The sequence below is a fragment of the Pinus tabuliformis genome, chromosome 5_2 (assembly GCF_031772625.1).
Source record: "Pinus tabuliformis cultivar Carrire ecotype Pingquan chromosome 5_2, CPIR1, whole genome shotgun sequence".
Lineage (NCBI taxonomy): Eukaryota > Viridiplantae > Streptophyta > Pinopsida > Pinales > Pinaceae > Pinus > Pinus tabuliformis.
The window spans coordinates 22025328-22097416 of NC_142306.1; the positions used below are offsets into that span (position 1 = coordinate 22025328).

A 72089-nucleotide genomic window follows, 5' to 3' on the forward strand; every position below is an offset into this window, starting at 1 on the left:
TATGTGCTCCTAGTCCAATGGGGAGGAGGCTTGCTATGTCGATGGTGGGGGCTATTTGGAAGAAGGATTTCGAAGTGGAACACTTTGACCTCTCTCCTCTGCATGGGGGTGGCCGTAGGTTAAAATTATTCATTGTCCAATTGGTAAAGCTGTGGGAAATCTCCTAGGTTTCCTCTATGTAGGGTGTGTGGGGTGTGGAGCTGCCTGAACCCTCCTCTTGTTTGGATATGTTCTTGTATTATGTAGCAAGCCTCTTGATTTGAATTTATTTCCTTCCTTTGCCTTTACATTGTGGTTGCCGCAGGCAGTCAAGTGATTGAGGTCCACCATTGTTGCTATCCAGGTGGACTCCTAGGTGGCCTCGGTGTGGGGCGAGGAGTGTTGGGGGAATTTCTAAGAGAGGTTGTGGGCTTGGTTAGTCTTGTTTTATTTCCTTCTATTTCCTTTACATTGAGGCTACCGCAGGTGATCATGCGATCGAGGTCCATCATTGTTGCTGTCCAGGTGGACTCCTAGGTGGCCTCTATGCAGGGAGGGGAGGGTTGGGTGGCATTTATAGCGGAGGTTGCAGGCTTATTTTGTATTGTATTATTCCCTTCCCTTTCCTTTGTGTTGAGGCTGCCGTAGGAAATCATCCGATCGAGGTCCACTGTTGCTACTATCCGGGTGGACTCCTAGGTGGCATCGGTGTAGGGCGGGCAGGTTTGTATGGCCTCTCTATGATAGGATTTGTGGCCGGTCATCCTATTTTTATTTCCTTCCTTTTCCTTCACATCAAGGCTGCCGCAGGCGATCGGGAGATTGAGGTCCATCATTGCTGCTATCCAGGTGGATTCCTAGGTGGCCTCATTGCGGGGTGGGGAGGGTTGGGGCTCATTTATAATATAGAGGTTACATGGTTGGTCATTCTCCATTTATTTCCTTTGCATCAAGGATGCTGCAGGCAATCAAGAGATCGAGGTCCACCATTTCTGCTATCCAGGTGGACTCCTAGGTGGTCTCAGTGTGGGGCATGGAGGCTTTTGGAGGAATTTCTAAGGGAGTGGGTGAGTGATCACTTGTTTTCTTGTTGGTTTGGGTGTGGTTGCAAACTCTAAAGTGGCCTTGGTGCGTTGTGGCTTGGTAGGTATACATTTTTGTTCGCCATGTCCTTGGCATGTTGTGTGTTCTTCCTTCTTGAGATGCAAGAGGTGCAAGGCATAAAAGTTTTACATGATATTTTGATATCTCTTTGACTTGATGGGTGTTCAAGTTGGCTCTTGGTAAGAGAGTGCCCAAAATTCCCTTTGAAGTGGGAGGGTGCTACTTGGTTGATCCTACTAATAGTCATAAGCTTGTCTCAATGATTAAGCCATGCATGTATAAGTATGAACTAATTCAGATTGTGAAACTGCGGATGGCTCATTAAATCAGTTATAGTATTTTTTTGATGGTACCATACTACTCGGATAACCGTAGTAATTCTAGAGCTAATATGTGCACTAAGTCATGACTCTTTGGAAGGGATGGATTTTTTAGATAAAAGGTCAGTGCGTGCTTGCCCGCTTCTCCAGTGAATCATGATAACTTGACAGATCGAACATCCCTTGTGCTGGCAATGCTTCATTCAAATTTCTTCCCTATCAAATTTCGATGGTAGGATAGAGGCCTACCATGGTGGTGATGGGTGACAGAGAATTAGGGTTCGATTTTGAAGAGGGAGCCTGAGAAACAGCTACCACATCCAAGGAAGGCAGCAGGCGAGCAAATTACCCAATCCTGACATGGGGAGGTAGTGACAATAAATAAAAATATTGGGCTCATCGAGTATGGTAATTGGAATGAGTACAATCTAAATCCCTTAACGAGGATCCATTGGAGCGAAATTCTAGTGCCAGTAGCTGTAGTAATTCTTGCTCCAATAGCATATATTTAAGTTTTTGCAGTTAAGAAGCTTGTAGTTGGATCTTGGGTCGTAAAGGTCAGTCCGCCTACTCGATGTGCACCTGCTCTTCCATCCCTTTTGTCAGTGATTTGATCCTAGCCTTAATTGGCTAGGTCGCAGCTCTAATGCTGTTACTTTGAAAAAATTAGAGTGCTCAAAGCAAGCTTATGCTCTGAATACATTAGCATGGAATAACATGATAGGATTCTGGTCCTATTGTGTTGGCCTTCTAGACTGGAGTAATAATTAATAGGGACTGTCGGGGGCATTCGTATTTCATTGTTAGAGGTGAAATTATTGTATTTATGAAAGAGGAACCACTGCGAAAGCATTTTCCAAGGATATTTTCATTAATCAAGAATGAAAGTTGGGGGCTTGAAGATGATCAAAAACCATCCTAGTCTCAACCATAAATGATTCCGACCAGGGATCGGCGGAAGTTGCCCTAAGGACTCCGCCAACACCTTCTGAGAAATAAAAGTGTCTGGGTTCTGGGGGAGTATGGTCACAAGGCTAAAACTTAAAGGAATTGATGGAAGGGCACCAACTCACAAAAAGATAGAAAAGATAGATCAATGCCTTAGAATTCATCCTCTTTGAGGGGGAAACCTCCTTTACATTACACAAATGAATGATTCTTTGATGATCACAATGAAAAAACCTCCTTTCTATATATAGGAGTCTAAGGAATCACAATATAACCCAGTCGACCTAACAATAATAATATAAAGGCACAAAAATAATAAAAGAGGGATTATATGGGGCATAGTAATAATAATATGGGGACAATAGGGGCACAACAATATTAATAAGGGATACAACTAGAATAGTAATGGGGTAATCACTAGTATTATAGGGACCTAACATGCCCCTCTACTTCTAAAAAGTATTTTCCTCAATGCTTGAGTAGTTATGGATGCTTCTGTATCAAATTCTCATCCTCCCATGTGGATTCTTTAGCTAATAAGTTCTTCCACTTGATGAGATACTCCGAAACTGATCGATTTCGTAGCTGTTGAGTTTTTGTTTCTGTGTCTGCTTCGGGTTCTAATATAATTTTTCCTTCCTCATCAAGTTCTGGCAATATTGTTTGAACTGGGAGCTTTTCCCCTATAACCTTCTTTAAACATGAAACATGGAAAACTGGGTGCACTCGAGAAGCTGCAGGAAGCTCTAATTTGTATGCCATAGTACCAATATTTTGCAACACCTTGTATAGAGCATAATAGTTTCGTGATAATTAATTATCCTTATTATCTTGCCTGAGCAAAATTTGTTTATATGGTTGTAGCCATAGGAATACCCAATCACCTACATCAAAACTTCTTTCGCTGTGATGTTGATCTGCCTGTTGTTTCATTCTATTCTACGCCAACACGAGTTTATCCTTTAAGAGTTGGAGGACTTTTTGTTGATGCTCAATGTGATGTTCCACTGCTTAAACCTTAGAATTATCTCTTAAATATGATGTGATGGATGGTGGTTGATATCCATAAAGTGCCATAAATGGGGTCATTTTTGTTGTTGTATGGAAGGAAGTGTTATACCACAATTCAGCCAGAGGAAACCATTTGACCCATTGTGTCTGTTTATCAAATACAAAGCAATGAATATATCCTTCCAAACATTTGTTTACTCTCTCAGTTTTCCCTTTAGATTGAGTATGATAAGATGAGCTATGAGCTAACTAAGTACCAAGACAAGAAAACAATTCTGTCCAAAAATTGCTAGTGAAAATAGGACCTTTGTTACTTTCAAAAATCTTTGGGTTTCCATGTAGCTTTTGAATTGTTTCCATAAATGCAGTAGAAACTCTATTAGCTTTCAATGGATGTGATAATGCACAAAAGTGTGCATATTTGCTAAGTCTATCAACTACCACCATGACGACACTATTTCCCTCAGACTTGGGTAAACCTGTGATAAAATCCATTGAAACCTCCTCCCAACATTGGCTTGGAATGGATAAAGGTTGTAATAGACTTGGGGTCTTAATTGTTTCAACTTTATTTTGTTGGCAAACCAAACATTCTGCGACAAAATTTTGAATATCCAAATTAAGGCCATCCCAAAAAAAATCATTCTTAACCCTGTGGTAAGTTTTTAAAAATCCCGAGTGCCCTCCTAAGGGACAAGTGTGGAATTCCATAAGAATATTTTGTTTGAGTTGGGAATTCTTACAAAGGTATAAGTGATCTTTGTACCATAAGGAATCATTTTTCCAGCTAAATGTATCATATGTATTGGAATCTTGTTGTAACTTTCGAACAAGTGCCCACACTTCTTCATCATTCTTCCATTCCCCCCTTGCTTAGTTTATCCAATCTGGTTGGATAATAGAAATGGCACACAACAATGCTTCCACATCCTCATCCTTTCTTGAGAGTGCATCTGCCACCACATTTCACCTCCCTTTTTTGTGGATGATTTCAAAGACATAACCCAACATCTTTGTGACCCACTTTTTTTGCTCTTCAGAGGATAATATTTGTTCTAAAAAGTATTTAAGGCTATCATGATCCATTTTTACCTTGAAGTGTTTTCCCATTAGGTAGGGTCACCATTTCTTAAGTGCATGTAGTATTGCCAAAATTTCCTTATGATAAATAGCTTTTTGTAAAAACTTTCCCTTGATTGGACGCCTTTCCAAAGCAATGGGTCTTTCATCTTGCATTAAAAAACACCAATTCCATTTCCTGAAGCATCACATTCCACAATAAAGGTTTTTGTGAAGTCCGGTGTAGCTAAGACCGGTGCTTAGCACATTGCCTCTTTAAGATGTTCAAAGGCCTTTGTTGCTTCTGGAGTTAATGAAAAGACATCTTTCTTCAATAATGTTGTTATAGGTGTTGTTATTCTCCTATAATTCTTAACAAACTTGCAATAATACCCTGTCAACCCGAGAAATCCTCACAGATGCTTTATGGATGTGGGGATTTTCCATTCTTTAATGGATTTAATTTTTCTAGGGTCTACCTTAACTCCTTCATGAGATACAATATGACCCAGATATTCCACCTCTTGTACTCTAAAGAAACATTTAGATATTTTTGCATATAATTGTTTCTCCTCCAATAGTTGTAGCACCCTGTCAACATGTTCAACATGATCCTTCCAAGACTTGCTGTAGATTAGTATATCATCAAAAAATACTAACACAAATTTTCTAAGGAAGGGTCTGAAAATTGAATTCATCAAACCTTGAAATGTAGAAGGTGCATTGGTAAGGCCAAAAGGCATGACCAAAAATTCATAATGAGCCTCATGAGTTCTAAATGATATTTTCAGAATGTACTTAGTCTTCATTCTGATTTGATTTTATCCTGAACGAAGATCCAACTTGGTGAAGTAAATTGATCCATGCAATTCATCTAGTAATTCATCAATGACAGGAATGGGAAACTTATCTTTAATAGTGAGCTTGTTGAGCTCCCTATAATCTGGACACATGCACCATGATCCATCCTTCTTGTGCACTAATACTATTGGAGCAGAGAAAGAACTTTGACTAGGTTGAATTATACCAGCCTCTAGCATTTCTGCAACCATACGTTCAATTTCACTCTTTTGGGCATAGGGATATCTGTACGGCTTGATGTTTGGAGGAACAATTCCTAGAATCATATGAATAGCATGATCATGATCATGAATAAGTGGGAGACCTTTGGGAGTCTCAAATACCTTGGAATAATTGTCTAATACTTTTTGGAGATCTGGAGAAATAGATGATTTCGATGTGGAAACATCTAGCAAAAATAATTGTGCAATTACACCTCTTTGTTACTTTTTTATAAGCTTTGTCATACTGTTAAAACTGGTTATCTTTCCCGGTTTCCCTACAATACCCCTTAATTCAACTTCCTTTCCTTCCGCAGAGAATTTCATAAAAAGTTCTTGAAAATTAAAAGCTATTGTACCCAAGGATTGTAGCCATTGGACTCCTAGTACAACATCAACACCTCCCATTGGAATGGAAAGCATTGGGCTAGTCAATACATATTCTCCCATGGATATCTTGATATTATGGCACTTTGCAGAGCAATTTATCATTCCATTTGCAACCATCACTTGACACTCTGGTGCTAGATATAGGAAGCAATTCAATTCTTTTGCTATCTTACAATGAATAAAATTGTGGGTACTTCCTGAATCAATCAACACTATTACCTTTTTCTTCTTGATTTGTCCTTCTATCTTGATGGTTTGAGGAGTGGTAATTCTAGCCAATGCATTACAAGATATGGTTAGATTCATTTCTTCTTTATCTAGGCTTTGTTCCTGGAGTATATCCCCTTCTTTTGACCTTTCTTACTCCTTTTTTTCTTTCTCTTCACAATCTATGTAGAATAATTTCTTCTCAGCACACTTATGACCTTTAGTGTATTTCCTATCACAACTGTAACAAAGCCCTTTTGCTCTTTTTTCTTCCAATTGTTGTGGTGTCAACCTTATAGGTTGTGGAAGACTAGGGGCAACAACACTTCCATCTTTATAGTTGTGAGTGGTATGCTTCCTGGTTGCCATAATTTTTCTTTGCATTTTTATTGCTAACCTGAATGCTTTCTCTAATGAATCAGGTTCCCAAGGGAGAACATCATGTTGGATATTATCCTTTAAAGTCCCTATGAACACATCAATCCTCTGCTCCTATAGAATATTTTTTACCCTTATGTTAAATTTTTGGAACTCCTAAATGTGCTCCATTATTGAACCCTTTTGTTTGATACTTATCAATTGGCTAAAAAAATGTTGATTTTTGTGTCCTCATAACGTGATATTAATTCTTCTATAAAAATTGGCCAAGTGATAATTTTTTTACGAGATCAAAGCCATTGATACCATACAAACTTATTTGGTTCCAAATACAAAGTTGCAATATGTACCTTTTGTGTGTTTTTCACATTATTGAGATTGAAAAATTGCTCCATCTGTAATATCCATGTTGCAGGATCCTTGCCATCAAACTTCCTCATATTGATTTTTGGAATATGGTGGGTCTTCGATCCAAAATTAGAGCATATGAAATCATTATTAACATTTATTTTGTTCTCATCATGAGTTTCCTTTACTACTCTTTCACCATTAGTAAGTATTTCTTGTAGAAAATTTGTCAAATCTGTCTTCAAATTTATCTTCAAATTGTCCATCTTAGCTTCCACGTCATTAATTTTAGCTTCTAAAGCTTTATTTAAATCATCCATCTCAGATTCTGTTACTTTTTGTGTGAGTGACATTTGTTGCACTTGGTCTAGTAATTTTGATATATCATGTTGCATTTCTTCCTCTTCTTCATAAGTCATGCTAGATCTTTTAGGTTGCTTACTAAGTGTTTGCATTTTCTTTCCTCAGGGCATCAGTTACCGATAATAATTATCTACTATTCCCTTTGAATTCCTTCAAAATAATTTTTCAAACCAAGCTTAAGCAAAAATTTTAAAAAATCTACACACCTTTTTTCACATTGTAGGAGGTCGATATTGCCTCTAATGTATCTTTGTAATTTTGGACCATCCAGTTATGAAATTACGATCTATAGTATCCCTCTATGTCCTCTTTCCAATGCCACTAGCCTGATTGAATTTAAATTCTCCAAGGCAAAGTTATGCACAATCTCCCAAGATGACTTGATTATAGACCTTTTCAAAAGAGCAAAATTGTAGGAAGTGCCATGTGTCACTGTTTCGACCTTAGGATCTGAAAATTATACATAGGAAACTTCAGTCCATATTATTTCTGTAACTTCTTACGAAATTTCTATCTGATGCTCAAAAAAAAAGTTATGACTATTTTCCCCAGGTCACCTATTTGGAATGTAATTCAAGAGTCTGCAAAAATGCCAACTTCCTTAGATCATATCTCCGCAAATATAGTACGAAAAGCTCTGAAATTCAGACCTATGGTTCAGAATGATTTTGGCCCAAATATTTTTTTTTTAAATGTCTAAAATGTCATAGAAAAAAAGTTATAGTGAAAATGCCACAATGACTTGTTTGGAGCAACAAAACCCTAGAATTCAAAGCTCTGATACCAAATGTTATGAAACTAGCTCACATAATGATAGAAAAGATAGATCAATGCCTTAGAATTCAACCTCTTCGAGGGGGAAACCTTTTTTACAATACACAAATGAATGATTCTTTGATGATTCAAATGAAAAAAGCTCCTTTCCATATATAGGAGTCTAAGGAGTCACAATATAACCCAGCCGACCTAACAATAATAATATAAAGGCACAAAACTAACAATAGAGAGATTCTATAAGGCACAGTAATAACAATATGGGGATAATAGGGGCACAAAAATACTAATAAGGGATACAACTACAATAGTAATGGAGTAATCACTAGTATTATAGGGACCTATCCATCGAGGTCCACCGATCTGCTATCCGGGTTTACTCCTAGGTGGCCTTGGTGCAGGGTGTGGAGGCTTTTGGAGGAATTTATAAGGGAGTGGGTGAGTGATCGCTCGTTTTCTTTTTGGTTGGGGTGTGGTAGCAAACTTTGAAGTGGCATTGGTGCATTGTGGCTTGACAGGTCTACCCATGTTTTCACCATGTCCTTGGCATTGTTATCACTGAAAATTATAATACCAAAATTTCTCAGACTAGCTTGAGGACAAAGTGCATAGGTCCCTTTATCAGTTTCGCAGCGCAACATCTTTTAGGTGATTTCGTAGCGAAAAACACCGACTTTGCACTAAGTGCGCTACGAAATGGGGAATTCGTGCTGATTCACAGCACATCTCATCCCAGCTGTCATATTTTCTGCAAGAATTTTACGGGGATAACATGTGCAAGGTCTTACATGTCGGTCTTGACATGTGTTCTGTAGCCTTATTAAGACCGAAACTTCTGATTCTGGTTTCGATTTGTGATCAATCTGGCGGTGCTTGAAAAGAATGCTTCATTTCATAATTGGGGTGATAGATGTCACTGAAATTATGACCAATGGGGTTAAGGGAACTCTGGTTCTTAATCACACGCAAGGATTCCAGGATTGTGCAGCTTATGCTAAAATAGAGCAGTGGTTAGGAAGTAAGGCCGATGAGTATTGGGATGAAAATTTCGACACTCTTGAACTGAGAGACAACAACAAAGGGTACAAACCTGACCATGAATGGGTTCAGTGCAATAAATGTTGGAAATGGCGACTTTTGGTTCCAAGTTACAACAGTGAAAATCTATCAGATGAATGGTTTTGTTATATGGCGCTTTTAAAAGGTTCCTGTAGTATCCTTGAACAAGCAATTGAACCTGGGGTAATTACAGTTGGTGCAAAACGATCGAATGGTGGATTTATAACTTCGAGAGCATTGAACCTGTGAAGACACCGGAGAGCATAGATTATTCCGCAAAGAAAGGCAGGGGAAATGGTGTAGATCTCTCCAATAGATTATCAAATGGGATCCCTGTTTCTAGTTTACCTATTCCTACTATGTCGCCAACTTGTGATAGATCCATAGGAAAGAGCCTTTATTACACGTCTGCAAGATCTCTAGCAAGCAGTCATACCCCAACTCCAGGCTCATACCTCGTTGCATCATCCCGTGGGTCTGGTCGTAGTGGTCCGAGTTTTATATTAAACCAGTCCTCGGTAGACGATGAAGGATTGCTAGCAAATATTAAATCTACAAGTCCTACGGAATCAAAAACCATGAGCGCTTCTGTTGAGCAAGTTTTGTTAGCAGCTAATGATGCAAAGCTACATGGAGGATCGTGTATGAAGTTTGGTAGACTTGCCTATAAGATTGTTAAAATAGTTCCACCTTTAAAGGCAGTGCAGCTAAGATGCATGCCAGGCATACAGTCCTTGTGTGCTCTGCACCTTGCACTTGATAAGGCAACAGTCCTTCTTCAGTACTGTGTCGAATGTAGCAAACTATACTTGGCTGTTTCTGGGGACTCAATCCTGGCAAAATTTACAAGGATAAAAGGTTCACTTGCTCAAAATCTAAGCCATCTTCAATCCATGGTGCCGCGAAACCTAGCCAAGCAGATAGCTGAAATTATTGAAGAGCTTGAAGAGATGACATTTGCATTAGAACCATCGGAGATGGAAATTGGTATTGATATTATTGCACTGCTGTAGCATAGTTCTGGCAGTTGGGATGATACATCACAACTAGAGGTTTTCCATCAGGTAGCTAATAGGTTAGGCATAATATCTCCAAAAGATGTGTTAACAGAGAGAAGAGCTCCAAAGAAGATGTTTAATAAAGCCCAGGCTGAGGGAGATCAGAAGAAGGTTTCTATTGTTGCTTACCTCCTAAATATTCTAAGAAAGTATGCCAAGGTCAGCTATATTTCTCTAGATAATGGTTCTCGGAATTCGGATCCATGTTTGGAATCAGGTAGAGAAATTGCAAATGAATTAAGTGCGGAAAGGAAAGATGACCAGTATGGATCCAGACATTGGTCATTTAACTTAGCCGCTAAAGGAACCAATAGCAGTTCAGGGGGTGCACCAGTACCTCCTGAGGAATATAGATGTCTAATTTCCTTGCAGCTAATGACTGATCCTGTAGTCATTGCATCTGGCCAAACATATGAACGAGCGTGTATAGAGAAGTAGTTTAGTGAGAACCACGATACATGCCCAAAATCTCAGCAAAAAGTTGTCATATCTTTCCATTACTCCTAACTACTGTATCAAAGGTCTGATTGTCAGTTGGTGTGAAAAACATGGAGTCAAGGTTCCAGATCCAATTACTCGACCTCTTCCTACATCTACTTTGAGATTAGACTCATCAGACTCTGTTGACATCACATATCAACATGATGACTCTGTCAAACTAAAAATACCAAAAGCAGGGGCTGGCTTTGTGACATACGAGACACAGGTTCATTCAGGAGGTAACGACCTATTTCACAGGTTTGGCAATACCACAAGCTCAGCATGCAATCCAAGTTGTTGATAAAGTTAGAGGGATGGAGTGGCCTCCTGATGTGTTACAAGTCTCATTGGATGCCACTGTTGGGAAAAGTGCAGCCATAAGCAACAGAGGCTTTGATATCCAAAAGGTGAACCTTATACAGCAGGAGAATGATTTGACTGTAAGGATGACATTGCATACCCTGAGGATTGAAGATAAATTTCAAGGTCATGTGTCTACAACATGCAAGTATATTGCTTGTTCTGTGCTGGAAAATGATAGTCAAGATCCAGTTGAGGAGATCATTAATAAATGTAGCACAGTGTTAGCAGAAAACCAGAGAGGAAGACTGTGTTTTTAAATTACACAGCAGTTTCGTAGCGCGCTACGAAACTGCTGTAGGTGTTGTTTTTTAACGCAGACAAGCAGTTTGATAGGATGACCAGAAATTTTCAAAGGAAACATTTAGGGGACATTTAGGAGACAAAATGAATTTAGCATAGCAATTCAAATGATGACAAGTGTACCTTTTGTAAAAGTGAAATGTTTTGGCTTAAGTTAAAGTTTTGATGATAAAGGCACTTTATTACCGGTCATTAGGGTTTGGAAGGAGTTGCATACGAGGATTCTTGGCTTGCATACCTGTCCATCAATGAAGCCTCCAACACATCTGGAAACATGGTGGTGCTCTACATTTTTGGGATATTAAAGAGCTGGAGACATGCTGCTGCATTTTCGAATAAATGGTGGAAGACAGGGACCGGAAAAACAGGGGTTTTCTCCTAACATCACTGAACCATCAAAGCATTCAGCATCCAAAGCTAGCATGGAACATTGAATCATCCTCTCAGTCATCTCAGCCAAGCTAAAAGGAGACAGGTGTCAAAGAACAAGAAGGAATCTTGCTACGAGGAAGATAGAGTTAGAGTTATAGGTTAATTAGGACTCTTTGTAATTCCAGTTCAGCACTTATTGTATTTAATGAGTCAGTTAATTAGTAGATAGGGGTAATTAGTAGCAGTCATCGAGCTCCCCTCATGCTGGAGGAGGAAGCTCAAAGTAGTTAAGGATATGTTTCTATATATAGATCAAACTTGGATGTAATGGGGGTTGGATGTTTTTGAGAAAACAGAGTTTATTTTGGCTTGTGTAAGAACTTATTTTCAGTAATACAAATGACTGCTTTTTCTTCTCATGATTCATACAGTGTTTCAAATGCTCAAGATATATGTGGTTTTGTTTTATCCTTTATGTTTTACAGCTTTATAGATACAAAATTACTCAGAATTCACTCTGCTGCTCTGATTTCCTGTGTGTATTTGTAAGTTGAGGTTTCTATGAGAGGTGTTTTGAGTGTTTAAACATTACATGCCCTGACTTCGATGAATGAGTAGTTTTATAGTTTGCTGAAATGATGATTAACTCCATGAGCCCAATGGAAGTCTTTGTAAGGTTTGTCCAGCCAACTTATATGTTAAATTTACTTTGCAAGAGTTAGCCATCTCATCAATATTTAAAATCAATAACCCTTTGAGAGAGCCCTCTCAGGCTAAGGAGGCTAAGCCTTAGTCAAAAGTCTGGTTTGAAATAGTTACACAGAGTCTTACTGATTAGCAGCCTTCAGTGCTTGATTTTGTGATAACATTTTGGTGCGTCTGCCGGGAGTCTGAATATTATTCGTTCCTGAAATCAATGGCTGAACTTCTGAAGGTAGCAGGAGCTCAGAAGGTTTTTGAGGCTGCAAAACTACCTTGGCGACTCCATTGTTGAAGAATTCGAAATTCATAGGTTCATAGTGATTCCACTGGAGTTATGAAAGACCCAGAGGCTACTATTCTTATTTCAAGGTATGCATGCATAGATTTTTCAGGAATTCATGGTTTCCCAAATCATTTTCCCAAGGATGCATATTTTCTAAGGAATGGTCCAAAATTCAACGGAGAAGATTTGAGTTTAACTTTGAAGCATATATCAGATTTTTGTGAATTTTCACAGCTTCTTAGAGTTAAACATGAGGATGTTTGCATTATGTTATTCTATGATTCACTTCAAGGGAAATGTAAACAATGGATTGAAAGTTTTCCTATCAAATCCATTAAGTCATTTCAAGACTTATGGCTTATGTTTTTGGAGGAATGGATAGATAGGTCAGAGGTGGTGGCAAACTCTCCTTCAGTTCAAGGTTTCAAACAATGGAATAATGATCATAGTAATGAAGAAACAAATGAAAATTTTCCTTTGTCCTTGTCCTCGTATCTAAAATCCTTTGACTACAAGGCAGAGGATAAGATGAAATTTTTGGATGAAGTTGCTCAGGACATTGAGAAAGACATTGAAGGTTTGGAAGATCAAATTCAGGCATACAGTCTTCATAATCATGACCATTATTTTCAGAAGCTTTCTATGGCAGAACACAAGGAGAGAGTGCTGCTTCCTTTCTCTTTCACGATTGAGGAACTGAACACTGCTGTTGAAGATCAGTTTGCACAACCAGAAAGTTACAAGAATCATCAAGCTGATCATGTATTCTGGGATCCTATAGCTGACTACATGGAAGAGTTTTATTCTCCAGTGTTCCAGTTTTCCTATAAAGATCAGAGACAATTTCAGTGGCAGCGGTCATCATACTATCATATTGGCTCTGAACTCCGATGCAGTCAAAGAAATCAAGTATCAGATAAGACAAATGATTGGCTACATTGGAAATTTCACATTGATTGAGCTGAAAGAAGTTTGAAATTGATAGGGTAGGTAGGTAGGAAATTGCAAATAAGCTCAAGGTTGACTGAGCATTTTTTTTTTAGTAGATGTAGTTTTCTTTCTCCTACAGTGATCATCCAGCTAAAGCCCGAGATGGAGGCCCAAGGAACTTAAAGAAGATGTTTGTCAAATTAATTTTATAAGGCACTGGAACTGCAGGTTCTTAGTGTACCACAACGGCACACTATCCCAAGTGGAGCCACTGTTATCACTGAAAATTATAATACCAAAATTTCTCAGACTAGCTTGAGGAAAAAGTGCATAGGTCCCTTTATCAGTTTCGCAGCGCAACATCTTTTAGGTGATTTTGTAGCGAAAAACACCGACTTTGCACTAAGTGCGCTACGAAATGGGGAATTCGTGCTGATTCACAGCACATCTCATCCCAGCTGTCATATTTTCTGCAAGAATTTTACGGGGATAACATGTGCAAGGTCTTACATGTCGGTCTTGACACGTGTTCTGTAGCCTTATTAACACCGAAACTTCTGATTCTGGTTTCGATTTGTGATCAATCTGGCGGTGCTTGAAAAGAATGCTTCATTTCATAATTGGGGTGATAGATGTCACTGAAATTATGACCAATGGGGTTAAGGGAACTCTGGTTCTTAATCACACGCAAGGATTCCAGGATTGTGCAGCTTATGCTAAAATAGAGTAGTGGTTAGGAAGCAAGGCCGATGAGTATTGGGATGAAAATTTCGACACTCTTGAACTGAGAGACAACAGCAAAGGGTACAAACCTGACCATGAATGGGTTCAGTGCAATAAATGTTGGAAATGGCGACTTCTGGTTCCAAGTTACAACAGTGAAAATTTATCAGATGAATGGTTTTGTTATATGGCGCTTTTAAAAGGTTCCTGTAGTATCCTTGAACAAGAAATTGAACCTGGGGTAATTACAGTTGGTGCAAAACGATCGAATGGTGGATTTATAACTTCGAGAGCATTGAACCTGTGAAGACACCGGAGAGCATAGACTATTCCGCAAAGAAAGGCAGGGGAAATGGTGTAGATCTCTCCAATAGATTATCAAATGGGATCCCTATTTCTAGTTTACCTATTCCTACTATGTCGCCAACTTGTGATAGATCCATAGGAAAGAGCCTTTATTACACGTCTGCAAGATCTCTAGCAAGCAGTCATACCCCAACTCCAGGCTCATACCTCGTTGCATCATCCCGTGGGTCTGGTCGCAGTGGTCCGAGTTTTATATTAAACCAGTCCTCAGTAGACGATGAAGGATTGCTAGCAAATATTAAATCTACAAGTCCTACGGAATCAAAAACCATGAGCACTTCTGTTGAGCAAGTTTTGTTAGCAGCTAATGATGCATAGCTACATGGAGGATCGTGTATGAAGTTTGGTAGACTTGCCTATAAGATTGTTAAAATAGTTCCACATTTAAAGGCAGTGCAGCTAAGATGCATGCCAGGCATACAGTCCTTGTGTGCTCTGCACCTTGCACTTGATAAGGCAACAATCCTTCTTCAGTACTGTGCCGAATGTAGCAAACTATACTTGGCTGTTTCTGGGGACTCAATCCTGGCAAAATTTACAAGGATAAAAGGTTCACTTGCTCAAAATCTAAGCCATCTTCAATCCATGGTGCCGCGAAACCTAGCCAAGCAGATAGCTGAAATTGTTGAAGAGCTTGAAGAGATGACATTTGCATTAGAACCATCGGAGATGGAAATTGGTATTGATATTATTGCACTGCTGTAGCATAGTTCTGGCAGTTGGGATGATACATCACAACTAGAGGTTTTCCATCAGGTAGCTAATAGGTTAGGCATAATATCTCCAAAAGTTGTGTTAACAGAGAGAAGAGCTCCAAAGAAGATGTTTAATAAAGCCCAGGCTGAGGGAGATCAGAAGAAGGTTTCTATTGTTGCTTACCTCCTAAATATTCTAAGAAAGTATGCCAAGGTCAGCTATATTTCTCTAGATAATGGTTCTCGGAATTCAGATCCATGTTTGGAATCAGGTAGAGAAATTGCAAATGAATTAAGTGCGGAAAGGAAAGATGACCAGTATGGATCCAAACATTGGTCATTTAACTTAGCCGCTAAAGGAACCAATAGCAGTTCAGGGGGTACACCAGTACCTCCTGAGGAATATAGATGTCTAATTTCCTTGCAGCTAATGACTGATCCTGTAGTCATTGCATCTGGCCAAACATATGAACGAGCGTGTATAGAGAAGTAGTTTAGTGAGAACCACGATACATGCCCAAAATCTCAGCAAAAAGTTGTCATATCTTTCCATTACTCCTAACTACTGTATCAAAGGTCTGATTGTCAATTGGTATGAAAAACATGGAGTCAAGGTTCCAGATCCAATTACTCGACCTCTTCCTACATCCACTTTGAGATTAGACTCATCAGACTCTGTTGACATCACATATCAACATGATGACTCTGTCAAACTAAAAATACCAAAAGCAGGGGATGGCTTTGTGACATACGAGACACAGGTTCATTCAGGAGGTAACGGCCTATTTCACAGGTTTGGCAATACCACAAGCTCAGCATTCAATCCAAGTTGTTGATAAAGTTAGAGGGATGGAGTGGCCTCCTGATGGGATACAAGTCTCATTGGATGCCACTGTTGGGAAAAGTGCAGCCATAAGCAATAGAGGCTTTGATATCCAAAAGGTGAACCTTATACAGCAGGAGAATGATTTGACTGTAAGGATGACATTGCATACCCTGAGGATTGAAGATAAACTTCAAGGTCATGTGTCTACAACATGCAAGTATATTGCTTGTTCTGTGCTGGAAAATGATAGTCAAGATCCAGTTGAGGAGATCATTAATAAATGTAGCACAGTGTTAGCAGAAAAACCAAAGAGGAAGACTGTGTTTTTAAATTACACAGCAGTTTCGTAGCTCGCTACGAAACTGCTGTAGGTGTTGTTTTTTAACGCAGACAAGCAGTTTGATAGGATGACCAGAAATTTTCAAAGGAAACATTTAGGGGACATTTAGGAGACCAAATGAAGTTAGCATAGCCATTCAAATGATGACAGGTGTACCTTTTGTAAAAGTGAAATGTTTTGGCTTAAGTTAAAGTTTTGATGATAAAGGCACTTTATTACCGGTCATTAGGGTTTGGAAGGAGTTGCATACGAGGATTCTTTGCTTGCATACCTGTCCATCAACGAAGCCTCCAACACATCTGGAAACATGGTGGTGCTCTACATTTTTGGGATATTAAAGAGCTGGAGAGATGCTGCTGCATTTTCAAATAAATGGTGGAAGACAGGGACCGGAAAAACAGGGGTTTTCTCCTAACATCACTGAACCATCAAAGCATTCAGCATCCAAAGCTAGCATGGAACATTGAATCATCCTCTCAGTCATCTCGGACAAGCTAAAAGGAGACAGGTGTCAAAGAACAAGAAGGAATCTTGCTACGAGGAAGATAGAGTTAGAGTTATAGGTTAATTAGGACTCTTTGTAATTCCAGTTCAGCACTTATTGTATTTAATGAGTCAGTTAATTAGTAGATAGGGGTAATTAGTAGCAGTCATCGAGCTCCCCTCATGCTGGAGGAGGAAGCTCAAAGTAGTTAAGGATATGTTTCTATATATAGATCAAACTTGGATGTAATGGGGGTTGGATGTTTTTGAGAAAACAGAGTTTATTTTGGCTTGTGTAAGAACTTATTTTCAGTAATACAAATGACTGCTTTTTCTTCTCAGGATTCATATATTGTTTCAAATGCTCAAGATATATGTGGTTTTGTTTTATCCTTTATGTTTTACAGCTTTATAGATACACAATCACTCAGAATTCACTCAGCTGCTCTGATTTCCTATGTGTATTTGTAAGTTGAGGTTTCTATGAGAGGTGTTTTGAGTGTTTAAACATTACATGCCCTGACTTCTATGAATGAGTAGTTTTATAGTTTGCTGAAATGATGATTAACTCCATGAGCCCAATGGAAGTCTTTGTAAGGTTTGTCCAGCCAACTTATATGTTAAATTTACTTTGCAAGAGTTAGCCATCTCATCAATATTTAAAATCAATAACCCTTTGAGAGAGCCCTCTCAGGCTAAGGAGGCTAAGCCTTAGTCAAAAGTCTGGTTTGAAATAGTTACACAGAGTCTTACTGATTAGCAGCCTTCAGTGCTTGATTTTGTGATAACAGGCATGTTGCATGTGCTTCCTTCTTGAGATGCAAGAGGTGCAAGGCATAAAAGTTTTACATGATATTTTAATATCTCTTTGACTTGATGGGTGTTCAAGTTGGCTCTTGGTAAGAGAGTTCCTGAAGTTCCCTTTGAAGTGGGAGGGTGCTACTTGGTTGATACCGCCAGTAGTCATAAGCTTGTCTCAAAGATTAAGCCATGCATGTATAAGTATGAACTAATTTAGACTGTGAAACTACAGATGGCTCATTAAATTAGCTATAGCTTTTTTTATGGTACCATACTACTCGGATAACCATACTAATTCCAGAGCTAATACATGCACCAAGTCCTGAACCTTTGGAAGGGATGCATTTCTTAGATAAAATGTCGGCGCGGGCTTGCCCGCTTCTCTGGTGAATCATGATAACTTGACGGATCACACAACTCTTGTGCTGGTGATGCTTCATTCAAATTTTTTCCCTATAAACCTTTGATGGTAAGATAGAGGCCTACCATGGTGGTGATTGGTGACGAAGAATTAGGGCTTGATTCCAGAGAGGGAGCCTGAGAAACGGCTACCACATCTAAGGAAGGCAGCAGGCACGCAAATTACCCAATCCTGACATGGGGAGTTAGTGACAATAAATAACAGTATTGAGCTCATCGATTATGGTAATTGGAATAAGTATAATCTAAATCCCTTAATGAGGATCCATTGGAGGGCAAGTCTGGTGCCAACAACTATGGTAATTAAAGCTCCAATAGTGTATATTTAAGTTTTCGCAGTTAAAAAACTCGTAGTTGGATCTTGGGTTGTAAATGTCGGTCTGCCTACTCAGTGTGCACCTACCCTTCCATCCCTTTTGTCGGTGGCATGCTCCTGGACTTAATTGGCTGGGTTGCGGCTCCAGCACTATTACTTTGAAAAAATTAGAGTGCTCAAGGCAAGCTTATGCTCTGAATACATTAGCATGGAATAATGTGATAGGAGTCTAGTCCTATTATGTTGGCCTTTGGGACCAGAGTAATGATTAATATGGACTATCGGGGGCATTTGTATTTCATTGTCAAAGGTGAAATTCTTGGATTTATGAAAGACAAACCACTGTGAAAGCATTTTCCAAGGATGTTTTCATTAATCAAGAATGAAAGTTGGGGGCTCGAAGATGATTAGGTACCATCCTAGTCTCAACCATAAACGATGCCGACCAGGGATTGACAGATGTTTCTCTAAGGACTCCGCCAGTACCTTCTAAGAAATCGGAGTGTTTGGGTTCCAGGGGGAGTATGGTCACAAGGCTAAAACTTAAAAGGAATTGATGGAATGGCACCACCAGGAGTGGAGCCTATGACTTAATTTGACTCAACATGGGGAAACTTATCAGGTCTAGACATAGTAAGGATTGACAAATTTAGAGCTCTTTCTTGATTCTATGTGTGGTAGTGCATGGCCATTCTTAGCTGGTGGAGCGATTTGTCTAGTTAATTCTGATAACAAATGAGACATCAGGCTACTAACTAGCTATGCAGAGGTTCCCCTTCACGGCCAGCTTCTTAGAGGGACTATGGCCATTTATGCCATGGAAGTTTGAGGCAATAACAGGTTTGTGATGCCATTAGATGTTATGGTCCACACACGTGCTACACTGATGTAGGCAACAAGTTTTTCTTCCTGTTTTGAGAGGATCAGGAAATCTTCTCAAATTGCATCGTGGTGGGGATAGACCATTGAAATTATTGGTCTTCAACGAGGAATTCCTAGTAAGTGCATGTCATCAACTCATGTTAACTACATCCCTGCCCTTTGTACACACCTACTGTCCCTCCTACAGATTGAATGATCTGGTGAAGTGTTTGGATTGCGTCGACGATGGTGGTTCATTGCTATTGACATCGTGAGAAGTTCATTGAACCTTATTGTTTAGAAGAAAGAGAAGTCGTAACAAGTTTACCATAGGGCAACCTCCGATAGGATCATTGGTATCAGGGCTTTTCTTTTTTGGTTCAGGTTGGTTGGGTTTTGATTGCAATGTGGGACTGTGGTGTGTCTCTGGAGGAGCGGGTTTGGTGTTTAGCGAGAACATTGTTGGTTGCTTGTCTTGAGGTAATGCTTTTTTTTTATATGTGTGCTTGAAAGCCATGCTTGTGCTTGTTCCACCCATCCTTTGTTTTTCTTTTCCCCAATGTGTTTCTGTAGGAGGTTCGGAATCTTGTTTCTAGGGAGCCCTTCTAACAATATGTTCGGCCGAGCATGGTTGTTGTAGTTGAGGTGCTTGGGAAATACGATGGATAAATTTAGACTCATTTGTAGTGGCGGTGCTCAGTCTTTTGTTTGTTGGAAGGCATGGGCCAAGGGTGCGGGCTTCCATAGTTGGTTCTCTTGAAAAGGCAACAGTGCTTGATGTGTTGCTTGGGTGAGCTTTTTTGTTGGTGGATGGGTCGAGGGAGTGGTTTCTCACGCACCTGGTAGCTCAAACCTTCTGTGAGGGGAAATTTTTGGGGTGGGTTCAGTATGGGATGGATGAAGAGCGGTTCAACCCATTGAGCTAGCCACCCTAGTCCTCTCGACCGTTCCTCGATACGCCCCCATGGAAGGGTTGGGTGTCCAGGTAATGGAAAAACCCTCCCTCAGTCTGATCTCCATCGAGATCGCAATTTTCCTCGCTAATGGGCATGAGGGTGGAAATCTTATCTCTTGCATTTTCCATCGAGGGAATTCCTCGTCCTCTCATGAGCCACTCCCCTTATAAGGAAAAACGAAGTAGCGGGTTGTGTCTTTGTTCCTCCCTTTGGATTGTGCATTTTTTGTGGGACTTTGTCATTTCTTTGTTTCATGGTGCACAATTTGAGGACGTCCCTCTCTTTAGTGGCCTTGCACCATCAATGTATTTGTGGCCTGTGACTTTCTCCAGAATTGAGTGTCAGCCCGTGACAACTCCTCTTTGGAGTTTGATTCTTGACCCCCGTTGACTTTCTCGCTGGAAAGGTTGTTGGGTGTTTTGTACACGAGGGGTGCAATAGCAGGGTGGGTTTGTTATTAGTAGTCTATTTGTCGTTTAAAGCCTTGTGCTGGGTTGGGGGGTTGTTTACCTCTCAGTAACGTGCTCCAGACATTGGTCTCATCGCGGCCCTTGTATTTTCTAGTGATTAAGTTTAGGTTGTGATTTATTTTCTTGGTTGTTTGATTGTTGTTTGTTATGTTGTAAGCTAGAAAGGGTGTTGTGCCGTAATGTATGTTGGAATTATGACATAGGTTTGGCTCGATGACATAAGTGTTGTCCTTGATGGAAACACACTCAAATAGCAGATCACAAGTTCAGGCTCTCAAAATAGTATAAAATAAGATACCTGCAGGTTCCTATTCACAAAGCTGCAGACATACGCAGGTGCGCTGAACAAAAGCTACGAACATGTACGCAGGTGCTCCGAACAAAAAGTGCGGACGTAAATTACACGCACTTTCATGCAGAGAAAAGCGTGCACATGGGGAATCTTATGGTTGGTCCATGGTATTTAGTCCAGCATTTTTGATCCTATGGTTTTGGTCCGTGGTGTTTGCATCTAAAGTATTCAACCCAGGTTTTGGGTCCCTAGTATTGGATCTCTATGGTTTTGGACCATGGTTTGAGTAAGGCCTAGACTATAAAAAGGAAAGGAGATCATTTGGCTGGGGCAACTAATGTGTTGAATATCTTGAGATGAGCAAGATCTGAAATACTTATGATCAGTTGGTGAGTTATAGCTAGACCTAAATCAAGGAGAAACCTGAGCAATACAAGACGGATCTACTGATGGGTCGAGATCTCTTTGGCACATGGTCAGATCTGTAAATATGATAATTTGGGGTATAAGTGAAGTCTATAGGTGTGAAATAGCGTAGGTACGGATACCCACAGGCTCGACATAGCGCATGCGCGGATACCTACAGGTTTGACACAGCGCAGGTGCAGATACCTTCTCGACACAGCACATGCGTGGATACCCGCAGGCTCGACACAACGCAAGTGTGGATACCTGTAGATTCTACACAGTGGAAGTGCGAATACCCGTAGGTCAAAGAACTAAATACAGCGGACATACGCAAGTTTCTATTGGTGAAGTTGCAGACTTTTTCTTGGAATATGTTTTAGCTGCTTTTGTCTATTTCTGCAGTATTCAGGGTTCTGAATTGGCGTCTAGTTACTGGTACTGTGTTCTGAGAAGTTATTGATTCAGTATTTGTATAAGGAAGTTGGTTGATTGCAAATCTATTTGAGGTTTGATTGATATTCATGGATCCAGTTTGAAAATTTAAGAAACGTGGTCCCTGGAAGAAAAGAGAAGTCTTCTGTAGGTCAGCACCTACGTACTAGTACCCCAGCTAGTACAAGAGCTAAGGGGGTTGTAGCTCCCTTCTAAAAGATTTTGGAGAATGAGAGAAGGTTGTAGCCTTCTGCAGGTTGAAGCCTGCGTGCTGGTATAAGACTGCACCAGTACATAATCATTGTAAAAGGAAGTTTCTAATTGAAAGAAGATAGAGACATATTGCACCAGGCGGTTTTCACCCACATTCGATTTCCACCTTATATGTTGTGTTCTTTTGTGTGACTGTATGCTCTACTTTTCCGTTCCTTCTTATTGTTATATGGTTCTCTCACACAGATTAATGATCAAAATCTGAAGAATAAATTAAATTATAAGTCTGGAAGGTATACACAAGTTCCATTAATCAAATCTGCTAATCTTTATATAAGTTGAAAAAGAATTTGATAATACTGATTCACCCCCCCTCTCAGTATTATTTTCAACAATTGGTATCAGAGCAGGTCCTTCATGAAAAGCTTGATCGCTTGAAGGAAGATCTATCATCATGAGAAACTACGAAAAATAAGCATCTATCAGGCCACCGATTTTTTATGGGAGCAACTTCCTCTATTGGAAGGTAAGAATCACTGCTTATCTTCAATATCTTGGTACAAAAGCTTGGGATATTATGGAAACTGGATACACATTTCGATCAGAAACTCCTACAGATGCAGCTGGTAAGAAGCAGTATGAAACAAATGCAAAAGTTGTCAATACTCTATTAGGAAGTCTATCTCAATCAGACTTTGTCAAGGTTATGCAGCTCAAGAGCGCAAAAGAAATATGGGACAAGATCATTCTGAGCTATGAAGGATATGAACAGGTAAAACGAGGAAAATTACAAACTCTTAGAATTCAATATGAAAGTCTCAGAATGCAAATGATGAAAGTGTGGCTAGCTATTTCCTACGTATATATGAGATCATAAATTGTATGAAAAACTTGGGTGAAGAAATAAAAGACGTTGTGCTGGTTGAAAAAGTTCTAAGATCTTTGTCTCCTAAGTTTTATTCAAAAGTTTCTGCCATAGAAGAAAAGAAGAATCTACAGAGACTTACCATGTCACAGCTGCATGGAATTCTAACTGCTTACGAGATGAGAAAAGGAGGACCATCAGACAGGAGAGAAGCTGCATTCAAGGCTTCAGGAAAAGGAGATTACTATGAGGCAGGACATATGTCAGAAGAAGAGGAAGAATCAAATTTTATCAAGAACCTTCAACGGGGAACTGGAAGATTCAGAGGTAAGCTGCCTGTCAAATGCTTTTCTTGTGGAAGAGTCGGTCATTATGCTGCAAAATTTCCTCATAAGGATAAACTAGACAAAGGTAAGGAACCTGTTAGATGGAACATAAAATAGAATGTAAATAAGAAGAGATATTACACACATGAAGACAGTGATGGATTGTCAAATAGTGATGAAAATGAACAAGGTAATGATGATAGTCTGTCCGATTTTTTTTATCTTCTTTTATGGGTGAACGACGGGAATTGAACCCGCTTTGATGGCTTTTGAAGATGATGATTTCTTGGATGCTATAAATGAGGAAGGTCTTTATGAAGAAATTTTTGAACTTAAAGTTTGTTTAGAGGAAAAGAATATGATTATAGATACTCTAACATTCCAACTTGCTGAAAAAAGATAAAAACAAAAGCCCTTAATCTCAGATTTGCTAAAGGATCTGAAACTCTAGATGAGATTATCAAAGTGCAGTGTTCTCCGCTAACCAAGACTGGTCTTGGATATTCCGAAGAAGAATCTCAAGCTCAAAAGAAAGTGCAGAAGCCATCCACCTCCAAAAGTTATCTTGATGCAGCAATGAGAAGTGAACAAGTTGACAATCGACAACAAAAGCATAATGCAGATCACCAGGAAAATCAGGGACAATTTGCTTCAAGAATGATCAAAGATTATCAAGTAAATCAAGGGCAATCTACGTCAAGGATGAACAGAAGCCTCAACCGACCATAGGTAAATCATTTTGGCTCAAGAATGGATGGAAACTACAATCATATGGTTGGTAGATTTGATAATTGTAGGAATTTCTTCAATGGCCAATGTTTCTCTTGTCATAACTTTGGTCATGAAGTTGCTCAATGTGTTGCCTACAAGACCATCATGAATAGGGAAGCTCAAAAACAAAGGAGTATGATAGGAATCATGAAAAGAACCTAAAATAACTTCTCTACTCTTGAAAATGAAATAGAATGTTCTATCTGTAACAACTTCGGTCATGAAGATTCTGAATGCAGAATCAGGTTTCAGCAAACAACTCAGAAGGAACAAGCTTCATTGAGTTCCAAAACATGGAAAAAGAAATAAACGCAACCAGAAAGATGTGGGATAGCCTTATATGCAGAAGGACGGGAAAATCAATGGTACATCGACAGTGGTTGCTCGAAACATATGACAGGTAATAAAGAAAAATTTCAGTCATATAGTGCCTTAGAAAAGGAAAAGGAGGTCTCGTTTGGAAATGACACCCATGCATTCATAAAAGGTAAAGGCTTTGTTCTTTTGAAAGAAAAGATCAAGGTTGGAAATGTGATGTATGTTGATGGCTTAAAGCATAATCTATTGAGTGTTAGTCAGATGTGTGATCAAGGAACCGAGGTAATATTTCGATCAAATGGATGTATTGTTCGTGAGCTTGATACAGGAAAGACAGTGATCAGAGGCATAAGAACTCCAAATAACTTATACATACTCAAAGGAGAACAACAACAATGCTATTTAAGCACTGGCTATGGCACAGAAGACTGGGGCATCTTAGCTTCTCTCAGATAAGGAAAGCATGCAAATATCCGGCAGTTCATGATCTTCCTGACATCAGAATTCTAGATAATACAATATGAAAATCATGTCAATTTGATAAGAAAACTAGAACTAATTTCCCCGAGAAGGAAGGATCAACCAGCAAGCCACTTGAACTTGTCCACATCGATATATGTGGTCCAACTAGGAAGAGGTCACCTCGAGGAGAAGAGTATTTCATATTGTTCATTGACGACTTTTCAAGGATGTGTTGGATTGGACTTATGAAATATAAATATGAAGCTTTCGAAAAGTTCAAATCATTCAAAGCTTTTGTTGAAAATGAATCAAATCGTAGAATCAAATGCCTCAAATCTGATCAAGGAGGGGAATTTACCTCAGATGAATTTTTCAATTTTTGTGAAGAACATGGAATAAGAAGGGAATTTTCTGCTATAAGGACTCCTCAGCAAAATTGACTAGTGGAAAGGATGAATAGAACGGTTCAACAAATGGATCGTGCTATGCTTGATGAGTCTGGAACTCCCACAACTTTTTGGGGTGAAGCCGCATTTGCCACTGTTACTATTCTCAACAAGACAAACGCCCGGGTAAACAACACTCAAACTGCTCATGAACTTTGGTACGGTAAGACTCCCACAGTAAAATACTTCAAAATTTTTGGAAGCAAATGCTACATTAAAAGGACTGATGAAAATCTTAGCAAGTTTGAACCTAGAGCATATGAAGGCATTTTACTTGGCTACTCTCCCCACAACAAAGCTTACAAATTTTACAATAAAAGACTTGGTAAAATTGTTGAAAGTATTGATGTAGTGGTTGATGAAGAAGGAAACACTCCTACGCAGGTAAAATCTGAAGATTTCGAAGATGGCGAAGACTATCCGTCAACATCAAATCAAATTCATGACGAAGAAGAAACCCATGAGGCACGAGAAGAACAGATAAGGATAGAAGAAAAGACCCCATCCAAATACGTTCATAAGAATCATCCAGAATCTCAAATTTTGGGGCAGAAAGAGGCAGGTGTACAAACAAGAATAACCATTTCAGAAGATTCAAGCTATCTAGCATTGCTGTCCTCCACTGAACCGCAGAATGTAAGAGAGGCTTGCAAAGATGAATGTTGGGTCAAGGCCATGGAGGAAGAACTCGAGCAGATTGAAAAGAATAACACTTGGGGGTTGGTTCCTAGCCCAAAAGATAAGAATGTCATAGGGACAAAATGGATTTTCAAAAATAAGCTGAGTGAAAATGGGGATGTGGTTAGAAACAAGGCAAGACTTGTTTGTAAAGGATATGTGCAATAAGAAGGCATAGACTTTGAAGAAACTTTTTCTCCATTTGACAAACTTGAGGCCATAAGAATGTTCCTTGCTCTCTCTAGCTTTTAGAAGTTCAAAGTATTTCAGATGGACGTAAAATTTGCCTTTCTGAATGGAGACTTAAATGAAGAAGTATATATTGAACAACCAGATGGATTATTCTTGGAAATGATCCAAAACTTGTATGCAGACTCAAAAAGGCTCTCTATGGCCTTAAACAGGCTCCAAGGGCATGGTATTATTAGTTGGATAAGTACCTCCATCAACAAGGTTTTATAAAAGGATCAACTGATAGCAATCTATATATAAAAATTGACAATGATAAGCTACTGATACTTGTTGTGTATGTTGATGATATCATCTTTGGTAGCAATGAAGAAGACATGAATCAAAATTTTCCTTGGTGATGCTGAAAGAGTTTGAATTGCCCATGCTTGGTGAGCTCACATATTTTCTTGGTTTACAAGTCCAACAAAACAAAGATGGCATTTTTCTATCACAAACCAAATATCTCAAGCAAATCTTGAAGAAATATGGGATGGAGGATTCGAAACCAGTATGTACCCCTATTATGACAGGATGCAGCGTCAGCGAAAATGATGAATCGGCAGCCATACATCAACCAACCTATAGATCCATGATTCGTAGTCTACTCTATCTAACAGGTACTTGACCAGACATTATGCATGCAGTGGGAATAGTTGGAAGGTTTCATGCAAATCCAAAGGAAACTCATCTTCAGGAAGTTAAGAGAATCTTCAAGTATCTTCAAGGAACTCAAAACTATGGCTTATGGTATCCTAGAGGTACAAATCTCACACTTCATGCATACACTGATGTGGATTCGGCAAGAAGCATGGATAACAGGAAGAGCACTAGTGGTGGTGCATTCTTCATGGGTCCTAGATTAGTATCTTGGTTCAGCAAGAAACAAAGCTCTATTGCATTATCTACAGCTGAAGTAGAATATGTAGCTGCTACATCTTGCTGCACACAACTCCTTTGGACGATGCAAACATTGCAAGATCTTCAAATCACTTGTACTCCACCTATCTCCATTTTTTGTGATAATACAAGTGCAATCAGTATTTCAAAGAATCCTGCCATGCATTCAAAGACTAAGCACATACCGATCAAGTATCATTTTCTCCTAGAACAAGTGCTTGAACAAAAGGTCAAATTGGAGTATGTTCCCTCTAAGGAACAAGTTGCTGATATTCTCACCAAACCACTGCCCAGGGAGACCTTTGAATACCTCAGAAAAAAACTGGGGATAGTTGACGCATCAGATTGCTGTTGAATCTTGTCTGTTTCAGAGATTGTTGGTTGTACGCGAGTTTCATATGGGCTATACGCGTACATACGTTGGTTTATGTGGATACAGTCGACTTGAAGAAAAGCAACGATGAAAAGAGTCCGATATGGGTCTGTCAGAGACAATCTGGCACAGGTTCAGGGGGGGCATATATTCTTCTAATAACGTAATATGCTTATTATATCATGTATCCCCACTTGGTTGGGAGGAGTATGTATGAGTCGTTGGTGATAGGAAGGTTAGTTATGATATATAAAGTCATATTTCTTTTGTAGAAAATATTCTTGCAGATCTTGCCTATATGTCAAGGGTAGCTTGGACAGCACAGCAGAGTAGAGATTTCGGCATGTACTTAGGGGGAGCATAACCCTCTTCCCTTGATGTGAAAGGGGGAGAAAAGAATTTGAGTGACTTTGGGTTTCCATCAAGTCCAAAGGGGGAGATTGTTGGCATTATGACACATGTTTGGCTCGATGACATAAGTGTTGTCCTTGATGGCAACTCACTCAAATAGCAGATCACAAGTTCAGGTTCTCAAAATAGTAGAAAATAAGATACCCACAGGTTCCTGTTCACAAATCCGCGGACATACGCAGGTGCGCCGAACAAAAGCTGTGGACATGTATGCAGGTGCTCCGAACAAAAAGTGCGAACGTAAAGTACACGCACTTTCATGCAGAGAAAATCACGCACATGGGAAATCCTATGGTTGGTCCATGGTATTTAGTCTGACATTTTGATCCTATGGTTTTGGTCCATGGTGTTTGCATCTAAAGTATTCAACCCAGGTTTTGGGTCCCTAGTATTGGATCTTTATGGTTTTGGACCATGGTTTGAGTAAGGCCTAGACTATAAAAAGGAAAGGAGATCATTTGGCTGGGGCAACTAATGTGCTGAATATCTTGAGATGAGAAAGATCTGAAATACTGGTGATCGGTTGGTGAGTTATAGCTGGACCTATCTCAAGGAGAAACCTGAGCATTACAAGACGGATCTACTGATGGGTCGAGATCTCTTTGGCACATGATCATATCTGTAAATCTGATAATCTAGGGTATAAGTGAAGTCTACAGGTGTGACACAGCACAGGCACAGATACCCGTAGGCTCGACACAGCGCAGGCGCGGATACCCGCAGGTTTGACGGAGCGCAAGCGCGGATACCCACAGGCTCAACACATCACAGGTGTGGATACCTGCAGGCTCGACATAGCACAAGTACGGATACCCGCAGATTCGACACAGGTGAGGTGCGGATACCCATAGGTCAAAGAAATGAATGCAGTGGACATACGCAGGTTTCTATTGGTGAAGTTGCGGACTTTTTCTTGAAATATGTTTTAGCTGCTTTTGTCTATTTCTACAGTACTTAGGGTTCTGAATTGGTGTTTAGTTACTGGTACTGTGTTTTGAGAAGCTATTGATTCAGTATTTATACAAGGAAGTTGGTTGATTGCAGATGTATTTGAGGTTTTATTGATATTCATGGATCCAGTTTGAAAATTTATGAAACGTGGTCCCTGGAAGAAAAGAGAAGTCTTCTGTAGGTCAGCACCTTTGTACTAGTACCTCAGCTAGTACAAGACTAAGGGGGTTGTATCTCCCTTCCAGAAGATTTTGGAGAACGAGAGAAGGTTGTAGCCTTCTGCAGGTTGAAGCCTGCGTGCTGGTATAATACTGCACTAGTACAAAATCATTGTAAAAGGAAGTTTCTATTTGAAAGAAGATAGAGACATATTGTAGCAGGTGGTTTTCACCCACATTGGGTTTCCACCTTATATGTTGTGTTCTTTTGTGTGACTGTCTGCTCTACTTTTCTATTCCTGCTTATTGTTATATAGTTCTTACACACAGATTAATGATCAACATCTGAAGAATAAACTAAATTATAAGTTTGGAAGGTATAGACAAGTTCCATTAGTCAGATTTGCTAATCTTTATATAAGTTGAAAAAGAATTTGATAATACTGATTCACCCCCCATCTCAGTATTATTTTCAACAATGTATGTGGGAGGGTGTGAAGAGGTGGGATGATTTTTGATTGGGTTCCTTGTTTGATTTCTTTTTGGTTAGCAGACATCTACTCGACGTGCTATTGAGCTTCTCTCTTTTCTTGGGATCTTTGTTTCTTTGCTGTTTTTTTCTTCCCTTCTTCCTTCTTCCCCTAGCTTTATGGAGAAGAGGCGGGATTGTTGTGGATTGGTGTTCGGGAAGGATGAAAAGTAGTGCGAGTTCCCAGGGTGTCCAACCTAGTCCTTCTTGATCACCATTCCCTACAGTTCCCCCCTTTTTGTGAAGGCATGGGGTTTGGGAAGCTTGTTCTCTGTTTGAGCCTCCAATTGTGAGTCGATAGCAACATTTGGTATCTCTTGCTTTCATGTTGTTTTATTCCCTTCTTGCTTTTTTCCCCTAGCACTATGGAGAAAAGGTGGGATTGTTGTGGATTGGTGTTCAGGATGGACAAAAAGCAGTGCAAGTTCTGGGGGTGACCACCCTAGTCCTTCTCGATCATCGTCCCCTGTAGTTCTTTCCTTTTTGTGAAGTTGTGGGGTTGGGGAAGATTGTTCTCTATTTTGGCCTCCCCTTGTGAGCCGTAGACACATTTGATATCTCTCTTTCTTTCATGTTGTTTTCTTCCCTTCTTCCTTTTGGCCCCTAGCTTTACAGAGAAAATGTGGAATTGTTGTGGATTAGTGTTCAAGAAGGACGAAATGCAATGTGAGCTCCCAACGTGGCCACCTTAGTCCTTCTCAGTCATCATCCCCTGTGTTATGCTCCTATACCAATAGGTGTCATATTTCATGATTGACTTGATGAGATCTGTAATATGTTCATACCTTTTCTTGTTGCAAAGGTTTTCCATTTTTAAAAAAAATCAAAAAATTTAAAAAAATGTAAAGAGGGTATACCATAAAAGAAAAATCAAAGGGTAAAAAGAATAAAATGGTCAAAAAATGAGAAAAATGAACCCCAAACAAAAATAGACCAGGAAAGTGTGCAAATCCAAAATGTCACTACTAGTTCATTTTCTGTAATAAGCAATTGTGTGCAACTTGTTAATCTTATGCCATAATTGATGAAGAGTCAAACTGTTCAAACTTGGCTCATTCAATTTTCAATTTCACGCTGTAGAAATAAAGAATAAATATCCGACCAAACAGTGTAATCTTGGCAGATAAGTAGATAGGTAGAGTGAATAAAAGGAGATCAATAGTTTAATTTGAGCCCTTGGATATAATAAGTGTAGATTTAGATAGCTTTATATATGTAAAAGAAAAGTGTGATAAGGGTTTTCCAGTCTAAGTGCACCCTAATAAAGAAGAAAAATGTCAAGCTAAAGTAGGTAGGGTAGGTAGATGATGTTGCAAAATGATACTTGTGATAAAGAATGCTTCTAAATATGTTGATATTTAGTTTTCTCACCAGTGCAAGGTAGATATTACACTTGATGTAGTTCAAGCAAGACAAGGTCAAATAACTAATTTCCATTCACATTTTTCCCTAAAGATTTCACTAATTCCCCCTCAAATATTAAGGACTTTGAAAATAAAAGGGGCTTATAGTATTTCTCTGACTTCTGAAGGGACCGGACCCTCGACCCAATGATCTAAAAGCCTAAGCACTCAAAAAATCGTCCGTCCATCATTCATTTCATTTCATAAACTTTTCCTAAGTAAAAAAAACCTATTTTACTTAGGAAATAAATAATATCACTTGAAAACCCCTTTAGCGTAAGTTTTAAATGTAAATTCTTAACATTTTAACTTGGCACTAATCATTTTATTTCATATTAACTTTAACTATTATTATATAACTCCCAAAGAAATTTTAACCCTTCTTGTATTATGTAATTATATGTAAAATCCCGACATTTTATATAATTCCTGCCCCGGTTAAATATAACCATAAAATGTTGTTTAAACAGGGATTGATAAATTTATCTGAAGTTTATTAATAACCTACCCCGCCGTGCCATATGGGATTAATTAATCCTTTAGGTTAATTAATAACCAACCCCAACCAATAGAATTGAGCCTGATATGGTTAAACGTTGTTAAATACATCGGGCCCACCATAAATTAACTCCCCGCCATCTCCATCACCCGTCAACCGTTCGATCTCTACCTTTTCATCCAATGGCTGACAGTGATATTGCAACCCCCCTGGTGACCACGCTTTAACTCACGATCACCAAGTGGTTTTCTGCCGTACCTCCGCCACATGTCACTCGCTCCATATGCTCACTTGCCCTCCATCCAAAACTGCCTAGCCTCAAAAGCGGTGCGAAACTTACCACTTACCACCTTTCGCATAACGACAAAGCGTCACATCATGCTTACGTCATCTACCCAATAAAGCTAAAAAGTCCCACCAACCTAAATTTCGTTAAATATAATGATAAAATGTCATTTTCATGGTAGTGCACTGCGTCTCGAGCTCCCATGCAAATTAACGACCGAGTCCACTATTTCAACTTCTCAACTGCCACCTGACCAGAAAGGCTACAACATGAGTTTTGTAGCTTGTCAACCAACCTGCCATTGTATGATTTTCCTCTTTAACACAGGTATTTATCCATTTTTCCCTGCAACCCTAAAATTTCAGTTTTCCACTGAGAATTCTACCAGATAAAGCCAAATTCAAGGTAAAAAAAGTCTGTGTTGCTATAAAAAGACCCTAAACCTGCTGCTTAATCCATTTTTCCATAGAGAGCCTAAATTCCAGTTTGAATACACAAGAACCAAATATGGAAACTCCCATAGCACTGAATGTCGCGCCCGTGAACGCACCTCATAAAGACTTAGATTATCTACCTCTGGCTGATAAATATTTTCAAATAAAGGATTTATCTGGTGATATGAACCATCTTCAGGCCTTCTGCCAAATCAGGGATAGCTATCTAAACAAGTCTGACGTTTTTGGACCTTGGGAATCTAAACTTCCCATGTATTTCCTCCCCTCATTCCATGTTTTCCCAGACATCATTCATCCGTGTTGTGCCAACTATGACCCTGTCCATAGAGCAGTTATGTCCCCATCCCAAACTATCGTTTTTCCCATGACTGCTAAGTCCATTAATGAAATGATACAGTTCCACTCCACCCATCCCCTTGCTCCTCTTTCCATGGTGTATCTACTTGAAAAATCATCTTAATTGCCCACATCAAAAATAAGTCGTATTGTTCAGACCTTCATGCTACCAAATTACCAGCCTAAATTCCCACCTCCTTATCTAAATGATTTTTTCACTGACACTGGAAGACTCATTATTGACATGATATCCCTGATCATGGGGTTTAACTCCAGTGAATATGTTTATGATATCAGCCTGGTACTTTTATCAATCTTTACTCCAGGACAGCCCCCTGCTGTCAGATATGACTATGCCACTTTCATTGCCAACAAAATCCATGATCAATTCTTGAATTTGGATAGGGAAGGAGTCTTGAAATATACATCTTTTATATACCATCTTTTGTTGTATCATCATCTAGACAGCTTTCCTTTCCCCATCAGGAAATTGGACTCAAAAGGAAATCGAAGGTCTGCGATTTTTTGGAGTTCTATCTTTCATAATACCTGTGAGTCCCCTTACACTTATAATGAGTTCATTGACTAGTTTGTACATCCATCAACCACTTTATTGATAGGAGTTTCCCCTCCTAAGATCAATGGTGATATGAAGAAGATTCTACAGCTCTATAAATAGTACAGGCTAGGTGACTGGTACCTGTACCAAAATCACACAGAAATCAGAATGTATGGGTGTGAACTTTTCCATTTCAAGTTACCTAAATATGTACCCATGAGATTATTTGCACTAGAATATTTTAGACAGATCATAAATGCAGACTTAGTCCATTTTTGTAGCACAAATAAAAATGCTCAGCTAAGAATCAAGAACCAGTTAGGCCATTTTGTCATCAATTCTAGGGATGCATGGCAAGAAGCTGAAAAGATTTTAGAAGACCACCTTAGATTGAAGAAAAATTTTTGGTGGGTGCCATATGACCCAAATAGTTTCATATGTGACAGAAGGACAAAAAATAGGCTATCAGTTTATGTACATCATAGGATCCCAGAAATTGAACAGTTTGCAAATCAGGATGTATGGGTATAAGGGACCCTAATAGAAATCTGATGTATGTGACATAAATGTGATGAAGAGATGATGGATCTCCTTCTGAAACTTAATGAAATATTAAATGATACAGAACATGAATTAGGAAAGGCACTGAAAGACAGTGATCCAGGTGGATGTTGGTGGCCACCCACCTATCCCATTTGGACCCCCACAACTGTCTCTTTCGGTTTTTCAGTTTCCTTAATTATAGCACAATTTACTATTTTTAGCAGTTTTTCGGGTCCTAAACTTCCGGAGCCGTTTTGAGGCCCTAAACGACGTTTTTTGTGAAATCCACCACCAACGATTTTTCTGATAAAAATCATCTTTTTCGTCGTACTCCTCGGAGAGATCTTTCCAACGGGCTATCATGCGCGTCAAACGGAGATAATACGACCAATTCGCGACCCCGGGAAGTTGGCTATCCAACTCACTCCAAAACGGGGCCCACAATTTGGCGTTTCATCTTCTAGGGTTAGGTTTTGGAATGTGAAGGGTTTTCCATTGTTTCTCAATAATAAATAGGCCTTCGAGCCTCATTGTAAACACAGTTCGAAACAATTCAGAGGCATGTAGCCGACACATCTCTTCTCAGAGATAAGCTACCATCGCCCTAGCTGGGTTATTTCTATTTGTAAGCATATTTCAGTATTCTCCATTAATGAAATGAAGTATTATTTCCGCTGCATCTCTGTTTTTATGGTTATCGCACCTCTGTATTTATGGTTATCTCTATAATCTATTGCATTCCTGCTTAAATCCGGATCAGTGGTATCAGAGCAGTCTGTTTTTTCTCTGTTTTTCTTTGCATGTCCCCAACGAGGTCGGGATATAAGGAGTTAGGGCTTGAATTGGTCTAACTTTTGCAAGACCAGCCTCACAAATCTCGACGACCTCCCATGGCGGCTGAGAAGAAAGACGAGGGGGCAGGAGATCCTATCAGAATCTTGCTCGAAGAAGCCCTTGAGCGGTAAAGGAACGCCGATGATGGATAGCTTTGCGCAGATCCTTCAACGGCTACCCAGAGGCGACGCATCGGCTTCCAACAGCTACTCTGGAAACGCCACACCATTTAAGGTACAAGTTAATTTTGAAATCCCCATATTCAAGGGTCAAATAGACGCAGATGCCGTAGATAAATGGTTAAATCTACTAGATGGGTATTTTTCTGTTCATGAATTTTCAAGTCGGGAAAAAGATTGTTTTCGCTCTTCTCTAAGCAGCCCCCCACGTTAAGGACTGGTGGGAAACATACTGCGAGCAGAAGGATGAAAGTACAGGCTCACTGTTTTCAGCCGCACCCACTTGGAATGACTTCCGGGATGCCATCAAGGAGCAGTACTACCCTGTCGGAAGCTATGAGGACAAATACATCAAATGGACCACACTGCAGCAGGGACGAGACCAAGATGTGCCAGAGTTCACAAATATTTTCCATACCCTTCGCACACAGTTGGGTATCAAAGATTCTGAGTTGCATCTGGTACTCAAATACCGCGGCTGCCTACACAGATACATCCAGGAAGAGATGGAGTTCTTGAACATCTCCTCACTCGGCACAACATACCGATACGCTGTTAAAATCGAGCAAAAGTTCAAACAGAAGAAGCGAGACTTTGGATCTGCAAATCCGAAGCCCAAAGGACAAAGCCAAGGCGGGGTGACCCAAGACAACTCGTCGAAGCCGCAAGAAAAGAACACCACCACGAAGCCGAGGAAGGACACAGGAAAGTGGTGTGAGTTCCACAAGAGTCCCACTCATAACACAAGTGAGTGTCAGACCAAGCAGTCGCTAGTGGCCGAGTTGAAGGCTTCCGAATCAGATGCATGTTCCAACTCTGAGTCAGAACCTGACAAGGGGAATGACAAAGGGAAGCAGATCATTGATGCGGATCCCAGCACCACTGTTGCTATTGCCAAGGTCCAGAAAAATGAGCCCGAAGATCCAGAGGAGGGGGAACATCTTTTCCACTCACAGATGTGGGTGAAGGGTTCGCCGCTGCAATTCATTGTCGATAGTGGCAGCCAAAAGAACCTCATTTCAGCAGAGGTCATGAAGCAGTTGGGCCTACCAACTACACCACACCCACAGCCGTATAGTATCGGTTGGCTTCACGAAGGATGAGATCTCAAAGTTCGCCAGCAGTGTCGCCTTCCCTACAGCATCAAGCCCTTCACAGACGAGGTATTGTGTGATGTTACACCTCTGGATGTTTCCGATGTACTATTAAGCCAGCCATACTTGTGGAGGCGACATGCTGTGTATGAGTCAAGGCCTCGTGCTGTCATTATTTCTTTGGATAATTCATTATACAGGATACCGGAGGTAGCGCCACCTACCGCCACCTCTTTGATCACTACCAAGAAAGGAAGCAAGCTCATCTCCCAGACTAGGAAATTCATTTTCTGTCTGGTTCTCTCCCAAAGTAAGGGGAAGATCGTTACTACATCCATGACCCCCGCAAAGGGTTCCTCCACACAGCAGCAGCAGCAAAGGGATACGGTCATGACAGAACACAGGAACAACTTCTCCTCACCCACAGGGGTACCACACAAGTTTCAAGTGGGCAACAAATTTAGGTTACATCTACAGAAAGAATGCCTTACCAGAACCCATCAGAAACTCAGACCACTCCGACATGGTTCTTACACCAGTAACAAGGCTACGGGCAACAATGCTTTGAAGAACAACATTCCTCCATTCCTTCGCTTGCACTGACTGTTCAATATGGATCGTCACCAACCATGCTCCCCACCATTTCTAGACACATCAGAGATTGCAGAACAGCTCACCAGAGACCCAGCTCAGCAGAAGCTTCCTCATCTCAGGGAGGAACTCAACGCAATGGGGACCATTGCTTCCTAAGGGGGAAGGAATGATCCAGGTGGATGTTGGTGGCCACCCACCTATCCCATTTGGACCCCCACAACTGTCTCTTTCAAGTTTTCAGTTTCCTTAATTATATCACAATTTACTATTTTTAGCAGTTTTTCGGGTCCTAAACTTCCGGAGCCGTTTTGAGGCCCTAAACGACGTTTTTTGGGAAATCCACCGCCAATGATTTTTGTGATAAAAATCGTGTTTTCCATCGTAGTCCTCGCAGAGATCTTTCCAACGGGCTATCATGCACGTCAAACAGAGATAATACGACCAATTCGCGACCCCGGGAAGTTGGCTGTCTAACTCACCCCAAAACGGGGCCCACAATTTGGCGTTTCATCTTCTAGGGTTAGGTTTTGGAATGTGAAGGGTTTTCCATTGTTTCTCAATAATAAATAGGCCTTCGAGCCTCATTGTAAACACAGTTCGAAACAATTCAGAGGCATGTAGCCGACACATCTCTTCTCAGAGATAAGCTACCATCGCCCTAGCTGGGTTATTTCTATTTGTAAGCATATTTCAGTATTCTCCATTAATGAAATGAAGTATTATTTCCGCTGCATCTCTGTTTTTATGGTTATCATACCTCTGTATTTATGGTTATCTCTATAATCTATTGCGTTCCTGCTTAAATCCGGATCAGACAGGCAGGGAGAGTTGACCTCTCAGCCTCCTGAAGTAATTCCCATAGTCTCAACAACAGTCCCTTCTACACTTGGAACAACATTAGCTCCAAACATCCCAACAGCCCCAACAAAGGTGATTATAGGTACATCAATAGCAAGAACAACATCATGCAGAAATACTAATATGAGCACTTAAGAATTGATAAAGGCCATGGAAGAACTGAAATTACAAGTTACATAATTAAAACAAGTAAAAGAGCAATTGGCTAAGGTAGAAAGAAATTATGATAATTCCAAAATAAGTGTTGTGGAAAAGACAAGCGAGATTAAAACCTTAGAAAGTAAAGTTAAAACATTAGAACAAGAGCTCACTTTTAACAAGCCCCTGGCAGAGATCAAGAAAATCCTGTGGACTAACATCACTCAATCTATCAATGATGTTTGGCCATTCATCCAAGTGATATATGAGCAAATGGACTTGGTAAAAGCAGCACATGGAGTAATTCAACAAACAAGAGCATAGTTAGGACAGATGCCTGAACAAGCCAACCAGCTTATACATTTTTTGAATACCAAAAATAAGGAAAAACTGGAAGCACTTGGCATCCCAGACAGGATAGACACTATTTTGGAAATCAAAAGGGTGCTAGCTAAAAGAAATTTGATGCAGAATCTAGAGAGAAGATGTCAAGATATGGAGGTGGAAATTAATTCTTTTATGGAGAAATTCACAGTCTTATAGAATAAAGGGCTACCAAGTCCTTTGGTCATCAATAACAGGTTAATGAAGCACATTGATTATGTAGATAAATTGAATAAGTATGCGGGAGATCAAGCTAGTCCATCAACAAGTGCATCAGGAACAAAAGCACTTCCCACAGGCCAAGTTCTCTATGACAGCTTAGAGAAATTATTCTATATTGAACATGAGGTAAAGCACTTGTTTCAACTCTAGCCTAATTTTTTCAGATATACAGAAACTGATGAGGCTCTAAGGAAACTTCAAAAACGCAGATTGCCAGAGCCAAAATGATGGGAAGATATGTTGGAAATTTTGTAAATTTACTCTTAGTAAAATGTAAATTTTGGGCTTTTACCATAGCAAGATTAATAAAGATAAAAAGGGGTGAAACAGGTCGAAGTGTATCAGAACAGGTGAAAAGTATTGGTCAAAACAGGGCAGCCAGCATAGAGTTACTAAAGTGGATAGCAGCAAGCCAAATAAAAGGGCCTTCCTCCAGCACATTCAGCGAGAAAAGGAACAGCACAACATTAGTTCACCTTTCTCCTATCTTCAAGACTAAGTGTCTCTATTTTTCTATAAAAATAATAAGTCATCACTAGAATATATCTCACTCTGTTATGAGATATTTTTGTAAATATTTTTTGTATAAATACCCCCTCAATTGGAGTATTGAGTGTGGATTCTTAGACATTGTTGTAATATTGACTATTTTGGAATAAAGTATTGATTGGACCAACTTTGTGGCTTGCTGGATGAAGAATTGAAGCTAAGGACTTTTCTCAGAATTCTTGAATCAAACACTAGATCAATAAGTCATCTATACCTTGTGTTTTAAAGTTTTCCTTGTTTAAAATATCATCTATGTTTCACATCTGAATGATAAACGAAAAATAATAACTCAGAATATGCTTAATTGCACTCTGGTTTCAATCATTATTATTCTCAATGTTTTCTTCTGAACTAGTATAAACAGTGAATTCTTAATTGCTCCTATTTCTTGGTTTATTTATCTTAATCATTTAGTAAAGAATTCTTAATTACTCTTTATTGATAGTTTGTCATGTTCTACTTTCTTAAAGTATATTAAAGGATTCTTAGTTGCCCTTTAACCCTTTAAGCCCATTCCATTTTTAAGTCTCTAATTGTTCCCTGATTGGATACCTTGCTCTATTAAACCATCTTTTGTTGAGAAACCTATTCCGGTTAAGCCATATTCTTTGACTCCATCAGCCTAATGGACTAAGCTACTCAGTCTTACCCCTTTGCTATTGAATCTCACCACCCAAACTCAGAAAAAAGATCCTAAACTTCACAACTAGCCTAAAATTTTTCCAAAACAAAGCTAAATCATAAAGAGAGAGCCCTCTCTGGATATAGATTGGCTAGATTCTGTATCTAAAAGATTGGTTTGTGGTTACCTCGGACCCCTTTCCCCTTATCACAACTTATGGGAAAATATGAGTGATAATACCCTGTAGTTCCCCCCTTTTTGCCAAGGCATGGGGTTGGGAAGCTTGTTCTTTGTTTGAAGCCTCCCCTTGTGAGCTAGTAGCCACAGTTGATATCCCTTCCTTTCATGTTGTTTTCTTCCCTTCTTCCTTCTGGCCCCTAGCTTTACGGAGAAAAGGTGGGATTGTTGTGGATTAGTGTTCTGGAAGGATGAAACATAGTGCAAGCTCTCGAGGTGGCCACCCTAGTCCTTCTCGATTGTCGTCCCCTTCAATTCCCCCCTTTTTATGAGGGCACAGGGCTTGGGAGCCTTGTGCTTTGTTTGAGCCTCCCCTTGTGAGCCAGTAGCCACATTTGATCTCTATTTCTTTCACCTTTTTTTCTTCCCTTCTTCATTTTGGTCCCTAAATTTATGGAGAAAAGGGGGAATTGTTGTGGACTGGTGTTCAGGAAGGATTAAAAGCAATGCGAGCTCTTGGGGTGGCCACCCTAGTCCTTCTCGATTGTTGTTCCATGCATTTCCCCCCTTTTTGCGAGGGCATGGGTTTCAGGGAGATTGTTCTCTGTTTGAGCCTCCTCCTGTAAGGGGGATAGACACCTTTTCTTCTCTTTCTTTCATGTGTTTTTCTTCCTTTCCTCCTTTTGGTCCTTAGCCTTACATTTTTTGTGGGGGGTGCCCCTATTCAGTGTTGTTGGAGATTTTTCAGTACTACGTGGAAACGACTCTCGACAATGGATATCTTGGGTCTTGTTATGATGAAGAACACAGCGAAATGCAATACTTAGTGTGAATTGCAGAATCCCATGAATCATCAAGTTTTTGAATGCAATTTTCACCTGAGACCTCAGTCGAGGGCATGTCTGTCTAGGCATTGCATCCCATTCAAACATGCTCCCTGCAATATGTTAAGGAGCAATGGAGCTGGGCATCTGTGCCCAATGTAGTGTAGTTGGCTAAAATACCTCGAAATTTTTTGTGGTGTGCGTTGGCGAGCGGTGATCTTGTCCCCTTGGATGGGCAGTCCGTGTTAGCTGATACGGGCTTTGTGTGGCATCGCTTCAACTTGCTTTGCTCTCTCTTGTCCTCCCATCGGGTAAGGTGGATTTAGCTCCAACTTTACGACCTCAGGTCAGGTGATAACACCCGCTGAGTTTAAGCATATAATTAAGTGAAGGAAAAGAAAGTTACAAAGATTCCCCTAGTAGCGGCGAGCGAACCAAGAAGAGCCCAACATGAAAATCGGGTGGCAGCATTGCCTGAATTGTAGTCTTTAGAAGCGTCTGAGTGGCAGACCTGGGCCAGGTCCTTTAGAAGGGGGTGCCTGAGAGGGTGACAGGCTCATCAGGTCGGGACCCTGTCGCATCAGGAGGTATTGTCGGTGAGTCGGGTTGTTTTGGAATGCAGCCCTAATTGGGTGGTAAATTCTATCCAAGGCTAAATATGGGCGAGAGACTAATAGAAAACGACTACCGTGAGGGAAAGATGAAAAGGACTTTGAAAAGAGAGTTAAAGAGTACTTGAAATTGCTAGGAGGGAAGCAGATGGAGGCTATCGATGCATCTCGGTCAGATGTGGAATGGCTTAGGCTGGTCTGCTGCTTGACTTGAGGTGCAAACCAACACAAGCTGTTGCATCGCCACAAGTGTAGGCGGATTACTACCTATCGGTTTTCCATTGCAGTGGTCAAGGAACAAAGTGTGTGCCCTTGTGGCGGGCCATGTGCACCTGCGTGCTCGTGGTGTTGGGTGGTGAGCTTTCCATTCGACCCATCTTGAAACATGGACCAAGGATTCTAACATGTGTGCGATTCGGCGGGTTTGAAAACCTGCGAGGCACAAGGAAGCTGACGGGCGAGATCCCCTCTCTGGGGGGTGCGTTGTCAACTGACCTTGAGCTTATGGAAAGGGTTCAAGTGCGAGCACACCTGTTGGGACCCAAAAGATGGTGAACTATGCCTGAGCAGGGTGAAGCCAAAGGAAACTTTGGTGAAGGCTCGTAGCAATACTAATGTACAAATCATTCGTCTAATTTGGGAATAGGGGTGAAAGACTAATCGAACCATCTAGTAGCTGGTTTCCTCCAAAGTTTCCCTCAGGATAGCTGGATCTCAAGCACAAGTTTTATCAGGTAAAGCAAATGATTAGAGGCATCGGGGGTGTAACACCCTCGACCTATTCTCAAACTTTAAATAGGTAAGAGGGTGCAACAGCTCCATTGAGCCGCGAAAATGGAATCAAGAGGTCCAAGTGTGCCATTTTTGGTAAGCATAACTGGAGTTGCGGGATGAACCGAAAGTCAAGTTACGGTGCTGAATTGCGTGCTAACCTAGATTCCACAAAGGATGTTGGCTGATTAAGATAGCAGGACAGTGGTCATGGAAGTCGAAATCTACTAAGGAGTGTGTAACAACTCACCTGCCAAATCAACTAGCCCTGAAAATGGATGGCACTGAAGCGTGCAACCTATACTTGACTGTCGGAGCAATTTCCTGGCTCCGATGAGTAGGAGAACGTGGGGTTCTTTGAGATACCTCGGGCATGAGCTTGGGTGGACTGGCCCCCAGTGTAGATCTTGGTGGTAGTAGCAAATATTCAAATGAGAACTTTGAAGACTGAAGTGGGGAAACATTCCATGTGAATAGCACTTGGACACGGGTTAGTCAATCCTAAGAGATGGGGAAGCCTTATATTAAGGGTGCACTCTGCACGAGCATCGAAAGGGAATCGGGTTAATATTCCCTAACCAAAAGATGGCAGCAGGCAACAATGTTTGGAAATCGGGAGATGTTGTCGAGGGCCCTGGGAAGAGTTATCTTTTCTTTTTAACAGCTTGCCCACCTTGGAATTGGTTCACCCAAAGATAGGGTCCAATAGTTGGAAGAGCACCACACATCTTACGGTGTCTGGTGTACCCTCAGTAGCCATTGAAAATCTAGAGGACCAAGTACCATTCATGACGGTCGTACTCATAACCGCATCAATCTCCAAGGTGAACAACCTTTGGTCAATAGAACAATGTAGGTAAGGGAAGTCGGCAAAATGGATCCATAACTTCAGGAAAAGGATTGGCTCTAAGGGCTAGGCCTAGGGGTCTACACCCTCAACTCGTGGGTTGTCTACAGTCTGCCCGATCTGCTCTCATGGCAAGGGTGGGCAGTTGCGTGTTGATTGGGCTACGGGCGTAGAATGCCCCCTACTGGGGGCTTTTCCCTAGGCATTGAATAGTCGAATCAGAACAGGTACGGACAAGGGGAATCATACTATTTAATTAAAAAAAAGCATTCTGATGGTCCCCATGCATGCTGACACAATGTGATTTTTTCCCAGTGCTCTGAATGTCAAAGTGAAGAAATTCAACCAAGCACGGGTAAATGACAAGAGTATCTATGACTCTCTTAAGGTAGTCAAATGCCTCGTCATCTAATTAGTGACGTGCATGAATGGATTAACGAGATTCCCACTATCCCTATCTACTATCTAGTGAAACCACAACTAAGGGAATGGGCTTGGTAGAATCAATAGGGAAAGAAGACCTTGTTGAGCTTGACTCTAGTCTGACTTTGTGAAATGACTTGAGAGGTGTAGAATAAGTGGGAGCCATTTTCAGCGCAAGCGAAATACCACTACTTTTAATGTTATTTTACTTATTCTGTGGGGTAGAGACAGGGAACTACCCCTGTTTTTTTCCTTAAGGTACATTTTGATGGGTCGATCCGGGTGGAAGACATTGTCAGGTGGGGAGTTTGGCCAAGCATTCATAGCGAAGTTTCTTTTTTATCCTTCAATGTTGGCTCTTCCTATCATTGTGAAGTAGAATTCACCAAGTGTTGGATTGTTCACCCACCAATATGGAACGTGAGTCGGGTTTAGACCATCGTGAGATAGGTTAGTTTTACCCTACTGATGAACCACACCGCAATAGTAATTCAGCGTAGTACGAGAAGAACCGTTGATTCACACAATTTGTCATCGCACTTGGTTGAAAATCCCGTGGTGCAAAGCTACCATGTGTCAGATTATGACTAAACGCCTCTAAGTCAGAATCCATGCTAGAAGCAGTGCATGTCACTCTTCGACTATATCTCGACCCACAGTATGGGTGTCACCTTGTCACCCCTAGGGGCCCGTGTCATTTGCAAACTACGACCGTGAAGCATCTCGGTCGGGGCAGCTTTGAAGTTCAGTTCCAAATGGTCATTGAGAAGAATCTTTTGCAGATGACTTAAATATGCAACGGGGTATTGTAAGTGGCAGAGTGGCCTTACTGCCATGATCCACTGAGATTTAGCCCTTGGTCTCCTCGATTCAGAGCTTTTCTCTTGTCACAAATAAATTTGGACACCCCTCGCACTCTCACACCTTTGCCTCTTCCTCCAGACGATAATTTTTTATTGCTTGGGGTGGGAAATTTGGGGTTTCCACATTGCGACAGAAAAGGCGCTGAAGCCAGGGAAAATTGGGGTTTCCATGTCACACTTTGGCGTCCAAAATTTTGTGGTTTCCATGTCGCGCCCCGGTGCCCAAAATTTGGGGTTTCCATGTTGCGATGAAAAAGGCGCCCAATCATGGGAAAAATTGGGGTTTCCATGTCATGCCCCAGTGCCAAAGCATGGGAAAAATTGGGGTTTCCATGCCACACCTAGGCGCCCAAAATTTGGGGTTTCCACCTCGCGCTTAAAATTTTGGGCTTCCGCCTAGCGCAAAAAAAATTTGGGTTTCCATGTTGCAGCCAAAATTTGGGGTTTCCACCCGGCGCCTAAAATTTGGGGCTTCCACTCAGTGCAAAAAAATTTGGGGTTTCCATGTCACACCCAAAATTTGGGGTTTCCACCCATCACCTAAAATTTGGGGCTTCCGCCTGGCGCAAAGAAATTGAGGTTTCCATGTCACGCCCAAAATTTTGGGTTTCTGAGTCGATCCCCAACACCCAAACTTGGGGAAACTTGGGGTTTCCATGTTGCACCATGACCTAAACCAGCAGCGCCCAAGCCCATGGAAACTTAGGGTTTCCATGTCACACCATGGTGCCCAAGCTTGGGAAGCGTGGGTTTTCCATGTCACGCCACGACTGAAACTGGTGGCGCCCAAGCCTGGGGAAACATGGGGTTTCCATGTCACACCCTGACGCCCAAGCCTAGAAGCCTGAGGTTTCCATGTTGCGCCACAGCCGAAACCAGTGGCACCCAAGTCTAGAGAAACTTGGGGTTTCCATGTCCTGCCCTTGATGGAACAACGAGTTTCCACATTTTACAGCACAGTGGAAATATGGGGTTTTCAACAATGCCCCAATGCGATGAACTTGGGGTTTTCATGACGATGCAAACTAGCTCGCAAGTCTGGGGAACTTGGGGTGTTTCGAAACTGCTGCCCAAGTTTAGGGAACTCGTGGTTTCCATGTCACAGCGTGGCTAGAACCATCGACGGAAACAACCCAAGTTTCAGAAACCTAGGGTTTCCATGTCGCGACACACCCTAAATCACCCGAGAGTCTATGGAACTTCAGATTTCCATGTCGTGGGGTGATGAAAAGCCACCAAAGTCTGGGGAACTCGGGGTGTCCATTTCGCGACACGATGGAAACTGATACCCAAGTCAGTGGACACACAGAGTTTCCATTTCGCCTCACAACAAAATTTTATACCCAAGTCTGGGAAACGCGGGGTTCACATGTTGCTCGCACCATGGCTAAAACTATTGCCCATGTTTGGGGAGCTTCGGGTTTCCATGTCATCGTGCGACAGGGAATGACTGCCCAAGTTTGGGAAGCTTTAGGTTTCCATGTCATCACATGATAGGGAATGACCGCCCAAGTCTACCAAACATGGGGCTTTCCATTTCGTGGCATGATCGAAACATTGGAAACATGGGGTCTTCCATGTCCTACCATGATAGAAACCATGACCTTGGTGTAGGGAACTTAGGTTTCCATGCTGTGGAACAACAGAGAACCGCTCAAGCTCACAGAACCCCAGGGGCTTCTATTTTGTGGCATGAGGGAAACTGCCTAATTCCAGGAACCTTTTGGGTCTCCATCTATAATCACCCAATTTTATGGAACTCATGGTTCCCATGTTGTGGAACAATGAAGAACCACCCAAGTCATGCGAACTCAGGGTTTCCATTTCGAGGTGGAGTGGAAACCGCTTGCCTGGTCTATCTCTGGAACTTGGGGTTTCCATGCCTTATTGCAACGGGAGTTGTACAAGTGTGGAGAAAGCGGGGTTTCCCTACCCCGCCATGATGACAGTTGCCCAAGTGTGCGAAATCTAGGGTTTCCATGTCCCATCACACCGGAAACCTCTACCATGTACGAGGGGCCTCGGGTGTCAGGTATTTGAGTCAGCGGCACTCGAGAGAGTCAAAAGACTAAACCCATAGTATGGGCACCCACATTCAGTTATATGCGAAGACTTGGCATGACATTCACTTATGCACAATGGTGATGGGCACACTCATAGCGGGCGAGTCGTGTTGGGTAGGGTGTACGCCCCTTGATATGTGCACAATGGGTGGGTCATTGGCAAAAGGCGTGCAGGCGACCCTTGTGGGTGCCTGGATGAAAGAGGTGACCTTGTGCAAATGAGTTAGGACACGGGTAGGTGTGCGACATGTGACGACTGGTGTAATCAGCTAAGTGTTGGAGCTGACCCATGGGTGCGACAATGCACGTGAAGGGACACGACGATTACATGTTGATGGAGCCAACCCTTGTTATCCCCAAGATACATGGCCCTTGGGCGAAAGGATGCATATAAGGAGGATGGAATTTGACGAAGGGACATCGAACTTAGACTTCCACATCAAAGAACAAGTGCGAAGGAAGGAGTTGGTCGAAAAAAGAAGGGATGCGGGTAAGAGGGCTACACTGGTGGGAAAATTATAGCGGGCGATTTAGACTTGGTAGTGTGGATAGGCAGAGTGGGGCGGGTTACTGACTGGGCAGGAAGGCCGCATTGCGTGCGGACCATGCGCCCTCACTATGGACCACAACGACGGGCAGAGTTTGGGCATCAAGGAACGGAAAGTCAGGCAGACAGGTTCACATTTCATGTGTGGAGTTGTGTCGTGCAGGCTGCAGGTAATGCAGAATGACAACATGACATGACGAGTTGAAAGAATAATTAAAGAAGATAAATTTATGGTAAGTTATTTCGCTGCATTGTTAAGAACACTTATTGGAAAATTGACTGAGTGTTGAAGTAGGTGCAGACCATGTACTAAAGTATCGGTAAAAGGAAAAAGTACGGTGGTGCCACACCCACTTATGTGTGGTTGAAATACTACCACTAGGATAGGAGCGTGACATGGGGTCGCCTAGTCCCTCCTGAATAAAAGTCTCTAAATTCTGGGGATCCCAGGGATTCCATGTCTCGCCTTGTCGAAAGCCTCCCAGTGCAGGAAATTTGAGATTTCCATGTCTCGTCACGATGGAAATCACCCCAAGTGCAGTAAAGTTGGTGTACATCAAGTCTGCAACCTCACATCAAGAAAAATTCTTGGTTGGTCAAGAGAATGAAGGTTTCCTCATTGGTAAAGGATCTCACTAAGGATCAAAGGTTGGAGTCTCTTCTAGAGCTAGTCCACTAAGGAATATCAAAATTTGAAAGAAGGACACAGTGCCGGGGAACGAAGTGTCGAAGAAAAAAAGTGTAGAGAGGAGGAAGTAATTGACTTGTGCTTGGAGGATATTCTTGTCAAGGGTCTAGGGCTTCATAATGACCAATAAGAAGCTTCAATAAGAGAAATTTATGAAAGGGTTTTCCTCTCTGAGAGAGAGAGGTTTAGTCCTGGCAGAGAGACAACATATTGTGTTCTTCTTCTTATGTTTTTGGCACCAGTTTGATGAAGTAAACACACATGCATTAATAAGAAGAGAAGAAGATTAAGATAACAAGATAAATTGTAAAAGAGCTTCACAAATTTTTATCAAGTCTAGAAGAATCCTTCTATACCCCATTGCCCCAGATTCTTCAACGCGGTATCAAAGCTAAGGTGACACATCAAGGAAAGGGAATCTCAAGAACATCCACAAGGCTGAAGCATCAAAGGCAAGAAGTCTCAATCACATCAAGGACAAGAAGGTTTACGATCTATCATTCATCATGGAAGACTACAAAGCAAGAAGAAACGCGTTGTATAAAGGCACCTACAAGAAGAAAAAATCAAAGAGGTACCTACATCAAGCTACACCATTTTGAAAAATGAAAGGCACTACGAGTCAAGTCATCAAGCAAGTCCATTTGAAGAAAGCAACTCGAAGAACATCAAGATCTAAGGAAGGAAATCCATCAAGTCTTCAAGAAGAAAGCAATTTCGCTACATCTCAAACTCTATCAGGTAAGTATATGTCCCCTTCTAAGTATACCTCAATGTCTTTTTGCAAGGAAAGTAATAAATAGGTTGGTGTTACACAGTAATTTGTCACTGTCCTCATTCCAATCTTCCTACTGTGTCATGTGTTCAAGCCTAACATGCCCATATTAGACAAATGCTCTCTGATGTTGCCAAATGACCCTCATCACGTATGTTGGCTTAATAAACACGCTAAAGGGTGCTCCTAAATATTCCAGAAGCGTTGCCATCGCGGAAGTACACCTGATTCCCATGATGGTCCGATTTTATGTGTCAGCGTGAGGTTGCGTGTGATCTTTAGCGATGACCTAACTAGCTACGTTATTCAATAGTGATGTCAGTGTAGAAGATCAATGATGCCCCCGCATTGATCCAGATTGGGCGAATTTGTTCCAACTGTCAGCCTTCTAGATGACTCCAGACCTGGTTGTTGGCATAGTTTGTATTGCCCTCCTTTCTCTGGCATGGTTTTTTCGTCATTTGTGCTACCTTCCTTGGAGATAAGCTTACTCTTCCACCTTTCATGGAGACTCCTTCTCCTATTTAAAATCTCACCATTGCTATGCACTGCTAGTTCTTTAGATAGTTGCTGATAGTTGGCTAGTTGAGCAGTGCTATTAGTGTTTGTGAGTTTGCTAGATAGCTTGTGTGAGTGTGACAAGTGTGGGATTGTTGATAGCTTGTGGAAGGTTGTGAAGTGCCCTTAATCTTGTGTAAAACTTATGAGTGAGAGAGACTTTCATGTTGGGAGATCCACTTTCAAAGAGTGAATTCTTGAGGAACATGTTGGCTGGACCCTTCTGAGAAGGCTTGTGACGTCAAGACTTTGGTTGTAAGCTTACTCTTATTTCATATTAATGCAATCAATGATTTTTTCCTATGTCTTGTATGTAATGTACTTGATAGCTCATGAATTATTGACTTTGTGAGTAAATAGATCATTGTTGTTCTGGTTACGTGCTTTGTTGTATTTCCTTTTCATTGTTTCAGGTTGATTACTCATTAGGAGAAGGAAGCCGGAGCAGTGCAATGGAACTCCATCGACCACCGGTTGAGGTAGGCCTCCAACTATGACTTTTTAAGGAAAGCTATTGTTGATCTGTCCTTGTTTGTGACTAGACCCACTCTAGGGCTAGAGGGGTTGCCTCTGTTCATAGAGGGATAACTTTTCTGCATCACAAATTGGCGATTCCGCTGGGGATGCTTTGGCCTTTGTTCTTTTCTTTTTTACTCTTGTCTTGGTTTTTGATTTGGTCTCTTTTTAAGTCTTGGGGATTAGTTACCGGTCTTCAGAGTTTCCTGGCCTAATCTGGGAAATGCCCTTATTTGATTGAAGATTTGACTGTTCTTGATTTGGGAGTTTTGGTTCGCCCATTCTTGTTTTGAAAGTCATCGCAGATTTAATTTTAACAGTCGCGCTATCATCACGTTCGCCCTTTTGTAGTATCCTGTTCATTGGGTAATTACGCCTAACAGTCTTGACGGTTCTGAAAATCGGGCCATCACGGAAAAGTCATGTACTTCCACGCTAACATCGCTTTGTTGTTGTGGCTAGTGCTTTATCAGTGCTTGTTGCTTTGTATTACCTGTGCTGATTGCTGTAGAATTGATTTTCTCAATTCTGCCTCTTGAGTCCATCAGTTCTGCTAGTCCCTTGCTATTCTCACTTGTTTGATGACTTCTTTTTCACTGTTTATAGGTGAGGCACTCTCTTGTGAGCTTTGTTGAATGAATCTTGTTTTTTGTTTCTGTGACCTAGTTTTGTTGTTTCAAGTCTTTGGGATCAGTTTCGCTTGGTTGCTTGTTTGCTCAAAGATTCATTTGCAGCTTGCTATTGGTTGAGCCTTTCCCTTTGCTTGCTTTTGGTTGATTGTTTAGTGACTATTATTGGACCAAACTTTGGCATTGATTCGATTTGTCTTCTCTAGCCAGACATAGATCACAATTGTTTGGATCAACCATTTTCCCACACCTGCTTGTTGCTTATTTATTTCCTTTAGATTTAAAAGACATCAAAATCAAAAGAATTGCATTCATTTAGTATATGAAAGTGAAAGTGAATTTGCATTTCAAGTTTACATATTGGAAAGTGAATGTTTAAATCTCTCATTAGTAGTATCTGTGCACTTTAGGAATTGATGTCTTCTTGCATTGAGTGACTTCCTTTGTTGTCTTGGTTTTCTTGGTTTTGGAATGATCTCTCTACCCTCCTGTAGGTAGGTGTTCATTGAAGAAAAAGGATATTTGATTCATTCTAACTGCATCCTAGGATTTGTTATATACATACGGTAAGGCTTGAAAACTGAAACATAATCTAAGATCAACTCTAAAAGGAACTGAATAAATCTAACAACGCATTGGAACATAACGCACACTATTTAGAGGTCTAGGCTAGACATGTGCTCTGGAGTCGTTAAACCTAGTCACTTTTGTTTCCACTCAAGGTTGGGTGATTCCTCCTTCTGTGACTCAATAGTGGTCTAGAACGGAATTGTGCTCCCATGTACCATCGAGTATATGTTGGGATACCCCACTAGGTTATCATCCTTTATCCATAGGAAGCCCTGTCTGCCACCTTACAAGCCGTAACGCACCAAACACAGCATTTGGGAAGATTGACTGTCGTACGGAAATTCCTTGGTTTTCATATGACTGCCAAGGTGTATATGTAGTTTTACAGATTTGTCTGGTAAACCTTTTGTCTAGTTCTCTAGAGCAGTCATTTTCGTTCCTTTTCGGACTCCCTAAAAGAAAAGGTCCATCTGAGCACTTGTCACTTCAGGCTCATTAAACATTCGAATGCGACTAGAGTCATCTTTTTGTCCTTTTCTCGACTCTTTAAAGATGAAAGGGTCAAGTTTTGTTCCTATGTCTTAAAATTTATTTGGCCACGATTCACATTTACCTTGTTAGATCTTGTTTGCGTTAGCTTGAGTAGGGTCCTTTCTCATTATTTTCCCTAGGGTTTTTGAATCATCATCCTGGCGGAATCACTAGTCCCATCTCCCACTCCAAGTGACCAAGGGTCTCCTTCTTCTGTTGCTCCTGAGCTACTGGTTGTCAATGATACTCTCCCTGTTATTCCGAGTATCCAATCGATTAACTCTCGTGCTACAAAGGACGAGACTTACGATATTCACTGGAACCCCATTTAGGAGCCTTCTGAATAACATATTCCCGATACTCCTCCTAGTGTTTCGGTCCTAATGTCTTCTTTTAATATGGAGGACACATCCCCTGTCACAAGTGAAAAATCTATTGCGATGAGTGGTGAGATTCCCGTCTCAACGGAAACTACACCTTTTCGTATCACCCATCTTGGTGTCACATTGCCTTTACGCTATAAGGCTTTGAGGGATATTATGGGTTCTAGGACCTCCCTTATGAGTTCTATGTGGTCTCACACAGTCACTCTGACCTCGGAGTCTTTTATTCCTCAAATTCACAATGTGTCTGTCACCTCCATCCTGACTATTCCAACTGTTTGTGTGGCTTCTTCAACCCCCATTGTTGGTGCCATTACTGCATCCTCAGTTGTGACCACTGTTGCTGGACCTTCTTCTGGGTCGAAAAATAGTTTCCCATCGGCATCTATATCTGGAGTTGTTGATCCTACACTAAGTTCCCCACCTTCTTTTGGTTCCATTCTAGCAGGGGGGCATACGAGCAATATCTGCATGCTCTTCAGAATTCATATCCTCAAAATCCGTTTCATTATTACGATTCTAGAGGGGCTCATATCTATCACCACGAACCTTTACCCTCTCAGCCTGTGGTTGAGGTTACAGTCCCGTTATCTCTTGCATGGGGCACCACTGGTTATGGCGGTGGCCAAGTATCTCCTGCGAATTTTCAAGGACCACCTTATCAAGGGCATCTGTCTTACACGCAACCCTCCTATGGGTAGCAGTATTACGGATAGTCTTATCCAGGGAAACTTGGAGGCCCACAAGGAAAACCCTTCCAAGGACAACCTTCAGCCTCTAGTGGTCCATCTTTTACCTATTTCGTGCAACCTTCTGGTAATCAGGGACAACCTTACATGCAACAAGGCCAACCCGGTGTCCAGCAAGGCTACCCTTCTGGGCAAGTCGGTCAACCTTACATTTAGCAAGGCCAACTAACTGCCCAGTCTGGTCAACCATCTGGACAAGATGGTCAGCCTCAAATCCAATAGGTTCAACCAACTACCTATTCTCCTTAGCCTTCTGGTCTATCAGGACAACCCTCAGTTTTGCAAGGAAAACCCAACACCCAGCAAGCTCAACCTTTTAGGCAAATGGGTCAATCTCAATCTCAACTAGGTCAACCTTCTGGCCAGATGGCTCAGCCTCAATTTTCTCAAGGACATCCATCTGGGCCTACTCAATCGGGCACTCAAATGATTGTTTCTTCTCAAGCTCAGCTTGGTTTTCAGCCCCAGGCCAAGCTCCAGACCAAATCTAGTTTTCAAATGTAGGTTGGATCTCAATCTCAACTGGCCTATCAAACGTAGCCTGGCTCCCAGGCTCAGTTTGGAGCCCAGCCGCCTTATGGTTTCCAGAAATCCCAAGGGAAAACTCAATTTGTGTCGTACCAAAATTATCAACAACTGCAGGTGAGTCCTTATCAGAATTACCAGCAACCGTATGTTACTCCTGTAGGCCAAGTTGGTAATCAATGGAATGATGGGGGGAAAATCCAGGGTCAGCCATCCTATAACCCATATGGAAAAAATCCCTACGGACAAAACCCTCCTGGGCCAAATCCGTCCAGACAAAATCAATGGGGGCAAGTAGCAGCTGGCTAGAACTCTCGCACTACCTTTTACCTACGGCCTCAGATGTCCTTTAACCCTCAATTACCCTTTTTAGCAACGTTGTAATTACCGGATGTGTCTAAACTGACAAATGATCCTATTCTTCATAACCCGTATTGGCCCCCGGTTCCAACTAAGATTCCCAGTGATTGTCCCAAATTCGATGGTAAAGCTAGAGAAGATCCCCAAGCTCACGTCATGACTTATCATCTATGGTGTTCATGATGATTCAATCCGACTTCGCCTTTTTTAGAGGACCCTCACTGGCTCTGTTGCTAAATGGTATATTGAGTTAGCTCGCGAATCTTTTCAGGATTTTAACTCGTTGGCAATGGCATTTTTAACTCATTTTCAGTTGCCGATTCGATATGAAATGGGTACACACCTCCTGACATCCTTAAAACAAACAACAGCTACGCATATCTCTGGTCATATCCATGAATGGAGATAGTGTCATCATTTGATTAAGTTTTGGATTCCCGATTAGCTTCTCACCAACTGGTTCACGACCTCATTTGTTGGTCCGATAGCGCGGGACATTGCTATGGGGGCATGTGTAACTAAAGAGCAGGATATTGCGCACACTCAATACCTTGACTTGGTTTACTCCCAGTCCAGTATGCTATATGATTATTTGCCTGATGCCCTGAGACCTGGAACTTCCGAAGCCCCACCAACACCATCTGTTGACGATGTCATTAGTTATGTTAATCCTCCTTCTAAGAAAACTTCTGCGAACCCTGGGAAGCAAAAGTCGAATGATCCGAATGAAAATACTTCTTAGGCTGTATCCAATTCTAGTAATAATTCTGAGGTTAATGCCATCCAGTCCACCATGACGAACAAAGCCTCGAAAGGAAAGAAGAAGGGAAAAGGAAAGAATAAAGTTGATCAACCTAAGCAGGATTTCCCTAAACCTCCACGCAAGGAAGGTGCCAAACGCGAGCCCAAGTATCCTTGCCTTATCTATGATGAGGATCACTATACCAAATACTGCCCGACGCAATCTAAAGTTAGTCGTTTGTTGAAAGGTGCTCCCGGGACTCCTACCATGGTCAAAGAACCTTTTCCCTCACAGCAAATGAAAATGGTGGCTGATCCATCCCAATCCTCTTATCTCTTTGGTTCTCAAGTGTTTATGGCTGGGATGATTCCTGTCCACATTAGCACTCGGGAAAAATAATATATGTCGTGTGCCAGGAAAGAACCTGAGGTTCCCTCTAGCACTCCTCCACCTAGTTCTGGTCCGCTCCATATCGAGAGACCTAGCACTGAGGCGCCCATCCGACCCCCTCCTAAAGGTGTACTCTGGAAATCTTCTTACAACTCTAATGCTCATGCTAATCAGCACTATAGCATCCTTGAGGACTTAGCCGAGGCTCCATCTGCTATGTGTACTCTAGAAGTGCTCCAGAGCTACCCCTCTCAGAGGAAGTCCTTGCTATCGGCCATCGGTGGCATAGACCCGGCCGACTAGGATTTGATTACTTTTGACCTAGAGAGCCATATACCAAGACTGCCTCACCAAATTGCCTTCCTTATTCAGGTCATCATTAATTCCAAAATGATTCATCTTATAGCCATTGATGAAGGCGCTTCAACTTGCATCATGTTTGTTGCTTGTTGGAAGGCTATTGGTTTTTCAACTCTAAGCCAGTCTCCAATGGCATTGGAAGCCTTTGATGGGAGAGAGTCTTGCCCTTACGGTATACTCCAATGCTTGCCTATTACTTTGGAAGGGAAGACGGTCAAAGTGGAAGTTGAAGTTGTTGATGCTAATCTTACTTACAACCTCCTTCTCGGACGCAGCTAGACATACGCCATGTGAGTTGTGGCTTCATCTCTATTTCGTGTCATTTGTTTCCATCATCAGGGGAAGATCGTCATGGTAGAGCAGTTGTCTTTCTTTACCTCCTCTTTCGAAGGCAATGTGCCCTTTGTGGAGCATACCTCTATCCCATGTGAGAGTGTGGGAGCAGGACTTTTTAAAGATCCTACCCTTATGGGTGTTTTTTCACTCCCACCTCCTAACGGCACTCCTATTAATATGATCTTTGTTCGCTTTGATCCTTGTGTTATTCCTTCCACCGATCAAATAAACTCATGGGGTGATGAGATGTCGTTGAGTCTTGCCGAGCTCAACTACGTCAAAATTGTTATTGCATCGGCTCCACCTTCTGAACCTGCTCTTTCGAGCAGAGCTCTCGACTCGTACACTCATACCCCTGGGCTTGGAAATGATGCTTCTTCAAACCCTTTAAAGGAAATATTTACTTCTGATGAAGCTATTATTGAGACCATGTCTCTCAAGGAACCCCCTTGGTCTGATCGTCTCCATCATTCCTCGTTTCTCCCTGCCCACCGGGAAATGCTTACCTGTCTCGAGCGGTTTGCTCCTTGTCTCCCATCCCAACCCCTTCAGACACCCATTCAATTTTATCAAGTGTCTTCTAAAGGGAATATGGGAAACATCACGCAAACCCAGTCGATTGAAATCTCTGTCAAACCAAGGATTGTTGAGCATATCCATGTTGGAGTAACTTGCACTCCGGAGGAGATTCAACTCTATACTCATCTTTTTCGCGAATTTCGTGATGTCTTTGCTTGGTCTTACAAAGAAATGCCGGGCATCGATCCTAGCATCGTGGTGCATGAGATACCTATGTATCCGGGTGCTAAGCCTGTTCACCAGTGCCTACGCCCCGTGCACCCTCGAAAGGCTGCGACTATTAAAGCGGAAGTTGAAAAGCTTCTTAAGGATAGTTTTATTTACCCCATCCCACAGATTGGGTCTCCAATATCACCCCTGTGACTAAAAAATAGGGCACTATCCAAGTCTGTGTTGATTACCGTGATATTAATTGGGCATGTCCCAAAGATAACTTCCCAACACCCTTCGTTGACCAGCTCATTGATGAGTGTGCTGGGAGTGAAATGTATTCATTCATGGATGGTTTTTTTGGATATAAGTAGATCAATATTGCATCCGCAGATCAGCACAAGACTACCTTTATCTGTCCGTGGGGCACTTTCGCCTACAAAAATCTCCCTTTCGGTTTGAAAAATGCTGGTGCTACCTTCCAATGCGCAATGTCTTATGAATTCCATGATATTTGACACATTGTGCAACCATACTTGGGTTATCTACCAGCTCATTTAGCAAAACATTAGGACCATCCCGATCATCTTCGCGAAATCTTTCTCCGCTACCGAAACTACCGCATCAGGCTTAATCCTCATAAGTGTGTCTTCTACGTTGACTCAGGCCGACTTCTCAGGTTTATCATCTCCAGAGAGGGAATCTGTTTGGATCCCCTTAAAGTCAAGGCTATTCTAAATCTTCCCCTCCTGCTTCTTTGTAGCAATTGCAGAGTTTGCAAGGAAAAGCGAATTTTTTACAACAATTCATTCCAAACTACACTGAAGTGGCTAAAGGCTTCATGCGGTTATTGAATCGGGATACCCCTTTTCTATGGGATGCCGCTGCTCAAGAGTCCTTCAAGCGTGTCAAGTTTCTCCTTGTTTCTGCTCTGTTGTTGTGTCCTCTGAATTACCATTGTGACTACACTCTGTATTTGGCCACTGTTGATACCACTATTGGCATGGTTCTCATTCAAGATGATGACGATGACACTGAGCATGTCATTTATTATCTCAGCTGAAATCTTCTAGATACGGAAACTCGATACGCTTACATCGAGAAGTTGGCATTGGCCGCCGTTTGTGCCATCCAATGTTTTCGCCATTATATCTTGTTGTGCACTACGAGAGTGGTTTCTGATTGCAACCCGATGACGTACATCCTGTCACGTCAGCTGCTAGGGGCAAGTACTCGAAGTGGATCGTTATCCTCCAAGAGTTCGACTTGGAATTCACCACCACCAAGTCTAAGAAATCCCTTGTCTTTGTTGAGTTACTTTGCTCTTTACCATCTCCTACCGCGCCCTCTTGGTTAGAGGACCATATCCCAGATGAAACTCTGTTCCTAATTAGCACCCTCGATTCCTAGTACGGGGATATCATTGTCTATCTACATACATATTCTTTTCGTCTCGATGTGTCTAAGGATTCCCGGTGATGGATTCATCATCAGTCTCAGCCCTATCGTATTATCGGGGACACCCTGTACCATCTCGGTGCCGACTCTGTTCTCCGCCGATGCTTAACATTCGACGAAGCTGAGCGATTTTTAAATGACTACCATTCTGGCGCCTGTCGTGATCACATGTCCAGATATGCCACTGCTCAAAAGATCCTCTGCACTGGGTACTTTTGGCCCTCCATCTTTAAATATTGCATTCTTGTCGTCCGCTCCTATCACGAGTGCCAAATTTACCAGTGAAAGATGCGTGCACCTCCCACTCCATTGCACCCTATTGTTACTGTCGGCCCTTTTGCAAAATGGGGCATTGATTATATGACTTGTAACCCTCGCTTGGCTGGGGGGCATGGGTATATCATCATTTCCATTGATTACTTCACAAAATGGGCCAAGGCGATGCCCACGCTATATGAAGATGGTCACAAAGTGGCGCAATTTTTGTTTAATCATGTTATCTCATGGTTCGGAGTCCCTCAGGCTATCGTCACTGATCATAGTAAGCATTTCTGTAATCACATGATGATTGAGCTAACAACCCAGCTAGGCTTGTGTCATGATAGCTCGACTCCATACTATCCTTAGGCCAATGCCCAAGTAGAATCCATCAACAAGGTTCTAGTTACGATGCTTCAACGTACCGTTCACATGCACAAGTCTAACTAGCACTTGATGTTGTTCTCTGCCTTATGAGTCTACCGAATTTCTGTGAAGGATGCCACAGGTTTCACTCCATTCCAATTAGTTTACAGACTGGATGCTACCCTTCCCATCGAGTGTGATATCCCTTCTTTGAAATTAGCCATCAAATTACTCCCCAACACTACTCCGGTGGACGAGACTCGTCGGCTACCCCCTCTAGCTATTGAAGGATAGAAGAAGAGAGTGAAAAGTTAAAACTCACTTCGATCATACTGTCCATCCTCGTTCTTTTGTTGAAGGAGATTTAGTCCTGCTCTACGATCAAGTGAATGATAAGCTGGGGGCAGGAAAATTCGAGCCCATGTGGTATGGGCCTTATATTGTAAAGAGAGTTTTGCAAAAAGGGGCCTACGAGCTGATTGATTATGAAGGGAATCCTCTCGATAAGACCCGAAATGAGCTTTACTTGAAAAAGTATTATGCGCACTTTGGTTTGTACATATGTGTGTTTTAGCAGGTGTGTTGTGTGTGTGTTTTTATGTTTTGGCTTGGTGTGTAGGTGTGATTTTCACTTATTGTGTCTTTTGCTTCTTGTGCAGATGCCTAGTGCACCTTACGTTGGTTTCGCTGATGGTGCCTGCTGCAGTACCCGTAACTTGTCTTCTGCGGCATGGGTGATCTACGATCCTCATGGTGAGTTGATAGAACTTCAAGGTGTTTGTCTAGGTTGTACCACGAACAATGTCATTGAATATAGTGCTATTATTGAGTTGCTGGCTGAGGCGATCAATATTGGTATTCGTACATTGGTTGTGAACCTGGACTCTCAGCTTGTCGTCCACCAACTCAATGGGCGATATTCCATCAGAGACCATCAGATTTTAAGGTTGTATTTACGTGTTAAATTGTTAGAGAGGAATTTTGATTTTATCACATATCAGCATATTTCACGACGATTAAACGTGCTACCTGATGCATTGGCTAATCATGTATTAAACAAACATTTGCGTAACATGTAATCAAAATAGAATACAAGAAGCATGTAAAACACAATAATAAACCATAGGATATATATATATATATATATATATATATCTCGTGTGGCGCACCAAGGCGCTCAAAAAATAAGTGTACATGTCCAAATAGAGTCTGTGTTCTCCATACATCCGAGACACAAGTATCTCAAAAAATTACCAGCAGGAAATAAAAGCCTAGGTATCTACTACGGTGGGTTATGCTCCATATAGCATACCACTGCCCGTGCCACCCACCTCAACAAGCAGTGCACCCTGGGTTCCACTCCTACTGTGTGGATCTGGAATGCTATGGGGACCTCCTCAATCCCCATGTAATCTGGAATCCCTGTTGTTAGACCCTCAAGGTTCCGGGCCATTGTCTCCACCGTATCATCAGCTGGGGGAGCCAAGGCTAGTGCTGCAATGTCCTGCGCATCCCCCCGCACCTCTAGAGCTAGCCCGACGAGTCTCACTAGGCCTACATCTGCATACCATAGCGTTTGTTATTAGGGAATATACATGAAAAATAAAAAAACATCATAAAAATAATAATGCAAAAAAGTGATCAAGTGTCTTACCACCATCATCCCACTGCTCTCCAGCGAATAGCTGCATGTCAGGATCTCCACGAAAGTCCATGCTGGCATATGGCCAATCCTCCATGAAGATTTTCTGGTGCTCCAGCCACTCTCGGAATAGTGTCCCCCACACCACTCGTCCTCTGCCACCTCCTCGTGGCATGATGTGTGCCCACTGTGTGGCCCTAGTCTCACGTGGTCTGGGCAAATCCAAATCCATTTCCTGTAACTGCAATGCCAGCACCCGCTCCAACATGAGCGAGACTAAGATGGTTCCATAGCCAAACTGCTTCATCTCCCCTGGCGGCAGTTGGTGAGTTGCCTCTTCATGTTCTCCGTCACCATTTCTGCCCAGTTAAACATGGTTCGATTAAGACATTCGAGAGCCAGCTGGAGATGGGTCTTCGAAGCCTCGTGTTGGGCTTGGGAGCCCACTGCCCATGTCACCATGAAAAGCATAGCACGAAGGATTACGTCGTCCACTATTGGGATTTCCACCTTCCCACTCCTCGTCTTGCATGCCCCTGGGCACACTTGAGCCATCAACATCTCTAAGGAATCACCCCCGGGTAGCTGCCCCTCCAGAATGGTCCTCTCACCTTGACGGGACACCCAAGTCAAAAAATATATGCCTGTGGCATCAAAATCGATATCCCAGCCTTGGGTGATGAATTTCCCATCTGTGGGATTCCAGGCCCAAATCAGTAGCTCCAGTTAATTAGGCTATGACCGAAGGTGCGGAGTAAGGAAGAATTTGAGCAATCCACATGCCCGTAATGCAGTTCAGCACCCCACATCGGCGAAAGCTTCCATATTATTGTCATCATGCATTCGTTCTTGCCAGACAAATGCCATTGTCACCTGCATGATGAGAAAAATTGAATTAGCACTTCGTTTACTGAATTCAACACGTAATTTGCATAAAAAATATGTTCACGTTGTCATCGCATCTATTTTTAAAACAGACGTGATGACGTGAGGTCACTAGTTGTATTTTTTCACGGTCATCGCGGAAGTACATCACTTTTCCGCGATGATTAGAGTGCGTTATGTGTCATTTTTTTCGGTCATCGAGAAGCTGAAGTCTATGCCCATGATGATCGAGAGGCGGAGCTTGGTTAAAAAACCCACCTAAACTAACACATTTAACGTTCAAAGTGCATGAAAAAGGTATGGAATTGAAGTGCAGGACAAGGACTAATTACCTAGAAAAAATTTCGGGGTGAATGATGCACAAACAAGGTTGAAATTAGCTCGCCAACTTTGGTGCTCCAAAATGCTCCACAGTGCAATGAACAGTAACTATGGTAAAAATGGTTAGATTAACTGTTTTTTATAGTAATTTTTGGAAATTAAAAAATTATACTTTATAAATGTGGGGTTTTCTCATTTTTTGTCACATGGTTAGTCAAATTATGGTTTTTTAACTATGATTCTATGATTATTGTTCATTTTATATCGAATAGGTTTACATTTGACATGCTTTGTGCAGAGCTTCAGGTAGTGGAATGTACACTTGATCCGAAAAAGTCATCTTTAAGCTCTTTTCCAAATTGAAAAATGAAAATATGGCCGATTTGTTCCTCTTGACTCATTAAAAGAAGTAAGGGGTGGTCACCTTTAAGCTCTTTTCCGACCGTGTAAAAACAAAAAGATTGTCGGGCCTTTGTCGTTTCAAGCTCGTTATTGGTTGCGAAACAACATGATTCCGACCGCTTTTCTACTTTTTCGGGTCGCAGTCACTAGTTACGAAAAGTACTCCTCGATCGTAATGGTCGGGCGGTTCTTTTGAGTATCGTTTTATACTTTTTCAGGCTCGAGAGACACAAATTTACGAAAAGGGACCCCCCTGGAGTTTTCTTTTCCGTGTCTTTTTCAAACTATCTAAACATGAAAAAGACTCCGAGTTTTACCTATGTTGGACTCGTTAAACCCTAATGACATTGGACTCGTCACCATGACAAGGCTCGAGCTTCTCCTTCCTAGGGCTTGTTAAATTATTACTAGGTTAGACTCAACAACAGGTTTATCATTGATTGTCTATGGCCGCTAGTCACTCTTGAACATAAACACTTTTGCTTCTTGTCGGGTTGCGACATCCATACATAGTCATCTGGCCTTCCACGGGTTTGGGTTGTCATTTAGCCTCATTCCATCTGATTCAAGTCATCTCCATCGAGCCTCTAATCCCTTGGTATCTGAATGCTGCCACCCTCCGGAGTCATGTCACTGACATGTTCAAGAGTATAATCCTTCTGCAGTTTACACCCTCGCCCTATCCTCTGATACTCTGTTTCACCATCTACCACTTGTTCCTTATCTCGTGTCATTGATGGGGGAAACATTATGGCCCTCCTGCGACGGGTCATCTCCTGTCAACATCAGCTCATTATCCAAGAGATTGATCTAGAGATGCCCTTTGGTACCTTAGAGCTTGCATGCCTCAATGGCAAGTTCTTCGCACCTGGCGGTCGACTTTCATTATTGGTCGTCGATTGGGTGATTCCACGAGTGTTCGACTTTAGCTCCTTTTTGACGCTTCGTGGATTGCCCTAGCTAGTACCTTGAGAACCATTGGTATTATTGGTGGTTTCTCTCACTCTTGTTAACAGTTTACATAATTGAGTGGTAATAAAGCGATTTTCTATCATGCTCGACCTCAGCACATTTATTCGCATGTTAGGATTTGTACTATGATCGGGTGGGTTAAATAACCCGAACTCAGATTACATATGTTCGGCCTGCGTGGATTGGTTTATGATTACATGACTCATTAATGGATGGCTGCGACCATACCTTTATCATCATCATGGTCTCATTAGCTGGATGGCTATGTCCATACCATAGACCTATTTCATATGTCTTTTGGATGGTTGCACCCATGCCTACACTACATGTACTTCATTGTCAGAGATATCAGTTGTACTTACATGTAGGTTCTTCTAGATGGTGTTACAGTTTAGTCAGTTTCGTAAAGAATTTCACCCCTCCCAATCTCTTGAGCTTCATACTTTATGGGGCATTTGTTACACAGTAATTTGTCACTGTCTTCATTTCAGTCTTCCTACTGTGTCATGTGTTCAAGCCTAACATGCTCATATTAGACAAATTCTCTCTGATGTTGCCAAATGGCCCACTTTTCCTAAGTTATATGCCTCATTGTGTCTGTTGGCTTAATAAACGCGCTGAAGGGTGCTCCTAAATAGTCTAGAAGCGCTGCCATCATGGAAGTACACCTAATTCCCACGATGGTTTGATTTTATGTGCCAGCGCGAGGTTGCCTGTGATCTTCAGCGATGACCTGACTAGCTACGTTATTCAATAGCGATGTCAGCACAGAAGATCAGTTATGCCCCCACGATGATCCAGATTGGGTGAATTTGTTCCAACAGTCGGCCTTCCGGATGACTCCAGACCTGGTTGTTGGCATAGTTTGTATCACCCTCGTTTCTCTAGCATGGCTGTTCTGTCATTTGTGCTATCTTCCTTGGATATAAGCTCACTCGTCCACCTTTCATGGAGACTCCTTTTCCTATTTAAACTCTCACAATTGCTATGCACTGCTAGTTCTTTGGATAGTTGCTAATAGTTAGCTATGTTGAGAAGTGTTGTTAGTGTTTGTGAGTTTGCCAGATAGCTGGTGTGAGTGTGACAAGTGTGGGATTGTTGATAGCTTGTGGAAGGTTGTGAAATGCCCTTAATCTTGTGTAAAACTTGTGAGTGAGAGAGACTTGCATGTTGGGAGATCCACTTTCAAAGAGTGAATGCTTGAGGAACATGCTGGATAGACCCTTCTGAGAAGGCTTGTGACATTAAGACTTTGGTTGTAAGCTTACTCTTATTTCATATTAATGCAATCAATGATGTTTTCCTATGTCTTGTATGTAATGTACTTGATAGCTCATGAATTCTTGACTTTGTGAGTAAATAGATCACTGTTGTTCCGGTTACGTGCCTTGTTATATTTCCTTTGCATTGTTTCAGGTTGATTACTCATTAGGAGAAGGAAGCTGGAGCAGTGCAACAGAACTCTATCGACCACCGGTTGAGGTAGGCCTCCAACTATGACTGTTCAAGGAAAGCTATTGTTGATCTATCCTTGTTTGTGACTAGACCCACTCTAGGGCTAGAGGGGTTGCCTCTTTCTGCAAAGGTAACACTTTCCTGCATCCCAGTTGGGACCACTACATGTCCAAAGTCCAATGATTTTGATACCAAGAATATGGACGCTACAAAAGGGATTGTCCTAAACTTAAGAAGGACAATGACAACAAGAGAAAAAGGGAAGAAGCTCATGTAACTCAAGAAGTGAAAGAAGACGACAAGAAGAAAAATAAGGAAGATCCTCCCATGACTAAGTCAACCTCTTTGCTTAAAGTTTCTTTCAAAGTTTTGAGTAGTATAGGAGCATATAGAAATACAAAAGATTGCATGGTCAAAGATATCTTCTAGAATATAGGAGCATGGTGTAGATATAGCTCAAGATATTCACATAGAAGGAGCATGCCTATTATAGGGTCTCATCCACAATGAAAAAATGATTGATCATGATCAAAATTCTTAGAAGGCCTCCATCATCAAAGGAAGAAACATTTGCAAGGTAAGAGTCTTCAAGATCCTTTGATAGAATCTTCAAATAAGGCTCGTACATAAGGGGGTAGATGTCTCATTAGGAGTCCCATTTATGGGATCCAAGAAAGGATGATATACAGGCAAGAGAAAATGAAGCAAGAAAGGCTACACCAATCGAGGAGAACTATCAAATAAAGCCGAGATGATAAAAGCATAATCAAGATAAGGTATGTATGCATCAAAGTTTAAGTTATGTCATCATATATATTGGGTCATGGGAAAAGTTCTAGACTCATGATCAAGAATAAAAGGATCTCTTTCGCTAACAATATGCTCGGAGGCATGTACTACAATCGAGTAAAGGTCAACATGAAGAAGTTCTTTCATAAGGAGTATAAGGTGGTTGACTAATCAATCCAAGAAGAAGAAAATGAAGAAAGAGATCAAGCATGTGAAGAACATCGTGGTCACAAAGAATAACTATTTGACAATATTCCTCAACATCTCTCGAAAGAAGGCATGGAAACTTTGACAAATGAAGAAAAAGATTGAAGGACCCTTGACACCTACAAAGGACTTGGAGATATTAAGATGCAGATAACCGATTCAAATCTACAAATATGTCATGATAAAGAGGCCATCCAACAAAATCACTATTTGATGTTGAAGCAATATCACGATGATGTCATGAAGGGCCACTAAATCAAAGTATGGGAACAAGCAATACAACTAACCATCCATGTGATAAGTATTATGAAGGATAGACAAGATGACAAAGGAGTAGCTAGATGACAAAAAGGACCTAATATATATCAAGAAGGCCACTTTCCACGAATGGAGCAATGACATGACAAAACAAGTGGGAAAGTGATCGATGGCCAGTACCTTACCAAGAAGAAGTTCAAACAAAGACTTCATGACATCGAAGGAAAGAACGATATCAAGTAGCTGAAGGACCCCCCAAGAATACATTGTTGATGAATGGACAAGTCCTTAGCTAAGAGGGAGTTCTAACAAGTTCCCAACTACAAAGGAGCTTGGGCAAGTTCTTTGTCAAAGGAAACTTGGGCATGTCTTCCTCAATCAAGGGGAAGAGATAGACACAACATTTTTATCTTCACTTGGCAAGAAAGAATGGGAGGATTGGGTAATCATCTGGCATCTGATACTCTTTGAGGATGTGTAGGGCATCCAAGACAAGAGTAGGTAGGAGGAGCGATATTCTTTGAGGGTTGGAAACCCAAGACAAAAATTGTCCTAGAAGGTCATACTTAGGGAACACCTGGGTGGGTATGTACCTTGAGAGACAATGACTAAAGTGTTTATAAGCCATTGGCCTTGCCAACATTGTGCTCTGATATTATGAGAGACAAAGCTATTAGTCAAGGCCTTGCTATGAACAATGTTGGATAATATGGTGCTATAACAAATGGATTGCCAATCTGGCTTCTCTTATGTGAATTATTCAAGATTGAAAAATAGTCAAACACCTTGTAATGATTTATGAATACCTTCCTAGTTAAGAGTGGGTGTTGAAGAAAGTGTAGCTAGGTTCGGTCTTCATAAGTGTACTTTTGATATTTGTATTTATTCAATAATATATATATATATATATATATATATATATATATATATATTATTTATCATTGAGTTTCTTGCTCATCGAAATAGGCCTAGCACATGTTAAAGTGTTATAGGTGAGTCGAAGAGTCAAAAGAAAATGTTGAAGACCTTAAGGGAATGTTACACCAGGTATATTTATGTATTAGAGTCAAAGATATTCCTATTGTCGTGCCTTTATTTGGGTTGTACACCCATTCAAACACCAAATTTCATTTGGGCGGGCCTGGTCGTGCCATGTCATGCCATATGTGGGTGCCCAGGCACACGTGGCCGTGCTGAAAATGCTAAGTTGTGATTGCCCGTGTGTCTTCTACATGTTCATGCGGCCCATTTACCTGATGATCCCTTGTGCCTTTTTTCGAGTCGTACACCCATGGAAACCCTAAATTTCATTCGAGCGAGTGGGATTGGCTCGCCCAGGGTGGGCTAGGTCGTGTCGTGTCGTGTGTGGGTGCCTGGGCACACGTGGCTGTGCCAAAAATTCCAAGTTGTCACCGCCCATGTGTCTTCTGCACATTTGTGTGGCCCGTTTACCCAACACTCCCTCATGCCTTCGTTCAGGTTGTGCACCCATGGAAACCCCAAATTTTGTTTGGGCCATGCACACATCGAAACCTCAAATTTCGTTCGGGCATGTCGGGTCCTGTCATGTGTGGGTGCCCATGCAAATGCGTTCGGGCGAGTCAGGCGGGTTTCGCCGTGCCATGTGTGGGTGCTCGGGAACATGTGGCCATGCAAAAAATTCTAAGACATGACCGCCTGTGTGCCTTCTACATGTTCATGTGACCCATTTGCTCGACTCTCCCTCATGCCTTCATTTGGGTCGTGCACCCATGGAAACCCCGATTTTTGTTTGGGTGGGTCGGGTCGTGCCGTCAATGGGTTCTCGGGCACATGTGGCAGTGCCAAAAATGCTAAGTCATGACCCCCCATGTGCCTTCTACATCTTCGTGAGGCCCATTTTCTTAACGTTCCCTTGTGCCTTTGTTCGGGTCGTGCACCCATGGAAACCCCAAATTTCATTCAGGTTGTGCACCCATGGAAACCCAAAATTTTATTCAGGTCAGGTCATGTCGTGTCGTGTGTGGGTGCCCATGCAAATGCATTCGAGTGGGTCAGGTTAGCTCGCCTAGGGCTGGTCAGGTCATGTTATCCTATGTGTGGGTGCTTGGGCACACGTGGCCATGCCAAAAATGCTAAGTCGTGACCACCTGTGTGTCTTCACACATTCATGTGACCCATTTTCCTGATGCTCCCTCGTGCCTTCATTTGGGTCGTGCACCCATGGAAACCCCAAATTTCGTTTGGGTCGTGCACCCATGGAAACCCCAAATTTCATTCGGGCGAGTCGAGACAATGACTAAAGTGTTTATAAGCCAGTGGCCTTGCCAACATTGTGCTCTGATATTATGAGAGACAAAGCTATTAGTCAAGGCCTTGCTATGAACAATGTTGGATAATATGGTGCTATAACAAATGGATTGCCAATCTGGCTTCTCTTATGTGAATTATTCAAGATTGAAAAATAGTCAAACACCTTGTAATGATTTATGAATACCTTCCTAGTTAAGAGTGGGTGTTGAAGAAAGTGTAGCTAGGTTCGGTCTTCATAAGTGTACTTTTGATATTTGTATTTATTCAAGAAAAGGAATATATATATATATATATATATATATATATATATATATATATTATATTTATCATTGAGTTTCTTGCTCATTGAAATAGGCCTAGCACATGTTAAAGTGTTATAGGTGAGTCGAAGAGTCAAAAGAAAATGTTGAAGACCTTAAGGGAATGTTACACCAGGTATATTTATGTATTAGAGTCAAAGATATTCCTATTGTCGTGCCTTTATTTGGGTTGTACACCCATTCAAACACCAAATTTCGTTTGGGCGGGCCGGGTCGTGCCATGTCATGCCGTGTGTGGGTGCCCAGGCACACGTGGCCGTGCTGAAAATGCTAAGTTGTGATTGCCCGTGTGTCTTCTACATGTTCATGCAGCCCATTTACCTGATGATCCCTTGTGCCTTTTTTCGATTCGTACACCCATGGAAACTGTAAATTTCATTCGGGCGAGTGGGATTGGCTCGCCCAGGGTGGGTTAGGTCGTGTCGTGTCATGTGTGGGTGCCTGGGCACATGTGGCTGTGCCAAAAATTCCAAGTTGTCACCGCCCATGTGTCTTCTGCACATTTGTGTGGCCCGTTTACCCAACACTCCCTCGTGCCTTCGTTCGGGTTGTGCACCCATGGAAACCCCAAATTTTGTTTGGGCCATGCACACATCAAAACCTCAAATTTCGTTCGGGCATGTCGGGTCCTGTCGTGTGTGGGTGCCCATGCAAATGCGTTCGGGCGAGTCAGGCGGGTTTCGCCGTGCCATGTGTGGGTGCTCGGGAACATGTGGCCATGCAAAAAATTCTAAGACATGACCGCCTGTGTGCCTTCTACATGTTCATGTGATCCGTTTTCCCGACTCTCCCTCATGCCTTCATTCGGGTCGTGCACCCATGGGAACCCCGATTTTTGTTTGGGTGGGTCGGGTCGTGCCGTCAATGGGTTCTCGGGCACATGTGGCAGTGCCAAAAATGCTAAGTCATGACCCCCCATGTGCCTTCTACATGTTCGTGAGGCCCATTTTCTTAACGTTCCCTTGTGCCTTTGTTCGGGTCGTGCACCCATGGAAACCCCAAATTTCATTCAGGTTGTGCACCCATGGAAACCCAAAATTTTGTTCGGGTCAGGTCGTGTCGTGTCATGTGTGGGTGCCCATGAAAATGCATTCGAGTGGGTCAGGTTAGCTCGCCTAGGGCTGGTCAGGTCATGTTATCCTATGTGTGGGTGCTCGGGCACACATGGCCATGCCAAAAATACTATGTCGTGACCACCTGTGTGTCTTCTACACATTCATGTGACCCATTTTCCTGATGCTCCCTCATGCCTTCATTTGGGTCGTGCACCCACGGAAACCCCAAATTTCGTTCGGGTCGTGCACCCATGGAAACCCCAAATTTCATTCGGGCGAGTCGAGACGTGTCGTGTGTTGGTGCCCATGCAAAATCGTTGGGGTGAGTCGGGTTGGGTCGGGTCATGTCGTGTCATGTGAGGGTGCCCAAGGAAAATGTGGCCATATCAAAAATGCTAAGTTGTGACTGGGGGTGGGCTTTGTGCACGTTCATGTGGCACGTTTACCCGACTCTCCCTTGTGCCCTCATTTTGGTCGTGTGTTGGAGAACATGTAAACTTGTTCGGGCGGGTCGTTTGCCATGTAAAATCATTTGGGCAGGTCGTTTGCTGGTGAGCCCCAAATTTGGTAACATTTTGGGCTCATTTTGCCTAACTACCCTTGTTCAATCCTTCATTTTTCATAACTTATGCATTATTTTCTAGTATGTTTATGTCATTTGTATGAATAAGGGTAGTCACTATTCCTAGGTGGCTAACACGTGCTCATTTCAGGATTTTTTGACACATGTTGAAGCAAAACTGAGCAGACATGGGCTAGGAGACAGCCAAGCTTGTTTTGAGGATTCGTAGGGGGTTTGTCTATGGCATTAAATAGCCTCCCTCAGGATCTTCACCCCCAACTCCAAGCTCCAAAGGCCACCAAAACCGGATCTAGAAGGCAGCCAAGCAGATTTCTTGGAAGGAGCTGTTCACTCACAGTTTGGGCAGCCAAGTCCCATAGATTTAGGAGGCCAGCTAGGGATTCGTAGTGTATAAATGTTAAGGCTTCAGCCTTCAAAATGAACTTTTGAAAAACTCTTGCATATTCTAAACTACGTGCTGCTAGCTCTGTTTTGTTCTTTTGTAGCCATTATTGGCATAACTCTTGACTTATGATTATTTTTTGATAATGGGAAGCAGTCAGATTTGATATCAGCTCTGAGTTTTTTATAGGAGCCATAGCTCTCGGGGTTGGGCCCAACCTGAGAGCCTAGGGCCTCCTTATTTGTATTGTTATCTTTCCTTTCAGCACTGTGATTTTCCTTTTATGCATCTGAAACAAAGTTTGTTGAGCTAGATTTAGTTGTGTTGGTTAAGTAGGTTATTGTTGAGGAATAGAATTACTTCAGATGTGTAGAACAGATTGATAAGATAAAGATTGATAAAAGCTCCATAAAAGGGTTGCCTACACTTTCAGTTTCACCTCTCCCTTACTGGATTAGGGGCTGGAATTGTGGAGCCAGTGCTGCTAAAAAAAAACACTAGTTTGCTTGACCATGCAATCATTGGTGTGATGTTTTTCATTTGTAGAAGTTAGTCATGCATTTAGACCTTTTTAGATGTTCCTTTGATTAAGTGCTGTACATGGTACTCTTTGGAAATAAAGCTGCTGTTCATTTGTTTCATTGACAGTTTGGATAGATTAGCTAAGATTTTGATTGTATGCAGGATTTGGTTGATTCAGTTAAGAGCACACCATGCAGGGCATATCCATCTTTCTCTCATCCACCTAAGCTTCATCCAGGCCAGCTGCTCCATCTCCTAGTCAGCTTCTTCATCTCACAACTTCTCTTCTGTCCATGTAACCCTACCTTCTTGCTCTTCCATTGCCTTAGCCTTCCTTAAGACAAGTTAGCTCTCCACACCCTCTCATCACTTCATCCATCAGTCACTGGGTCATCTCAGACCCCTAACCTACCTCCCTATCCATTCATGCATCCTCTTTCACTCACCCATCTTCCAAAATCCAATGTCAGAACATCCTGTAGAAATTTCTGAACATCCTGTAGAAATCCATGAAACATCCTATAGAACCCCTGCAGACTTCTTGTAGAAGCTCACAAGTGAGGTTGATGGATAGCCAAACTTGGTGAAACTCTCTGGAAGGGTGTTAGGGACTCCTTAGACCCTCTCTGAACCTTCCCAACCTTTTCCAAGCATTTCTCCTCCTTGATCCACCCCTGCATAGTAAGAATCTAGTTAAAAGTACATGTATGATAATTTTGATAACGTAATAAAAAATACAAAAAAGATGTGTTCTTTAGATAGAGATAGCATAGGCATGTGCATTTCACCTTTGTAGAAGTAATGGAATCTTTTTCAATAGTTTGCATCCTCTCCTTTGCATCAGTAGGACTAGCTGGTAGAATTAGGGTTTGCTAGGGTTTATGTTACTCTTTGACTTTCAGTTTCTTTCTGCAAGTAGATCAACTTCCTTTGAGTTAGCTTCCATCCATCAGGTACAAAGCTTCTTCTAAGAGCTCATAGAAGTTGGCTTGAGCCCCTAGTGGACTTGTGCCAGCTGACCAAGTGACAGCTACGACAAGAGCTAGTACTTGTGCATACAACACCATCGCTACCAAGTTTGTTACGAACTACCGGGTTGATAAGAGTAAAGAAGGGAGTCCCAGGAGTTGCAGCATTATTGCTGCAATACTGGAGACCACCATCTTTTTGGCGCCGTTGCCGGGGAAGTGTCAGAGTATTGGTGATTGTTTCTTTTCTTCTATTTTTCTACACTCGCCTTCTGCTAAATAGTTAATTTCATTTCCATTCTGCAATTTCATTTCTGCAAAAGTAAAATAGATATTTATTTCTTTCATAGATTAGCAATTTCAATTATGTAAGCATAGACTAGCAATTTCAATTCTGCAAGCATAGACTAGCAATTTCAATTCTGCAAGCGTAGACTAACATTTCATTCCTGCAATTTCATTTAAGCAACATAGCTTAGTCTCATTTCAATTCTGCATCTTCATTCCAGCAAGATAGCTAGTTGCAGTTCAATCTATTTTAGTTTTGCAGGTACAAGCAGAAAAAGCAAAAAGCAATCAAAAGCCTTTCCATTTCATGCCTCGTAGGAACAGAGATAAAACCGACAAATTCTTACCCAACACCCCCACCACTTCACTAAGTCACCCTTCTCTCTTCTTTGGTGACAGTGTTCCAGAAGAACCTATAGGTGAGCCTCCTGAGAAATACAAAGATCCTATACCAGAAGAAGAGTTAGAAACCATCCCACCTGAAGCCATGGATGAAGATGGAAGAGAAGATGAGAGAATAGAAGGTGCCTTTCCCATCCGAGAGACCAATGGAGACATGAAAATGAAAAGCATAAACCCCTCCGCTTTACCTCACTTCCATGGATTGACTACTGAAGACCCTGATACCTTGTTGTTTGAGTTTGCTGTCCTTTGTCGAACCTATGACTATACAGAAGATGAGCAAAAACTGAAACTCTTTCCCTCTACTCTCAAGGATGCAGCATTATGCTAGTTCATGGGATTACCTGGAAACAATATCACCACTTGGGCTTAGATGCAGCAAGATTTCAATACCAAATACTGGGACTACTGTAGGTCCAAGGAAGCCAAGGGAGAGATCTTTCGGATGACCATGGGAAATGAGGAGTCTTTAGAAGATTATGAGGAAAGATTCCAACTTAGCTATAAACGGGCCAGGTGCACACTTGACCCTGAATCTCTCAAGTTGGTCCTGCTCCGAGGAGTCCCTGAAGACCTCATAGATACCCTTCACATGCTAGCTGGAGGAGACATCTACCAACTACCTTACGAGGATATAAATACTGTGTTTAGAAACCACTCTAGGGCAGCCTGGAAAAGAGGTAGGGGAAACCCCCTTTCAGCTAGTGCTACTTTCTCCAAGCATGAGTTTGTTAATCAGCTGGAGGACCTCAAAAGTGAGGTGAGACAGACCATTGGCATGCAACTTGATACATTTCGAATCCAGCAAAAGAAAGAGGAAGCTGAGAGGGCTTTGGCCATCTTCTATCCTAGGTGTACAAGGAAGCACCCTAAGAACAAATGTCCCTTACACTCGGTAGAGGTATGCTTCGTTTGTGAGGAGGACCACCCCACAAACCAATGCCCAACCTTACCTGGGTTTAAGGCCATGTACCAAGGAACTGAGGCACCCACTAAACCTCTCTACTTCCTCAACCAAAGAAGGCCGCATGGACCTAGACCTTACCAGCAGGGGATGAGGGGATGCAAGGGACATCCCAAGCCTATTATAGCCCCAACCAATCTGCTCCTATGCCTTCTTAGGGGCCCCCTGCTCATCCTCCCTGGTCTGTGCCTCCTCCATGGTCTTACCCACCTCAATACCATACTCAGCCCACTACTCATTCGTTTCACTCACATGTCCAGCCACAGCCTCA

At 41.7% G+C, this 72089-nt stretch overlaps 1 non-coding gene and 5 pseudogenes across 1 annotated transcript; all 6 read left to right on the forward strand.

The window, feature by feature from the left end:
* The first annotated feature begins 1303 nt into the window (after positions 1–1303).
* LOC149157382 (18S ribosomal RNA) lies at positions 1304–2576 on the forward strand (annotated as a pseudogene).
* Positions 2577–9360: 6784 nt separating this feature from the next.
* LOC149157383 (U-box domain-containing protein 6 pseudogene) lies at positions 9361–10840 on the forward strand (annotated as a pseudogene).
* Positions 10841–14629: 3789 nt separating this feature from the next.
* LOC149157384 (U-box domain-containing protein 6 pseudogene) lies at positions 14630–16109 on the forward strand (annotated as a pseudogene).
* Positions 16110–17862: 1753 nt separating this feature from the next.
* LOC149157385 (18S ribosomal RNA) lies at positions 17863–19676 on the forward strand (annotated as a pseudogene).
* A 20325-nt stretch (positions 19677–40001) lies between these two features.
* Positions 40002–40155, forward strand: LOC149157386 (5.8S ribosomal RNA). Its single transcript, XR_016262100.1, has one exon. It is a non-coding gene; the product is annotated as a 5.8S ribosomal RNA (ribosomal RNA).
* Positions 40156–40400: 245 nt separating this feature from the next.
* LOC149157387 (25S ribosomal RNA) lies at positions 40401–43589 on the forward strand (annotated as a pseudogene).
* Positions 43590–72089: the final 28500 nt, after the last annotated feature.